The following is a 70,044-nucleotide window of genomic DNA, read 5'->3' as shown; positions in this document are numbered from 1 at the left end:
TGTCGGCGTGCAGTGTGGCGCGGTGCATTTATTTTGCATGCGTGTGTGGGCTGTGTGTGTGTGTGAGTGTGTGTGAAAGCTCCTTCTCTTTGTCAAAAAGCCCATCTGCCACCTGAGGAGAAATCAGGCATTGGTTTGGGTCTCGGCCCACTCCCCTTCCATTTCACCCGGCAGCCCTCTCCTCTCCAGCCCTCTCATCCTCCCCTTTCACTCACTTCTCTCTCTTCACTTCAGCTCGCTCCTCATTTTCACTTCGCCTCCTGCCGTCGACTGTGCCGTCGCTCACCCTCTCATTCACCTTTTCTTTCTTTTCAGAGTTTTTTTGACGCCTCTTCTCTCCTCCACTTTATCTCACTTTTTTTCCGCCTCTCATTTTTCATCTTCTTCCCATCAGTGACGACACACAGGAACAGGATCACCAGAATTACATTTCTTTAAATCAGAAATGTCGGCGCGTTTCATATTCCCGTGGCTTTCTCCGAGTGGATGACATCAGCACAGATTGAAGAAATTCTCTCTCACATCACCCTCGCCCTGCTGAGTCATACCTCTTCCCACCTGCTTCTGCCCTCTCGCTTCTTCTTTCATTTTATTTCAACACTTTCTCTTCCAGCCTGCAGCCGTCGGAACATGATCACACCTGTAGAAACTCATTGAACTTTTCTGGGTTCAATTTTCACCTTTTAGATTTTGTACAGTGAAGGCGGAAGAGGTCATGCCAGTGGATTTCAGAGTGTGCGTCAGGTCTTGGCAGGAACTTGAGGGTATGCCTTTACAGAATCAATAAATACAGATTTCAGATCTGAGCAAACGTGCAATGTGATTAGATGAAGAATAAACATTGGTATAAAGTGTTACAGATTAAATATAAAGAGTCATCAGATATTTCCAGTTAAAAGTCACACGCAAAATAAGAATGATGCTTTTTATTGAGCCAAACAGCCATTAACGTCACTCAATATACACGTTAATAACTCACTGCAGAAGATTAGTTCAGTTAATTTCTCTTCGACTTGACAATTTCTGTAAGTGACTCCTAATAATTTACGATCAACAATTACACAGGGAAGCACTGAATTCTCCCACAGGGGATTCGTCTCAAGCATGTATTGGCATTTTGCTTGGGAGTAGTTACATTTTTTTTTAAACATGTTTTGTTAGGACGACTTATTGATTTACCAATTTAAACTTTAATGGAGATATGAAATTAATCCCATCCCGGGTTGATATTGTACAAGCCTGCTTTTGAAGTTTAGAAATCTATATCGCTTGGAAATCCTCAAGTAAAAATGTTGTCTCAAGTATATTTTGTCGGTGAATCTTCTCGCTCCTCTGAATTGAACCTGTGGGTGTGAAGCAAGTGGGCACGCAGCAGAACTCTGTCCGCCTGTGTTTGTCTCTGTGTGTTTTTAATGTGTGTGGGTTTTCCACCTGTGTGTGTGCGCGTGTGTGTGTTTGTGTGTGTGTGTACACACACACACCTGTGTTCTCTCGTGAATGTTGATATGGTGTGTGCTGGCCTCTTTAAAAGGCTACACAGGAGTTTGTTTGGTGCCCCACATGTGCGTTGTCATGGCTACAGTTTTGCATGTGTGTGTGTGCGTGCATGCGTGTGCATGTCCATACTTGGATGTTTGTCGTGAGCCAGGGATCTCACTCTACAAACTCAGATTTCATCTCATATTTGGCTTTTACATTGACAGCACCGCTCTGTTTTTCTTTCTTTCTTTTTTCTGGGAGTCTTTTTCAAAATGAAAATGATAAAGCAATAGTGTAGCCAAGAAAATGATGGTGATTTAAATGACAAAGACCCAAAAGCAACAGCTCGTTCATCATAACGCCCCCCTTTCAGGTGCTTGACATCATACGTTCACACTTGCCTATCACACTGGTTCTCTATATGAGATCGGGGACATTCATCATTATCGATGCTGAAGCTATTGACTACGATTCCGGTGCCGTTGTACTTTATTTTCCATATGTCTTTGCTGCCACTCCCGCCATGACGCCGAGCCTTTCTGATATGTCACCACCCCAGTGAGTGAAGAATATGCTAATTGTAATTAACACTTTTGAGTGTTGATGGCTCGTTTTCACAGTTTTGCAAAAGGTTGGGACTATGTGTAAAGAAAAAGAAAAAGAAAATTTGATAGTATTACAAAGATTTGCAGTTTTTTATAAATTCATATTTACTTCACAGTAGAACATAGACAACATGCCATGTTGAAAGCAAGACATTTTATCCAAATCTCCACTCATTTTCTATGCTGCTTTACCCAGTTTGGTCATAGTTGGGCCCATGCAGTGTTTTGAGAATATTTTTCTTTTGATGTGGAAACTCCTAAAGTATTTCACATTTGCAACGAGAAACGGGTCAGAGTACTGAGCTGTTGCTTACTGTATTTTACATGTTGTTCCAACAAGGAAGTATTTGTGGTGATATATTCTGTGCAACCTGCTGAATGTGATATTTTCATGCCTTTTGATGGAGGCAGTGATTGAGGCAAGTGAACTCTGGCAGGCGAAGTAGTATCTGTGTGCGCGAGACGGCAAGAAGAGCCGGGAGGAACAAGGGTAGGCTGACTTTGCCACAGGTACAAGTCCACCGTGGGAGTGGAGGGCGAGGGAGGGGAATCCACGGGGAGGCAGGAAGGTGACTTTGATCAGACGGAGAAGAAGGGAGAGACGGAGGGTTCGGAGGTAAGCAGATGGAGGGGTGAAGTGAGGAAGATGTGATGGAAGGTCAGACTGCAACTCAAAAGCCTCGGGGCTGAGGAAGCCGGCGAGAGAGAGAGAGGAAGAGAGAGTGAGCGAACGAGCGAGGCTGTTTCTGATGGCACAATGCTCAGTCTCATATAGATAAAACAAGATCCGCATCCTCATAAACGTTTCAGCAGAATAATTTTACATTTTGTCTTGTTTTATGATTTGCAGTTTCCACACAACACAAAACGAGCACCGGTCTTGTAGGTTTGACTTTTAGACACACAAAAGGCTGCGGGGAAGCACACCGGAAGATAAGAGACCAGCGCATGCAGAGATGCATCCAAGGGGCAGCTCCCTCAAGTGATGATCAAAGAAAATAAGCAAGAACACACACACACACACGCATACCATGCACATAGCCGGTTGTGTTTTTGAAGAGCCGGGAATTCAACTTTGGCACCGAAGAAACAAGCAAATCAGCTTCATGCTCTCTCGCTGGCTGGACCAAAGCAACACATCCATTTTCACGTCACCACCAGCCACATTTCCATAAAGCCGCCCTGCTTTTGGCGGCTTATACGGCCCCCCTGCATTTCATCTCGGGTTATAGGTTTGTTTTGCTCCACAAAGGCCAGTTGGGTTTTTATTACAGAGTGTAGGTGTTCATTACAAATTCCAGTAATGTCCAGAGGTGCACGGCCCTGTGTGGTCAGAATCGGGTACTGTGCACACACTCCCATACACTCTCACATTCAAGGGCTTGGCTTTACAACCCGTTTCGAACACCCATAAAGAAACCCAGCTTGGATGTAAGGAGTATGCAATTTTATTAATCCGGTGACACCGACACCTCGACAAACCAGCTTTGCATGAACACGTCATACATACAGTGATTTCCATCCGTGTGGCAGGAAAGGCCATCGACAGTGTTGTGCAGTCTGCCGGGCTGGGAGAGGCAGCTTTCGCCCTGCCGGTTTTAAACGTGGCTGTAAAAAGTTCGTCTTGCTCTGTGTGATGCAGGTTGTGGTCGGCGTGTTTTCACGGTGGTCCAAAGGGCGTCGGTACTCGTACTCATTGTTTATCAATCCCAGAAGACATTGATAATAGTCTCTATAAATCACAATTAAGTAGGATATCCACTTTTTTTTTTTTTTTTTAAACAATGACTACATGATACATAAAAGCTTCTCTTGGAGACGAGCTGCATTCATATCTACTTCCCCAGTTCGATCTGACCTCACAGTCTATTCTCTCTCTTTTCTGTGACTCAAGTACTTGTAATTCAGGCGGAAGAATGTATGTACTTTTATAGAAAAACCAGCGAGCTTTCACCAATGAGCACAAACCACTTGACAGAAAGTCAATGTGGCAGCTGGGCATCTCCTCGCATTTCACTGACAATATGAGCATTTGGAGCAGATTACACATAGTGGTGGGCAGAGGAGAAGTAAATTATGCTGCAGAGTGGTTTGACAGGTTTCTGTAAATATTTTGACGCTTCTATCTGCCGTGACAACATGCCGCCATGAAAAATAAATTAATATGCCATGAATCTGAGCTGACCCCCACTCTTCCCTCTGAATGATCAAATGAAGCACAGCCTCTGAATGCCAGGCTTCAGTCTCACAAGAGCGTCTCTTCATGTCTGCTGACATTAGTCAAGGTCTAACTTGTCTGTAGCAGTGAGCATATCATTTACACTGCCTGCTTTTATCTGGGCTCTAATGACTGGCGTGTGTCCGTGTTTCCTGTGTGTGCTGTTGAGTGTGACCCCCCCCCCCCACACACACACACACACACACACACTCAGCACCTTCTCGTAAACCCCACCTCTAACCTGCCATATTATAAATCTGTAAGCCTCAAAAGGAGCGTGGCGGCATGCTGACAGCGTATCGTTTTCACCTTAAGTGCTCGCTGTCGCTACCTAACTGAGCTGGATTCCTACATTCCAGCACGGTTTGTGACCCTAACATTGCACCTCTGCTCCGTCGCAGATGGATCACATCCGTAAAGCTCTGATTGGCCCAGCCTTTGGCCTGAGTTCACCCCTGAGGAGGAAGCCCAGCTCTTGCGGAGTCTGTCGAGTGAGATTCAACTCTGAGGTGGGTGTTGTCGTGTGGGAAAACACAACTCTTTTATGATGCTTTTGTATTTCACACACACACACACACACACACACACACACACACACACACACACACACACACACACCCTCACGAGGCAGCTGCACAGATGAGTTCCAGCATGTGTTTCACCACTCAACTGGTTCCAAGGGTGTAGACCGGTCTCATTTAACGACGAGGTGAACGGTACACACCCCTAATATCTGAACCTTGTAGAAAAAGCACGGTTTATTTCTGGCTGTGCCCATGTGACCTGCTACTTCTGCTTCTCATGTGAAACACTGAATCCGAAAACAGGTAGAACAGAAGTCACAGTCACAAAAATATATGTAATTATTTTTACTGTATAAAGACAGGGTCAAGCTTGTGCATGTTGTTAGTTCAAAGCTTGTTTTTTGTTGTGCTTTTAATGATGCTCATGCAGGCGCAGGCTTCGTCCCATTACAGTGGCACGAAGCATGCGAAAAGGCTCAAAGGTCTGGACACCCCAGACTCAAAGATCAGGACCTCTGAACCGGTCACCAAGGAAACCACATCGCAAATCCTCTCGTCGTATTGTTCGCAGCCCTCCAGCTCCGACACAACATCAGGAGGTGCGTGTGCTTCTGCAGGCATGCGTGATGTTTCTGCATGTCTCTGCGTGTGAACATGTGTGACCATATGAAATGCATAGTATTCGATATATGAATGGACGGCTCAGACCTTCTTTTCCCAGGCATGACTTTAACTCTTTGATGTGATAAACCTCCTGCTGCTTTGGGTTGCACAGTGAAGAGATTAAAGCTTGAACATTATCCTCTGCTCTTTCTTCATGTCTCTATTTTCTGACCTCATTTAGTGGCCTCTTGAGATCAAAAGCACATTGAAATTGCTTTGAATACGATCTGTGGGTAGCTATTCAGTGTATGTGTGTGTGTGTTTCTTTTAAAGCACCTTCACATGTTTGTCTGAAGCCATGTTGCTGTGAGTGCAAAGGTGTGACTGACTGCTCTCCATCACGTGTGTACAGTTCCACGTCAGCCCTGATGTGCTTCTCTTCCCGGCGTGTGGGCGTTTGGAAATGAAAATAATAAATTTTTTCTGCAACTAAAGAACTGGAAGGGTGAAGAATTAAACTCGACACCGCCGATACGGGTTTGCTCGTGAGAGTGGAAAGACGAATGATCATTTTTAAGCCTGACGTTTGTTTCCGGGGAGTGGAAGAGACAGCAGGAGAGCTCTCTGAAGATTACTTCAGTGTGAGTGTGTAGAATCAGTGGTAACAAACAGACACCCACTCTGCGAGGCTGAGCTAATCATTGTTATTAGCGTAGACGCAGTCCTTAAATCAGCATGTGCTCCTTGAGGAGCAAGACAGCCTCACAAAAGATAAGAGAGCCAAATCATTTCTGTGCAGAACTGTCCGTTTAAGTGGTGGGAGGCTGATCCCTGGGGAAATGATTGATTATTACTGCCATCAGAGAGGTTGATAGGGCTCATAATCAATTGGAGCATGCTGTGTTTTTGTCTTTTCTCCTGAAAAATGTCATGAAGTTGATGCTTCTATTAGAATTCAGGGAATTTCACAGAAGTCAAAAAATGTCTATGGCGAGTGCCTGTGAGATTTGCCCCTGAGGCTGTCCATGTTTCTCTTACCCGTTTTCAGCACTCAGTATTATTTTCTTCCCATGTCCGATCATCCAACTTTTATACTTGCTTGAATGAAGTTAGGGTCACGAGGCCTGGAGCATATTTCAAGAGGCAGCATCAGCAGTGTGTCTGGAGCTAACGCGCAGGAGAACATTTAACAGTTTAGAAAATCCCCTGGAATTGATCCACGTTTCCTGTAGTGAAGCAACAGTTCCCACCTCTGCTTGGTGTGTGCCACCCCAGAGTCAAAGTTTTATCCCATAAACATACTAATTTCGTTGTAATTTTTTTTTTTTGGGGGTGGGGTGCTTTACTTCAGAACCGTTAGCCTCGAACCCTACCTCACAGATGGCGCCTTCGAGCAGCGGACCCACGGAAACCGCGAAAGCCACGTCTGACCCACCGTTGTCGCCCAGCCCCGCAACGACGGCGAAAGAGACGCTGAAGGATGGAGAGGGAGAGGCTCCAGAAGGGGAGACGGAGGATGAGAAAGCCATACGTCTTCTTTACTGCTCCCTCTGCAAGGTGGCCGTGAACTCGGCCTCCCAGCTCCAGGCGCACAACAGTGGTGAGCAAACACCCCCCACACACACCACCAACCACCACCACCCCATCACCAACAGGACCTGTGTCTTACATCCTCGTCTCTGATCTACTCAGGCACCAAACACAAGACCATGCTCGAGGCCAGAAGTGGTGGCGGAGCCATCAAGTCTTTCCCGAGAGCGGGGGTCAAAGCCAGGCTGGTGCCACCGTCTGAAACGCCAACCGGACTCCAGAACAAAACCTTCCACTGTGAGATCTGCGACGTGCACGTCAATTCTGAAACTCAGCTCAAACAGGTGGGCTGCGCGGAACGGTCAATAATACAATTTAAAACTTAATAAGCCAAAGAAACATTTCACGTTTCCCCGTGAATGTCACCTTCAATAATATTCACACATATTAATTTAAGTGTGAGTTGATCTGTCTGAACTCGTGGTTCACTAGAAGGTTTTAAACAGAGGTGTAACGAATACTTAGAAGGTGTGCTTGAGTATAAATACAGTTTTGCTAACTAAATAAACTAATTATCAACAGCTATGTGTACCCAGGTTTGTTTGTTTTTTTTAAGTCTAGTAATTCATTTAATTAAAATTAGAACTTTAATAATAATTATATATATATTATAATTGATCAGTTCTGGTTTGAATGCAATTCACAACGACTTCAGTTTTTAAGACTGACAAATCATTTGAAGCGCTGTTGGTCAAACTGTAATCAAGTAAAAGCAGTTCAAGTATTAGTTGTTGCATCAGACCAGCTTCTAAACTGCTTTATCTTTGTGTTGAGCTCTCTGAAGTGGATCCCAGCTGGTTATTTATGTTCACACATTCCTAGAGAATTTAAAGTGTCAATTTACATTAATTATCTTTGGATTGTGGGAGGAAATCTGAGTATCTAGAAAAAAGGGTCATTTTCAGAAAAAACAAAACTAGGACATTTTCACTATGAGCAAGTGTGTGTGTGTTTTATTCACATACTCTCGGTTTCCTCCTCCAGTCTAAAATCAGTTTGGTTTGGAAGTGGTGTGTGTGTGGTTGTCTGTGTCTGTGTGTGTGTTTGTTCTGTGATGGACTGGAGACGTGTCCAAGGTTTATCCTGCCTTCATCTGGGATCATCTCCAGGCCCCCGCGACCCTGAAACGAATAATGTCTTTTAGAAGATGGATGAATAAACGAGCAGACATGCAGCTCTCCTGCTGTTGATTTGTGACGGATTTAAGACAAAGTGCAATTTATGATTCATTTCTAATTTTGCGAGACAGTGAGACATCTGCTCTCTTGTTTTGCCTTTCAGGAACATTTATCTGCATCATAATAATAATAGTAATTTTATTGGTCACTGTGCACAATGATTAAAACAATTAAAAAAACGAGCCAAAAATCCCAAATCATTCAGCGCGAGTATGCTTGTTTGAAAAGATCAGTTTTAAGGAGGGATGTAAAACATATAAGTCCATTGACTGATTGGCACACAACTTTGCAACGACACAATCGCAGACTACCTGCACAGGAACTAAAGAAACTGGCTCATCTAACTTCTTAATGGCTGCTTCCTCTTGTGCATGTAAAGCAATGAAAAGGTCAGCCGTCACACAGTTCAGCAAGTCAGAAGCGTCAACAGAGCCATCATCACATTATCCATCATATCTTACGACCGGGGCATTGTGGGCCGTGCATATTTTATTCCAAATCACATTGTGAGCGTCTCACACCTGTCGCTGCAGGTGAGTCCAAATCACAGATCCCTCAAGATAATGAGTACAAAGCTACTAAGCCTCTTCTATTTCCATGAGCATTTGAATATGATGTTAGCGTCTCTGTCCGTGATGTGAATACTTAGTGCTGGTCGCCATATCTGACTGTTTAAAAGTTAACTTCGGCCAGGTGCTCATGGCAGCTCTCTGCTGATTGTGTGCAGCGTCGGCCATAGCCATCTGTTTGCGCCTGTCAATCAAATCAAAAAGATTTCCAAACCCGCCCCTCATGAATATTTTTGAATCTCAAAACGTCTGAGGCAACAAAATGTGTGTATTCTGCCTGACTGCACAGACTCGACCCTTGATTAGATTATCTTCAATTTCCTCTCCACTTGCTATCAACATTTCCAGGCAAAAATTCCCACTGCTTTTTTTTGTTTTGTTTTGTTTTTAATGTTGCTGTTTTGGGCTCGTTTTTATCGTCATGTTCTTCCTCTACAGCACATCAGCAGTCGGAGGCACAAGGACAGAGCGGCAGGTAAACCAGCGAAGCCTAAGTTCAGCCCGTACCCTCCCACCCAGCGACAGCAGAGTTTCCAGGCAGTGAGTATACTCTCCTGTTGTTTGACTCTATTTTTTTATTTTTTTTTCCCCGGTCGTTGTGTTTGTGTACACGAGTTGAATCTCTGGAGTCGCTTCCAGGAAACTCCACTCTCTGCTGCCAGAGAAGCAAATTGTTTGTGATATCAGCGGAGGATTATTCAATGTTCTACCCGTGTGAAATGACTACAAATGACAGCAGATAACTGATAAGATGTTGGGACAGCTTGTACTTTTTTTTTTTTTTTTTACCTGTTTATCGTCTTCTGGTATTTTCTGTTGTTTCCTGTTGAGAGAAAACACAATCTTGATAGCAACTGTGTTTGATCCTCAGATAAGGTTGACTTTACGAAAGAGCCAGGACCTGACCAAACCCCTGGCCTCTAGTCTCCTGCAGCGTCAACTCTCCGCAGCCGCCGCCGCCGCCATGGTGTCGATGCCCCCCTTCCCTCTCCAGCCCCACCACAAACTCCAGCCCCGCCCTGTTTCACAGCCAGCCCCTCCCCCAGGCGCTGCTTCACCCGGCACCCGGACCCATCTGCTCCGCACACACGTCGGTGTTGTTTACCCCCTACTGACCCGTCCGTGTCGACAGCCGCAACCTGAAACGTGGATAAGTGCAGACCTGAGACCCGAACAGGATGTGATGGAAGGCAGCGGCGCTCCCCGAACTCCACACACCTCCAGAAAACAAATGGCGTCACGGCGCAGGGCCGAAGGGTGTTTTGCCGGGGCTACAAACATTACACAGATCTGGAGGGAGGAATTTGAACGGCAGCAAATCAGAAAATAAACCCGGAATATTTCCTGATGTGAGACGGTGTGACTGCCGCTGAGTGCCTGCACAGATGTTCACATCATAGAAGCACAACTTTTATGGCATTTTACACTATTCTTTTAATATAATATGTCACATTGAAAAGGTCCTCCCTGAAATTGACATTTTATTTATATACATAAGAGAAATTTATAGAGGGGTAAACTTCCATGATGACTGTGTCCGTCTGTGCGGGCGAATAAGTGCAGATGTGGATACTCCGGAGCATGCCTGATTATTAACTTCCAATAAACATTTGCTGTGGATACTCTCATTAATTACAGACGGTCCTTCAAAATAATCCTCTAAGTGAATGCATTCTAATGGTGTCACAAGTCAAACTAACTCCAACAAGTTTAACCCTCTGAAATGTGCATAATAAATATGTTCAAATATGAAATTATGCTCATCTGTTTGTTGGATGAACATTTGGTCCGCAGGCCTTTAAATGTCAAGTGTATTCAGGACAAAAAATTTCCCTTAAGTCTTTTAAAATCTTTTAAGAACACTGCATCCAGACGCCGCCATAAAACTAGATGCATCAAGACATATTCAGTCTTCACCTCCTCCCAAACTAATAAATCTCAGACGACCTGAAGCCGGGTTATCCTCCGGTTAGCAGCACATTAAATAATTGTTCCTTTATCTGCGTTCAGATATTTTCCTTAAAAAAAAAAAAAAAAGCAAAGTGAACGGGAGAACATCCACAGCTGGCAGAATATGTTGGGCTTCTTACCCTCCAGGTTCATCCTCCAGAATAAATCAAAGCAGGAATGTTTTGCCTGCTACTTTTGTCTGGTTGTTCTGATGAGAATCGTTCAACTCCTGCCCCCCGAGCCATGTGGTCAGTCTGGTGGGCTTGATGTCCGAAAGAGGCGTCGCTGAAGAGTCCAGAGGTGTGGAGAGAGTCTCTGGAGTTGCTTTAGTGCAAGCACCGGCCTGATGAAATGTGTGTGTGATTGCTGGTGACATTCCTCTGCTGACATTATCTAAATGATGGCCCTTTAAGCGCTCTGAGGTCGACATCAGGTCAGAGGCTACGGGATTCCTCCCTGTTTTCTTTCTTACTTTCTGACCCCCCCCCCCCCCCCCCCCACAGCGCCGACTGTCTCCTTGTTTTGCTCTTTCATCAAGCCGACACCAAACCGGATTAATTAGTCAGATGTTTCTTTTAATGTCTCACGCAGCGCCTCCAAAGTAAATAATGCCCCCAGCCAATTCAAAGAATCATCGTCCAATCAATCTACGGCCTCCTGATTCCCCGAGTTGTCAAAGCAGATCTTATAGCGGTTATTAATAATCGTCAGGAGTGGTGATTGTGAACATCTGTGTGTGGGATGTTCAATTCTTCACAGGCTGCTGGAATTTGGACCGCCACTGGCTTCTTAACTCTCGAGCTCGTCCACAGGCCAAACCTTCACTGCCTTTTTCCCCCCCACTCACCTTTTTTTGTTATCGTTCTTTGGTTATCTCACAATGCCCTCATGGCCACTCTCCCTTCCAGCTTTCTGCATTTTCTCCCGCTGTCCAATCCGTGGCAGGCGCACGCGCATGCACACATAAACATATGTCAGCAAGACAAAGGCCCGACTTGGCATCCAGGGAATTTTTTTGCACTCCGCTACCTGGATAGACTACAAAGGTGCAATGCAGAGATGTGTGTGCCATGTGAAGGCAGCTTGTTCTTGCTGTTCTTGTTCGAAAAGGCTATAATAACTTCTTGGCTTCAGGATGCAACATTTGGATTTCAATGCAAGTCATAAAACAAAAGGGGATCATGAGAAAATACAGTAAAGCTGGATACAGACGCATAGCTTAAGAAAAAAAAAACTAAAAGGGTTATGATAATGTCCACGTATACGTATAAAACTAAAACAACAATTGTGATCCAAACTCAAATTCACATTTATTCTCAACAATGAACCTTAAACACGATTTCTTTTTTGGACGGTCGTATTAAACCACTGATTGTCAATCATTAAGCTAATTATAACAAAATGCACACAGGCACTGGTGATGGGGAGGCCCATGTGGAATAGTTTTGTCCAATGCTACCAGAGAGGGGGCTCATGGATATTTTCAGAGTGAAGCACAAGGCAATTTCTTGGCTGGGGGCAAACATGTCCTGGCACACAACATCTTTTTTTGGCACGAATTAAACAAAATCAGACAAACTAAATGTTGAATACTGAGCTGTAGAGGCGGAATCATTTGAGCGAAGCGGCTAGTTGGCTGTTCCGCCTCTATGCGGGGTAATTGCATTTGCATGTAGAGTCTTTTTGTTTCTGGCCCAGTATCGATGTCTTCACCTTCGGCTCGGTCAAGCCATTGTATGTCGAAAAGGTCGACACTTCTGCAGCAGTTGACCTGTGCTCGTTGGCTCGCTGGAGCTGTCTTTCTCCATGCGGGCTCACAAAAGGCGAGTGGGCAGCGGGGAGCAGTGGCACAAGCACCGTCAGTGTAGGTCAACTCGCTTCCACGGCTATTCAGGGGGCAAAAGCTGAAAGTCCGAGCTCACCTATCAATTGCACTTTTATGACGAAGTAGCATTTGTCGCTTTTTTCCCCGCAACAGATGGGATCTTTTTTTTTTTTTTTTTTTTTTACTTTCTGTGAGACGTTCCGGGTCCTGCAGAGGTATGGGGTGAAGCAACAGATCAGTAAACGGAGGGGATACGGGCTGTGAGGTAAATGGCTCAGCAGGGTTTTTAAGAGTAGCCTGTAAGCCATAATGGCCATTCTGCTTCCCACTGAGCTCTGGCTGTGTCTGAGACTCGGTGCTGCTGTCGTCTGTGTTCAAAAGGATGTAAAAGGTAATGGAGTGCCTCTCCAGTAAATGTCAGACTGTGGTTTCATGTCCACAGAGAAAAGTGTCATGTTAAATTTACTCCGCCACATAGTTCACTTATATATTCCAGAAGCATCGTCACCGCAGAGAACCGTCTTTCTTGTTTATGGTATTGTTTTTAATATTTCTGGACATGTGTGATTTAATATCCACTAAACTGCACAAAATAATCATCTGGGGCTCCGTTTCTAGAGCGAGTTGTCTTGTATACTCTCGGAGTTGGATGAATGTGACTGGGCATGTAATGCTTGTTGAAGCTGCTGAATTAGTCAAAATTGCAATTTAAGTTAAGAGTCCAGTCATTCATCTATTATATTAAGACACATCTGGAGAGAAACTGTCCAAGCACAGGGAGAACATGCAAACTCCACACAGAAAGGACCGAGGCCCGTCGTCAAACCCAGATCTTCTTGATTCTTGTGCCACCCTGAAGCATCCATCCATCTTTTATAGTGCTTCATTCAACTTAAGGTCGCAGAGCGCTGGAGCCAATCCCAGCCGACGATGAGCGAAGGCAGAGTAAACAATGGACACATCGCCTGTCATCACAGGGCAAACACAGAGAGACAGACGATCTAATACACACACACTTGAGAGGAATAGAGCGAGAGAGAGAGAGATTTTGTTTTTGAGTCCCTTGTGAAACTCAAATTGAATTCATATTTTGGAATATGGAAGGAACCTGAAGAAAGCTCATGCACAAAAGAAGAAAAAAAAATGCGTACTTTGCAGAAAGGCCCCTTCTTGACTTGAACCCAGGACATTTGTCTGATGAGCTGAGAGTGCCATCCCATATGTGTACATTCACACCCTCAACTCAACTCAACTCAACCCGTTTCCAATAAATCAATTTATTGTCCTTGAAACAAGCAATGATTTCATTTCCCGGGACTGTTTCCGTCTCCGAATATGGTTCAGGTGTTCATTACACAACCTGTGTTATGGTTTCATTACAATAAATTGTGTGTACAGCCCCATATGCACATTTTCCACATAAGAAAGAAGGACTGTGTACTTTTGGCCCCAGAAGAGGCGAGCACACAGATTAGCGTTAATACTTTTCATCCGGTAGAAAAACAGACCATGATTTTATTGGCCAGTCAGACCGTCCGTACAGGGATGGTCAAGCTACACAGCTGGCTGGACCAAGATGAATTGATGATCTCTTAATAAAGATATCATGTCGTCGCTCCAGAGGGTAAACAGATATGAGATACTGTATGACCAAACACGGTATTGTCTTCAGTCTACTTGTGTTATCATGATTGTTGTGGCCAAATTCTCAAGTTACAACTGAGCTCACTGTTGTTTTTTTTTGTTTTTTTTTAACTTGATCAGTCCCTCCAAACCTTTCCTGTACCTCTGATAATAAGTTTCTCTCCAGGCAGCCACCATGCGGATTGTAAGACGTCGCATGAAATGTCTGTGTGATGGATTTGTCCATTAAGGCAAGCTGAGCTAAATCCTGTGGAGTCCCTCTGGCTGTCTCTCTCTCTCTCTCTCTCTCTCTCTCTCTCTCTCTCTCTCTCTCTCTCTCTCTCTCTCTCTCTCTCTCTCTCTCTCTCTCTCTCTCTCTCTCTCTCTCTCTCTCTCTCTCTCTCTCTCTCTCTCTCTCTCTCTCTCTCTCACACACACACACTCACACTCACACTCACAAAGAATAATATATCTTCAGTCAAAACAAGTTCTATTTTTCTTTGTTATCATTATCATTTCATGTCTCTATATCTCACTTTGTGAGAAACTTATATTTATTCAATCCTGTCATGACACTAAAATGCCACTTTAGTTACTCAAAACCAACTTCATCTGGTTGTTTTTCATATGGGATCTCTCTAGGATACCTTTTGCTTATTGTGTTCATAATGAAACTCCCCTGCTGCACATCTTCATGAGCAATTTTGAAGTAATCCAATAAATCAACAACACACTGAGTATTTAGGAGACAAATCAGCTGAATCAACCACTGCTCATAGCACAGCCTTACATCAGGGTAGAGGCAACCTGCTGAAGTCATTTTTTTAAAAGGAGGTTTACTGTTATGGTGCACAAGCTTAACAAAAACTCATGCAGGTGGTCTCAGGCACTTTCTTGGATTCCCACTGACATAAAGTCTGCAGATCCTATTAGCAGCAATGATTAGAGGCAAGTTTATTCCCTGTGCCCCCAAGAAATTACCTCATATGTCTAGTTAGACTTTGACTTTTTACACTACATGAAATCAAGCCTGAAATACAAACTAATCCAATATTTATGTGGCATATATTGAACAAAACCTGATGAGAAGTAATGGGCACTTACAGATGCGCTATGATTTAAAGACAGGTATTTTTGTGCATTTCTATTACACATACTTGTATGTGTTGAAAGACAAAGACCATTTTAAAATTCATCTAATAACTGGCTGCCTTCCTGAGCAGCTGTGTAATCTTAGATTGAACAGGTCACAGGAGCTTGAGAAAACCCTCAAGGAATACTCAAACACTGCCTGTCAGAAGGATTTGAGATTACACCATTATCAGCTCCATCCACATACAGCAAAGCACTTTACACAGCGCTGCTGTCGCTCTTATCTTCAGCAGTCAATTATGAATACTCAGTTTGGAGGAGCTGAATGAGTCTGACTCTTGATAAGTCTTAATCCAATTTTCTTTTTTCTTAAGCAAGTACACAATGTGCCTCTATCTCCAAGTGGTGCAGGGTGTTTACTCTGCTTTGTTTGTTTCCAATAGACACACAGCAAAATGGAGAGAAACGCCAAGAATTCTAATGAGATAATTGCAATGCTGCGTGTTAAGCTGCTGTGTTGTGTCAAAGAATATGCGGCCGAGTCATAAATGCTAAAATAAATTAAATCAATTCAGGAGGGAGTCATGTTTAATTTTGTGTACGTCACTGCCATCTCGTGGAGAAAAAAAATATTACCAGGCGGATATGACGTCACCAGAAGCCCCACCAATCAGGGGTCGCGGGTCCAAATTCGAACGTCCACTTTTTGGAAGACGGATGAAATGTGATTAGATGGAAAACTGAATTATACCACGAACCTGTCTTGCTTCATCGATAAACTGTCTCCTTTCACAAATTCTGGTGAGATTATTTGTACATCGTTTTGGTTTTTTGTACCAGATACCGGAAATGGCTGCAGGGAAACGTTAACGTTTCCTAAGTCTGCTAGCCTAGCATGCTATGTCGGCTATGTATTTTAGCTTCGGGTTTGTTTTGTTTTCGTCGGGAAGCGCTTCTATAGCTTCACGCTCTGTGGTTTCTTTACGTTAGAACGTGGGTCTTGAATCATGGCGAGAGAGCGGGCTCAGAAGAAGTCCTTCCAGCAGAGTCTGGAGGACATCAAGGAAAAGATGAAGGAGAAGAGAAACAAACGTCTGGCCAGTGCTTCAGCTCCCGGCAGGGGACGATCCAGAATGACCAACAAAAACAATGGTAATCCAAACCACAGCCAGTAACTGTCTTTAGATTTTAAGCTTTTCCTATAGCCAGGTAGCTCTTTTTTTCCTTCAAAACTTAGCCTAAGTTTGATTCAATCAGTGTTCATATCCCCAGCCCAGGTTGTGTGTGACTCATTTTTATTCAATCCTACAACCTTATTAACAACAAGGGTGGTAAATAAAACTAACCTACATCAACAAACATGCCTCAAAGTCAAACCAAACGTTATTCACGTACACCAGTGGAGGTAATTGCCATGTAAGACGCCCAATCCATCAATTGGGGGAAGCCCACACACAAGAGTCTACACCAATATTTATATGTCTGCTTGTTCTCTCAGGGTCGAACTCCACAAACGCCATTCTCAAGGGTGTCCAGATGAACAACAAGGTACTGGCTGTAGCTCTGCAGGCCGAGAAGGAGAAAGTGAGGCAAGCCAATGTGGCGATCCTCCAGCTGAAGAGAGAGCAACAGGCCATGTTTCTTCACCTGCTGCTGCTCAAGAGGAAACTGAAGGATCAAGAAGCTCTGGTTGCGAGTGTTACAGAGGTACAATCTCAAGACCACCAAACTGTTTTTTTTGTCTATATCAAATGATGCTTCCGCGATGTTCACAGTTATCTAGTTTATTAGTGTCTGAATCGCATTGTGCTTTTGTTTTGTGGTCTAGAAGAAGCTTGCGGACGATCTCCTTGAATCCCGCCAATGTGCAGTTTCTAAAAGGTACGGTTTTGAAACAGACATTCGAATCCATCCATATCTAAATCCACGTCGTCGAGTTTGAGTTTGGATTTCTACATCTTAATTCACAGAAGAAAGCGGAGCAGCGAGGTGCTGGACGAGCTCGTCAATTTGTGTGAATCTTCGCCAATTACTTCAGGTATTTTCTCATGCATTCGATATTTATTTACTGTAGCAGTTTTGTATTTTTGTCACCATAGGTACATGATGTGTAATTTAATATTGCTTAATCAACTGAACCCCAAGAAGTAAGTAAAGTAAATATATGGCTGTTTCTCACAATTTAGAGGGGGAAAAAAATCAAAATAGTGATTGAGAGCCATTTTTGGATGTACAGTGATTGTTATTCGGATTTTCAGGTGAATTTATGTTGGCAATTCTGTCTAGTTTGCAAAAATTTGTCGAACTTTTTTTTTTTCTTCCTCCTGTTTGTTTTCAGAACCGCAGCCCGTGAAAAAGAATCAACTTCTTGAATGTGAAAAACCGCTGACATTGCCACCGACAGTGTGCGTGAGACGCCGTAACACAGACCGAAGAAGCAGGCGGCGGTCTGAACGTTTGCAAGAACAGATGGTTTTCAGCGAAAGTGATCCTGTCCGCAGTGGCGGCGAGAGTCAAGTGCAGCAAGTAGCCGACCCCATTGACACTGTAGAACTCCAACACTCGACTCCTGAACCTGTTCCAGCCAAAAAAGGTCAGCAGCAGCAGCCCTGCAGGAAAGGTCCTCAGCAGTCCCGCCCCAAAGCAGAACCGGCTCCGCGGAAACCCGACAGAGGCCGAAAACCGGATCGTGCCCCGTTAAAGAAGCCGTGGGAGAACCCCAAACCCCGAGCCCGGTCAAAGAGCCGGGACCGATCGTCCAAAGCTGCGCCCCAATCCCAGAGCAACAAGCTCAACACCTCGCTGGGTTTTAACGACACGTTTGACTTTGACTGCGAGGGGACGGTCCACGTCACGCCTTTCAGAGCCAAAGCAGAAGATGCTCAGCCGACCACGCCCATCGGCGAGGGGGCTTCGCAAAGAGAGGAAGTTCGAACCGAAGGGTCGTCTGCGGCTTCCACGCGGAACGAATGCAGCTCTTCGTCGCCGTCTTCAGAGTCGGAGGACAGCCTTTATGTCCCGCAGAAGACCAGGAGGAAGAGGAGTTCTCCTGGCGGGACGAAGGCCGTCGCCACTCGCAGAGGTCGGCTTTCCAGAGAAGTCGGGCACAAAGAAAACGTCCCTCCTAAACAACCGTTCAGCGGTGAGAATTTAGATGAGTCATTTTGGGATTCTCCTTGTTTTATTTGTAATATCTGAACATTGTCTTTTGTTGTGTGTAGTCTTCATGGACGAGGACTCAAGTCCAAATGCTGCAGTGACCGACGACGGAGAAGGTTTACCTGATTCCAGCTCGCCGAACGTCCCCGACCCGGTCGGACCGGAACAACAGCGTAATCGAGGTAAATGTTTTGTTTTTGTTTTCCTCGAGTTTTGATTGGACGTCGAGGTGTTGGATGTCAATTTCAAGTTAACAACACATTTTCTTGTCTTGAGTGTTTACGCCTGCTTTAAAAATGAAGTTTTAGACTCGACCTGATGTTTACAATGCGATCAATTGGGCCTGTTTTGGCTCCTCCTGATATAGAACATATACTTTGTTGTGTATAGACAGAAAACACGTGAGACAGACTGATTCCTTTTAAGATACATCACAAGTCATTAATCAGACTGATTTGCCGGTTGTTGGATTCAAGTGGAGCTGTTTGTTGTGTTGTTGCAGAGCTTCTGGGAGAAGAATTGCAGGACTGTTTGCCTCCCGTCAGCCCGCTGGTCGAGGCCGAGATGATGAGATTAGACAACGTCCTGTCGAGTTTCGGAGATTCCCCGAGTGAAGCTCCAACCCTTCGACCACACCAAACGCCACAAAGGTTCAAAACCTGCAAGAAACGTAAGTCGGCCCGCCGCGGTCACGGGTGTCTTGTTTCGCCGCGCATCAACTCGTATCGCACTCTTTTTTCACCGGTGATCAGATTCAATTCCACCTTTCCTTTCTCCTCCTTTGTGCTTTTCGCCGCCGCCGCCGCCGCTTTTCTGCAGGTGGGCTTGGTGTCCGGACGGCAGGGCGGGGCTTGAGTCTGTGTGATGTGACCAATCTGTCCCCCGCAGCCGGTCACAAGTTCTCCCGCCCGTCCGACGCCCGCTGCTCCACCCCCGTCCTCTCGCGCAGACGCCGCAGCGCCACGGCGGTCAACTACAAGGAGCCGTCACTGAACGCGTGAGTAGATTTACCACGGTAGATAGACAGGTTGATCTTTTTTTTTTGCCTTTATGCTGTGATGACACTCAACGGTCCGATTCACACTTTGACAGGAAACTCCGTCGTGGAGACAAGTTCACGGACCTGCAGTTCCTCCGCTCGCCCGTCTTCAAGCAGAAGTCTGGTCGCCTCTCCGTGCAGACCTCCAGGAAGTCCGCGAGCAGCCAGCAGCCGCTCGACAAATACAACGAGTCCTTCGTTGGATGTCGCTGACGAGTCGCCTTGTTTCGCCTTGGGTGTGTTCCCCGTGTAAAAATGTATCCTATGTATTGTATTGATCTCTTTAATGGTCGACTCGTCGGTTTTAGGTTGTTTTTTTCTTTTTATGTGGCAGATACAAACACGGCTCCCCCATACAAATAGCTGAAATTAAGTTTGACTTATATTTTTGCTGATGTTATTGTAAGATTTTACAGTACATATTCACACCGAATAAATTCTGAGTTGTGTCTCTTTAATTGCGAGTTCTTGTGGATAATGTGACGTAAACCCTCCTGCTGCTTCATGCATGAACTACAATTAATGTGATGAACGTCACTGGGTGTTAGTTTACCAATGTAATCGAGGCCTGGCTTTAACTTTGAACAATACAAATCGTAATGTAGATCAGTAATATATTTGTTGACCTGTGTGTGTGTGTTCTGGTGAATGGGATGAACGATACACACCTAAAATGAAAAGCTCCGGACAGAGTTTAGCCTCTCTTCTGTTTTATTCAGTCTATAAAATAGGCTAATACTATCATTAAAACCAATTGTACAAAGAGCATGAGATAATTTTTTCCCAGATATTTTACAAAAGGCATTTTTTTTATCCCCCTAAAGTACAAACACATTTTTTTAAATTTTTCTTTTACAAAAAAAAACAAAAAACAGCAAAACTACATAGTATTGCACAATCTTTTCATTTATCTCCAAAGTATAAAGTTATCAATCTCCATCTGCTGGACAAAAATAATAAATTAAGACCTCATTTTAAGCATAACTTCTAAATTACAGCACATAAATAAGAATAAACTCTAAATTATTAAATTAGTCCTTAGTCAACAGTGTATTTTTTTTCTGTAAAACAAAAATCTGAAGAGAAGATGATGCTTTTATTTATGTTAACTAATACTTGGAAAAATAAAAGTGCATTTTTGATAGTCAAACTGCCCTATGTGGCCTGGTGGGGAAAAAAAAAAAAAGATTTCTTTAGTTCTGACAAAGAAAATATATGTTATATACACATTTAAAATATACAGTGGGTATAAGTGCTTGAAAATCATTCAAATCTGTACAAATTTAAAATATGTATTCCTCTTTTGGCAGGATGAACTCATCATAGAGAAACATTTGACCTCATCAGAATAGAGTTATACAGACAGGAACACTATTGTAACGACTCGGCGCGCCGCAGGTGTACTGGCTCCTCACGACATCGATAACCTGAGAGGAGGCGGCAGTGTGGAGTCGGGTTGGGTAAAATTCCAGCGTCTTGACACGAAGGCGGAACATTTCACCGCCTCGTTTTATCCGAATCGCACCCTCCTGTTGTCCTCGCTTTCCACAGACCTCTGCAATACTTGGCCCAAAAAAAAAACAACCAACCCCAAAACAAAGACACTTCTTTTGTATGAAACTTTAAAAGGGGTCAGCAGATCTTCGAGGAGTCGAAGCTTCAGACCCATTTTTCCACCTTTCACATCACCCAGCAGTCCTGCTCTTCATTCGTCTCTTCCTGAACTCCCAACGTGAGCTCATCCTCTCGTCTACTTCTCAATGAGGCCCGCCTCCTTGATCTTGGTGTAGAAGAACTTCTCCAGTAAGTTGGCACACTTGTAGTACTCGCTCTCCGGGGGGTTGTACTCCCGACAGTTGGTGAAGATGCGCTGCATGTCCGCCATGAAGAGCTTGCGCGTTGTGTAGTACCTGCTCTTCAGACGCTCGCTCATTGTCTTGAGATCTGTGCGGAGAGGTCGAACGTTTAAGATCATATGTGTATTAGTTCTGCAAAACATTGATTTACAGAGACGCAAATGACTTTTGCCATCATCACTGTGCTCTTATATCCACTCAATTTCTTCTTCTTCTGTGGTGTGAAGCCAACTTACCCATGGGGAAGCGAATGACTTGGTAGTACCCCGGTGCGTCGGTCTTCTTCACAGGCTCCATAAAAGGCCAGGCATTCTGGTGACTCTACGATAAACCGAGCAGAGCAGGTTTAGGGAAGTGCGTCAGATGTGGACGGTGCGTGTGTCTCTCGCTCACCTTCACATGCTGCAGAATGACTTTCAGGGTGCTGTAAAGCTGGTCCGGGTCTTTCAGCTCTTTCCTAGAGTAGCAAAAGAGACGAGGAGAGAGGTCACAATGTCGATACTGACCGTGAGCTGTTGGCATCATCCGTCAATCCGTCACACTCACCCTTTTCCCACAGGCTTCCAGCCAGTCTCACCTGTTGGTTTAAGCACAACGGAATTACACTCGCGCGTCAGCCGAACCATCTATGAAAGACAAAATGCGTCCGTGTACGGCGCTGTAACGTACGTATGCCAGGAATGCTCTCAATGGGAATCTGTCGGACGCCATCCTTAAAACAGGACAGCCCCGGATAGACCTTTCTGATCTGAGCCTGCTTCCGCTCTATCAGCTTCTTGATAATCTGTGGACGACAAGACGAATTAAAAGACAATGAGCGAGAGGACAAAAGTCTTGAAGATTACAAGGGAAAAAAAATGTCCGCCACGGACCTCTTTCTGCTTCTTGATTATAACCGAGAACTCCGTGTAAGGAATGCTGGGATTGAGTTCACAGCCCATGAGCGTGGCCCCCTCGTAATCCTTAATGTAGCCCACATACTTGGCCTTGGGGACCTTGATGTCTTTAGAAAAACCCTGTAAGAAAGAAGGGGAAATGTTGGAGATAGATTTGGATTATTATTATTTTTTTTTTTGTAATATTGAATACATACAAGTCGAACATGTTACCTGTTTCTTGAAGTAACCAATGGCATACTCATCGGCGTAAGTGAGGAAGTTGAGGATTTCATGCTTGATGTGATACTCCTTCAAGTGGTTCATTAAATGTGTCCCATAACCCTGTAATCACCAGCAGAAAATTAAACGCAAAGTAGGGCTGCAAACAATGTATTGATAATATTATTAGGATCTATTACTTTAAGCGTCAACAAGTTTCATTATTGATTTGCTGTGTTGTTTGCACATTTCACAAGTCACTCCCCATGTTACAGAGCTGTTCACATCACCAGTTATTGTCGCATCTTTTTGTTTTTTCACAAAACTAAAACATGTACAACCGGCAGGCTTTGCAAAACTGATAAAGTATGCTGATTGCTGACAATGAGAGCGTGCTGCTGTCTCCGTGTGTGTCTCCAATAAGATGTTTCAAACGCTTTAATATTGGCCCCCTGACTTCCGAGAATTTAGCTGAGGTACACTGAATAGCGTCTGTATTGAAGAGGCAGGTGAGACAGACAGTTCTTCAACATCACCGCAGGAGGCGCTCGTGAGCCGGCAGACTCTTAATACAACAATCAATCAAGTCAAGAGCAGGTTCACTTTTTTCCCCTCCCAATGGAGGCTTTTATCTCCAAACTATTTTCTAAACTGGATTTTAATCGGACCAGGAGGTAGTAACTCATGGATTTATTTTTGCTCAAAAGAATCATGAACTTCAGTTAGGAGTAAAGGTAAGAGCTGTTTTGAACGTGTTTTGAATGAAATGTGCGTCACTTGCGCGAACACGGTTTCGCCGCTTGTCTGTTGCTACTGTTTTCATTCATCCTGTCGATACCGTCTTTAAACTGCTTGATTTCATCACATTACGTTCCTCTTTTATATTCTGACGAGGCCAACTTATTTATAGTAAACGGCTGATCTCGTCAGTCCAGCAAGACACTTCTTAGTAGCCTTTCTCTGTGAACATATTTCACCATAAATATTAGATTCTCTGTGGAGCAACTGGAAAGATCCATCTATCTATCTATGTGAAACATAGCCTGTTACTCGCTGCCTGTCAAATGGTGATTAATCTTCTATGTCTGGTTCATAAATCCACACTGATGCATCACTTCCAGGAGTCTGTCTCTCCAAGTGCTTGTCTTGCTGGTTATTGGCTCTTTTGGACTATTTACTGCGTTTCTTTTGAATTGTTGTAAATTGTGCTATAATGTGAGAAACCTGTCCATTCGGGCAAGCTGCTGTCTTTACTGGAAGCATCTTCAGCAACACTGACATGAGGCATCGTTTTTTTCTTCAGTTAAAGCTCTTTAAAAAAAACCAAAAAACAGAATACTCAAGTAGAAGCTTGTTGAGTGGCTCCTTATTTGCTCTGTCAACACCAATGTTCTATTTACCCAATAAAGCAGCAGAAATGAAATGAGGGAACTTGGTATAGTTCAAATAAATTGATCACTCCAAAAAAAAAAAAGAATCCACCGATTAATAGATTGTGAAAATCGAAGCTGAGACACAAGACGGGGACGGTTCTTTTCTCACCTTCACTTGTTCGTTGGAGGTCACGGCACAGAATACAATCTCAGTGAAACCTTGTGACGGAAACATCCTGAAGCAGATCCCTCCGATCACGCGGCCGTCCTTGATGAGAGACAGTGTCTTGTGCTTCCTGCCGTGAAAAAAAGGTTAGAATTGAAAGCGAGCCTCGCCTTCCGTCTCCGCACGCGACAAAGTGTCGTTTCACCTACGGGTCAAAGACCAGCCGTGTGATGTACTCCTTGGGCATGCGGGGCAGCTGGTGCGAGAAGACATTCTGGAGGCCGACGAGCCACATCAGGATCCTCTTATTGGGCTTCTGGTTTAGTGAGTTTCCAATGACGTGGAATTCAATCACCCCTCTGCGCTCCTCGAGGCGGGCCGCTTCGTCTCGTGCGGAGTGAGCCGACAGCAGGCTGGTCTGCACGGGAGGGGAGGCATTAAGAAATTGTGAACATCTTGATCCCATCATAGCTGTCGGGATGAGAAAACACAGCTCTAAAAGGGGGCCTGGATATGCTGTCCTCATTGGCAGCAACAGACAGCTGCACATTACACAGCACATGGAGATCTAACCTTCCCGTTAAGAGCTTTCAGTTGTCTGAAAAGTAAGTTCATTCTTCTGGATGAAAACGCAGCGAGGTGTTAATTGCTTTTGGACGCAGTTGCTCAAGTGTAATTTGCTTTAAACAAGAACCCATGGGTTGGAATTGACCCCACAGTGGTATAGTGGCTTGCGCTTGACCCCGAGTTCCACTTTGGTTGGCTTTAGGGGTTTGCATGCGGGTGTTTTTTGCTGTGTGTATTTGAATGTGGACTTCTGTTTTGAGTGTCAGTGAGCTCCAGGCTCAAATGGTGTTCTCAGAGTTGTGCTTTGCTATTGGAGCATATGAGCTTTGCAGTGTGTTCCAACATCTTTTTCAAATCTCAGAGGATCGTATTTTCACAAATGTGGCACGACAATCACTTGTGACACCGGTTCCAAGAATATGTTAACACAAAACAGCTTCAGGAGAGTACAGGCTGGTTATCCTATCTTGTGCTGGCTTGAGTTGGGATTTGTTGAGGTTTCTTTGCTTCAGGGGATTCAAATGAAAACCTTTTTGGTTAAAAACTGTAATGACACACACTGGTTTGAATGTAATTCTAACTTCTCTCGCTAAACACAACAGCTGCAGAGGCAATAAAGAGGAACAGTTATCCTGAGATGACATTAACCAGGCGTCCCAGTCTCTGCAGAAAGATTGATGACCAATTTAAAAAAAATTCAAAACCAAATCAAATATTTCAGCGAGAGAATAAGCAATTCTATATCTGTTTGCAAAACTATTAAATTCTCCAATATGTCGTTGCATCCGTTGGTGTCCATTCTCCATGAGTAGTGATACATATTTTTTTACTAATACTCAATGAGGTGACAAATATGTCAAAATAATCTTTGCTAAAGACAAAATGATTTGAGAATTAAATGTAGCAGCATTAAAATGCCAAATAAGTGAATATAATTCTCTTCCTGATCAATTTTTTTCTTTAATAACTACCTGATTTGCTATTTTCTTTTTCTCAAGTCCACATGGAGTGTTACAGGTTTAAATGTTTTATTTTCTTTATTTCGCATGGCTTTTATAATGAGTATGGAAACATTTGGATCAGTGGAAGTAATTGTAATTGTTACCTCTGGAATGGCAGCGGGGTCAGTGATGGTGGCCATGACTTCATTAATGAGATCCATCGGGATGTCGCCCACTACCCGGGGTCTCTTGTTTTCTTCATGGTGAAGAGGCTCTGAGGGTTTACGCTTTTCTCCAACTATGAGAACGAATGGACACAGAGGTCAGGTCACCTGAATTTGAAAGTTATTTTGCTTTTGTTAGATAAAAAAAAAATTAAATAAATATATATATACATATTGTTTTGTGATCCTGCTTGGAACTGGATAAATACAGGACAACAAAATCAAACTGTGACATTAACCTTTAAATGTTGCCTAACGTCATCTGGTTGCTCCCTGTTTACTCTCAAGTGTTACATAATGATTTGGCGTCATTGCAACCTTCTGAGTAATGACAGGTTTGCCTGGACTACCTGGGCTTGGCTCCAGTACAGACGCTGTTTTCCTGGCAGGACTGACACTGTCGCCGGCCGACGGGTCCACAGATACTGGACTGGTGCTGTAGTACAGGGACCTGGCCACCGGGGGTGCACTGATAACTATGAAGCGACAAGGAAGAGATATTGGAAATTAAAAAAAAAAGTTATAATAAAATGCTATTCGTAAAATACAAAATCCCAATAAAAGGTGTACTTGTTAGGCTTGTTTCTGTTTGGCCGCGGGAGGGTGTGTGTGCTACCTGTGTGGATAGGAATCTTCCCTCCTGCTGCTCCTGCCAAGAAGTCTTGGCTCCAGATTGGAGAGCTGTGACTGTACACCTCCTCTTCCAGCATAGACAAGAACCTGAATAACGAAAAGACATGCAAGTAACATATTAAAAAGGACAGACATTTTAAACTATATCATAAATCCGGGTGCAACTGTAGCACATGTGAGTAAGTAGCAGGTCAAATCTATGCCGTTCCAAGTCCTGAGAGCTGTACGGTGAACCCCGGCGCTTCTCGGTCTTTCCAAAACTCTTACTTGGGAAAGTGTGTAAGGATGAGCGTGCGTTTCTCAGGGGGAAGCTTGTCCTTCTCCTGCCGGGCCTGCTCCAGCAGCTGCTTCCTCATCACAGTGAACACGGAGCGCAACAGGGTCCGCCCGAATATCTGCGTGGTCTCGTACCGGGGCAGGCTGTCGCAGAACTGAGGCACATTGCAGTAGCAGAGCCACCTGGAACCGACACAAGCGCACGAGTCGATTCCGAAGCAGTTGAAGTGCAACTGGATTACAAGAACGGGACGTGTAACTTAGTGCTGCTTACCTGGTGTAGTTGGCTTTGTATCCAGCAACGTCGTCGTTGGGCACCCTTTGGCGTCTCTGAGATGGCGTTTCCAGCTGCCAATAGTTTATTTGGTTGAGAAACATTTTCGCCAGCTCCATTATAGTCTGTCGTTCTTTTGATGGCAGGTGGCTGAATTTGTATTGGACAAAGTTGTTCACCCCCTGGGGTCCGGAAGCACATGTGAGGAGAAAAGAAAGGACATTTACATTTTAAATTAGAAGATGTAGGATTGCAGTTTCTAACAGTGTTCGGTGTTAATTGTGATGTACCTGCTCAATGCCGGGCTTTTCAAACGGCGGACTCTCCTGTGCCTCAAGCATTGGTTTACCCATTTGTAAGATTGATTTCCTCAACAGCTGAAATGTATCACACACATAAAAGTTACATTTGAGGCATTTTAAGATTTGAAATCGTGTCCTCATATGAATTGATTCTAAAAAAATGTTTTTGAATTACTTTAAAGAGGGAAAAGTAGACTTGTTTAGTGTCGGCGTCTTCCTCCTTGTGAACGCATGTGTACAGATACTCCACATCCAGGACGATACCTAAAAGCCTATTCATTTCCTCTTCAGAAACATTTTCTAGATGGGTCACATGATCGCCTGAGGGGGGGAAGAAGAAAAAAAAAAAAGACACTCTGAATAGCTCTCAGTCCACATTGCTTTTGTGGTTAATGCATCTATAATTCCATAATTTGCGCACACTCTTGACTTACCCAAAGTGTGAGAGCAGCTCCGACAGGGCTCCTGCAGGTTGACTGCGTTGGACTGCTGGTCGGTTTGTGGGGGCGTCGGAGGGGGGTTCTGACTCTTCCAACCATTACACTTACAAGCGCCTTCAGCCTGGTGAAACAATCAGATAACATTTTATGTATTTTTTAATTTGACTTTGTTTTACAATTAGTTGGTATTTTGTTTCCACGTACTCTATAAACACATTTGTTTAACTCGAGGTGAGAGAGTCCGATCTGGCCCACGGGATGAGCTTCATAACATTTTCATCACTCGTTAGCTAATGAAGCTTATGTTTTCCAGCAGTGAACAGCAGATTGTTCAGTTGCTGGTTGGTGCTCACATCAGCTATGTTGTTGCCGGTCAAGCTGTGAGTGGGGATTTGCATAAACGGGCAGAAACACAGTGGCGGACTTGATTTTAGATCTTTGTACAGATTTGGACGGCCAAATTAAGTTAATCATCTGTTGCATTTTTGGCTGCAAAATGACTCGGTGGGTCTCAGAGGAGGAGCCTGATTTTGGTTGCTGTTCTTTACACCAAGATGCAGGAACGAAAATGGGATACGGTTAAAAGTTAACCTTTTTCATTGCATAAATCCCAGTAAGTCTGGGTTTTTGGTAACAAAATTGTTGATGAGATGCAGAAGTTTTCAGAATGGAGTCTTTGCACTAAGACGGTGGTAAAGTGCTGCATCACATAGAGATTATTTAATCCCAGTTTTGGTGTTTGTGGAGTTTGCACCTTCTCTCTGGGCGTACCTGAGAGTTCTCCAGCTATTCTGGTTTTCCCCCCAGAGACCAAACACATGCTTTGAGCTTAATTGATGTATATCAAGTATACTATCATTTTATTAGTCGAACTCATTTGACATCATATTCAGTGATACATTGACTTTCATTCTCTTGGTCTGAATCAGGGGTGTCAGGCGATTGGCCTGCCGGCCAGAACGGGCCCTCCAGAGTCCAATCCGGCCCGCAAGATCAAATGTGATAGTTTTAGGAAAGTAAGACATTAACTGCAATATGTTTATTTGGCCACCAGGGGCGTTTAGTCTGTACTATATGGCGAGTCATTTCAGGTCATCAAGATAAACACACAGATGTAGTTACAAGATGTTCTGATCATAATATGAACTACAGCTGACGGTATTTTTTGATTCCAACTATATGTGGCCAAAGGTTTCATGCCTTTGAAGATAAAAAAAAAGTAATACAAATTTTAATCTGATTTGTAAGTTGTAAAGCACATTGTTGAAATTGCTGACCTTTAAGGTTTTTGGTTTATTGTGTTGTAATATGATCATGTTCATTAAATGTCAACTTCTCAATGATATGTTATTACGATGTTGCACTAAAAACAAAGAGATTTAAAGTTGTAGTTATTCATATATTATTGTGCTATTATTAACTGGTGTGGGCATCTTGAGATGAAAGCAAAATTAATAAAATGGCGAAAACAGTATTCAACCTGTAATATTTCACTATATGTATCCGGTATCAAACATTTTAATAGTCTTGTTTCTTCAGAAATGGACACCAGTAGCATTAAATTCTGCCTTATGCAGATCTGTTCAGACTTTGTCGCGCTGCACAGGGTTTTCGATGGTGGCGGCTTGTCAGCGTCAGCTGGAGGTGCAGCACTGCGCACGCGCACTCCGACAACAACAAACTCCGCCCCCCCAGCAGCTGTCACCCTGTCAAAACAAAGACCCCGTCCCCTCTCGTCGGTCCGTACCCCGCATAAGCCCGACGCGCTCCCCTCTATGTGCCGTGGCTCTCTGACAGCGGCACGGGGAGACCGTGAAACCTCCCGGTGGGCAGTTTGGGTGGGGGCGGAGGGGGGGGAGGCGGGGGTCCAGCCCCTGTGCGCGCAGCCTGCTGCTCCCACCGAGCAGCGCCGAGCCAATGTTTACGTCCACCAACCCCCCACCTCAACAGAAACATAGTAGGACTGTAAAACCACTGGACGCCTTGCAGCTGGATGCACCCCCCCCCCCCCCCCCTCACACCCCCAACCACCCCCTCCTCAGGATTCCCATCATAATAATAACACCTAAATAATCCAGGCTGTTAAACAGCGCGCTCTTATTGGCTCGTGCATGAAAATTAGAAGAGGAAAAAAAATGAAGTGCGGCAATGGCTTCCTTTGCTGCGCTTGCATTTTGGAAACTATTGCAACCTGGCCCAGGAAATAGCGCTGCCTCAGGAATCAACCCGCAAAAAAAAACAAAAAAAAAAACAAAAAACTGCACGCGCCCCGAAAGTCTGCGGTGTGCAAAATGTGGCCATACTTTGCAGGAGGAATACACTCCGAGTTTTTCCAGTTTCTTCGGCCGCGGCGAGGAGCGGAGTTGCGCCTTCTTCACGGCGATACGTGCGGATCCTCCGGCGGCGCCGGAGCCCTCCGTCCCCCCGGCTCCAGGTGCGGCCGGAACCAGGCCCGCGGCTCCGATGGCCGGCGAACCTTGCTGAATGCCAGCGCTGTCGGCCATGACTCCCACCGAAACCCGAAGGGACCGCCGGCCCGGGATCGATTCGCTCGTGCCCCCGTCCGCTCTACTCCACCAGCGGAGGATCAGACATGGCGCTCATCCTTATTTTCAATTTTCTCACTGTAGGCCCATTTTCCTCCGCTAGGGGACCCGAGTGGGATAGGCCAACGATCCAGAGAGGAGAGGTCACAAAATGCAAGCGTTCGGAGCAAAAAAAAATAAATTTCAAGGTCAAATGTAACGGGGGGAAAATCTTCCGTGGAGCTTTTGTGAGCAGACAGAGAGTGACTGGTGGATCCGGTTATTACATGCAAGCACTGAACAATTACTGCACCAGTAAGGTTTAATACACTATTGGCTCAAAATTACTGTTCAAACACGTGGAATTCTCTCACAAAACATGTATTGCACAGGTGATGTTGAAGATCGGAGGATTAAAAACAACCTAAAAAGTATTTTTTTTAAAAATCAGCCAATCTTAAAAGTATTCAGAAGCAAATAAAAAAATTACAAAGTCCACACACAAACACACATCGTACGACACACACACAACACTATTACAATAAATGATCAAATTTATTTCAGTATTTATTTGGTCATGACATAACAGTGCTGTAAAATGCTTGCATTTAAATGTTTTCAGCTTTAATTAAGTGTTCACGGCAAAAACCAAAAAAAAAAAAAACCCAAACAAAAAGGAAACGTACAATTTACAATGTGTTAATTCATATTTTCACCATACCACCGCACCAGCTGATAGATGTTAAATTGTTTCTACAAATATATTACCGAGATGTTATGAAGAAGCAGACATGATCGCAGTGTTTCGTGTCTTCGTGTCCGACTCGTTCGGAGCTTTAAAAAACCAGTGTCTCTACGTTTACTTGCAGGGAAGAGAACCGGTCAAGGCATTTCAATTCCATACCCAAAGAAAACAAATGGAGAAATGACAGAGACATGATGTTAAAATAGCAGAAACCCAAATGTTTGGATATATTTTTCTCTTTTCTTTCAAGAAAAACTACAATTTTTGAGAAAACGATACAAGACAGACAACTAAATAAATGCAATTTCTCTTTTTGTTGATAACACTACTGACATTTATAAAGACCACCACTGATTATAATTTAACCATTTGTTTGGAAAAAAAAAAAGAAACGGCAACAAAACTCCAAATCCATATTGTAGCTGTTTATTCCGGCTAACTGTACAGTTTTCTTTTTATTTGTGATTATCTGAACTCCCGAGCAAGCATTAGTCCTGTCACTGGTAAATTGAAAAAAGATAGACTACACTGCAACACCCTATTTACAGTATATTATTTATATATTTATATATATATATTTATATCACACTGGCTGAAATTATGACAAGATATATTCACGAGCATCATTAGTGCAAGGCATGACAGACCTGGAAAAAGAGTTATTGACCAGAAGTAGTATATGTGCGTGTATGTGTCTGTGCGTGCACGTGTGTCTGTATGTAACAATGTACAGTGAAGGGGTGAAGTGAAACAGGTGTGTGCTCATCTGCTGAGAATCGGGTGTAACAGACTGCGTGTGCTGATGTAGGATGACGGTCAGGTCTCGGGGGAGGAGGTCAATAACGCCTGTGTTCTTGTGCAAGGGTGTGTTCAAGCTTGCACACATGCGCACACAAACACACACAGATGTGCTTGTAGGTTAAGTCAGAGAATGAAATCTGTCACCAGCCAGCCAACCCAGGCCCGTTCTGTACACGCCGACACACAGCCGCACTTCCTAATTCAGAGACGACGCGAAATAATCATGATTCCAATATGATCGTGAAGCAAGTAGCACATATTGCAACTCCCCACAAAACCCCTTCCAGCAACACTAATACTATCTTTCAAAAAAAAATAAAAGAAAGAGTGAATCATCCAAAAGGCAGAACCCCGGCTGACCAAGATTTGGGGCGAGGACGTTGCGTGGGCATATGAAGAGGTGGCGGCAGTGACGTGCACCTCGGAGGCCTTAATGAAGATAAAACGGGGGTTTTGCTGTGCTGCATTGGTCCTCGCAGACACTTAACTCACACAGTAAATACTGTGAAACATTGCACGATGCCACTAGGGACAGCTACAAGCAGGCACGGCCCCAGATCAGAGCCTACAGGTGGTGTAAGACAATGTACAGGAGAGCTACTTCAGGTTTAATGTCAGGGACACAGTAGTAGCGGTGGGCAGACGGAAGGAATAAGAGAGAAATTTAAATAGGACTGCAGTCCACTTTTTAACATTTTTTTTTTTAGGATAAAATGGTTTCTGTGACTCGAGAGAAATGTAGAGCTTAGAGTTCCTGTTTTTCTTTCTGCACGTGGTCAATCCTCTTAGAATCAATACATTCCTCTAATAGATTTTCTTCTGGACTACTGCAGGCAAAGGTTGGTTTTTTTTTCTCCCTATTTGTGGCCATGTTAATTTACAACAATGTGCATCCATTGCCTTGACAAAGTTTAATAATAATCAGCAACTTTACAAAAAAAAATAACCCAGAGGACTATTAGAAACGCAGTAGTAAAGTCTTCAGCTATCCAAGAAAAGAGAAGCAACCACTTCCTCTAAATGGAACTCCAATCTACACATCAGACGGGAACAGGGATGTATCTAATATCTGCATTCACATTTCTATCAGCAGCAACTGATAGATGTAAGGAGGTTAGATGGCAGAAAGTAAGACAGAGTGGTTAGGAGGCTTCACCTGGTAGCAGCACAACCACAGTGGAGGAAAAGAGGCCGAGCCAAGAAGAGATATCAGAGTCACGGTGTTCACTTTGCTACTAAGGAATTAAAAAAACAAAAACAAAAAGGAAAGAAGTTGAGGGCCGCGGAGCATCTCTTCTTGTTTCAGAGAATGGGTGACACATTGAATTAGTAACTGCAGTGGCATTGGGGGCGTTGGCCGCATTAGTTACTGCTCGACAGGGTGATCGGGGGACGATGTTTTTCATGTTAGTTACTGCAGCAAGGAGCCTTGGCTGGCTGGGCGGTTTCTGTAAGGTCCACTCCCCGGTTCCTCCCACTGTTCGGTCCTGGAGCTTGGGGCTCACTTTTTGGCAATCTCTTTGCTAAAAGAGAGAGAGAAGAAAAAAAAGCGAACTAAATTAAAACTGATACAAACAAAAAAAACGTTTTTTTTCCTTCCATTTTGCAAGGTTAACATACCAATAGCCATAAATATCTCATTCACATTCATTGACGTCTTGGCTGAAGTCTCCATGAAGAGTAAGCTGTTGTCATCTGCATAGGACTGTGCATCCTGTTGACACAACATAAATAAACCTTTTTAAAAACATGTCCCTCTTAAAATATCTTTTAAGAAAGAAAATCAGTGGTAAAAGTTATAGTTGTGGAGAATAATCATCTCATTGTTTGTAATATGTCCTTTGGATACAGTCACATTTTTACAAAGCAATATATGTTTCTGTTAGGAAACAGGTGAAAACACAAGCTGCAATGTGTGTGTGTGTGTGTGTGTGTGCACATGCACTGACCTGGAAGTCCACGGCTCTCTTGTTGGCGAGGTCAGCTTTGTTCCCAGACAGAGCAATGACTATATTAGGACTGGCTTGTCTTTGTAACTCCTTTACCCAGTTTTTCGCACGTGTGAAGGACTCCTGCAAAAAGACGAAATTGAGCCACTTGTTAATAAGCCGATGCTCCTTCACATTGTCATTTGTGTGATTGCTTTGCTGGCCTGCAGCCTGGGCTCAGGCCAGTAGGACATGTGAAAGTCGGTCGCTGTGATGTCTGGAGAGTAATACGACTGACAAACGTGCCTCATTTGTGATGTCGTAGACCACAATGGCAGCTTGTGCTCCTCTGTAATACATCGGCGCCAAACTGTGGTAACGCTCCTGACCCGCAGTGTCCCAGATTTCAAACTTCACTGTTGTGTCATCAAGACACACCGTCTGAGTGAGAAAGGCCGCTGAATGGGAAAAGATACCATAATTATATTCTCCAAGCCTCGCGCACAAACAGTTTTTGCAAACAAAAAAAAAAATTGGCTTAAATCATCTATAAGTATTCATTAAAAAAAAAAAAAAAAGTGATAAAATGATTTTTCCAGATGCAAACACACTTCGCAATCACAACACCAACCAGATCGTATCTACCAGAAGCTGGCAGTTTGACAGCGGTGTCTCGCTTTGATGATGTAACACTCACCTCCTATTGTGCTTTCCTGGAATTCGTGGAACTGGCCCTTGACAAAACGGAGCACTAAGCTCGACTTCCCCACAGCCGACTCCCCCAACAGCACCAGCTTAAACTGACAGATTTTGTTGCCTGCGTTGGGTCCATTGGGCCTCGTAGCTCCACCTCGATTGGCCATGATCTAGACAGATCCCCTGGTATCCTGCAGGCCAAAGCTCACTATCAGCTGCAACAAACAAGGGAACATGTTTTTGACACTTCTAGAATAACACACACACACACACACACACACACACACACACACACACACACACACACACACACACACACACACACACACACACACACACACACACACACACACACACACACACACACACACACACACACACACACACACACACACACACACACACGTTGACATGCGCAAAACAAACCCTATTTGCATAAACTCATACAACATATGTGCATCATCAAAACTAAGGCTGTCTTTAGAGCTGCGAAAAGTTAATCTTTCTGATATGATGTGGAACTTTACAGCTCAGAATACAACAAATTATTTGATTTCCACAATGACACGACTTGTCCGTGACATACAGCAAAACTATTTAAATAAAGTGGGCAGTAAAGACAGCAGTTGCTCTTTATAGGCAGATACAGATGCTTTCAGGCATTGAGATGACTATACAACATTAATCAAGTGTCTAAAAATGGTAAAAACTCTTGATGCGGAAAAAAAGATTGAGCTACCTCTTGAGCGAAAGTGGTGACCTTACAACGAGCATGATGTGCATACTCACAAGAATATACTTCCATTTACTGAACTAAAATTAACTCTTATCAAAACCATTGGAAGCTGAAATTGTAGGCAAATGTACCCTTTATAGGGTATTTTACACAATAGCTGTTTAAATGAGTAAAACTGACCAAAATAACACGTTTCACAATTACAACATTGGAAAATTCTTGTAATTTTTATTATAGATTTTTGTACATGTTTGCATAACAAAAGTATGCATAAATTGGCAGTACCTACGGATCATAAGTGTGAAGAATAGGTTTCAAAATGGCACATACTGTCATGTACAGTGGTGCACTAACTTGGAAGGAAACAGGGTTGAACGTAACTATGTTATTTGTGGTGAGCAGAGCTGTTGTGCTTTCTTCCATATTTACAAATCTCCCAATTTAGAGCACAAATAATTGGTCACATATTTTGTGAATGACGTTAAGAACTAAATATTATCACTCTGCTGATGAAGGGTTAAGAAACACTCAACCTAAGCTGGATTCATGGATAGAGGGGCACCCCCAAATTATGCTGCTAATCCAGATTTTTGGGGATCCAGCATGTCAGCAATGTTTATTGAATGTACTGAAAACATTAACCCTTAAAATGTGAGTCATCGTTCACCCATCAAAGCATGCTTTTAAATCCAAAAAGAGTCTTGTTGACAAGTTTTCAAGTAGTTATAGTTCACCTCAATATCATCAGTCAGCCCACCAGATCACACATGGTAATAGAAAGCAAAAGAAGTTTTGTCATAAACAACAACACTGATTCACAACAGACCCACCCGCACGGCTCAAGACCCTTAACCACTGAGAAATCTGCTGTATGGCTGCATACCAAGCATTCATACATTGCTTACTAACTTATTTAGGAATCAGCTGCTTCCAAATTTGTTTAACACAAATGGCCATTGTTGAGAGGTAAACAGGTCAGTTTGTCATCTTATTCCTGACCAGAAACCTGAATTTCACTCCTCCACTCGGCAAACTCACAAATATATAATCCAGGGTACATTTTAATCATTACCTTATTTTTCAGAGACAGCGATACGGTACATTTTGTATTCTTGTTGATATATTTTCATCTGGTGTGACCTCTGAAGAAACAGTTCATGAATGTGTTATGTCAATAACATCAACACAGATATCACCATCAACACCTTTTCTGCTTGAAGCTTTACTTTGTCCCGGAAATTATATATATCTTTAGCATCCAAACATTGGAGCATCAAGTGGTATAATTACATTGACAACAGGAGTGATAAACAGATATAATCACCAGTTGTGTTTGGACTGTCAAGTGTTGACTTTACTACAGTTGAAGCCTTAAATCTTTGTTGGAGGGCCTTTACAACACAGCTGTCCACAAATCATAAATGTGGCCTCTATTGGGGTGGTGGTTGTAGGCATGTCGAGTGAGAAAATGGTTCTCAAGATCTATGTAGAGTTTCAATTCAATCTCATTACTGTGATTTTGTGGTGTGTTAATGAGCAATACATGTTTTCCTAGAGCAGTATTGGAGGTACTGTGAAGAAAGTTAAGGAACAAATGTGACTGCAGGAAGCTGCAGCAGCTTCAAACAAATGATGGACAATGATGCATTCGTCGTAATACAAGCTAAAATGACTGGTAGGAAACAAACACGCATCGGGAAAACAAACGGTAATGGACAGAGCGTCAGTGTTTATTCAGAGTCATGACGATGACTGACAGCCCACTGCAGTGCATGTGACTGCGACGCTCATCGTATTTGACTTTTACAGTCGTCAGTTGACAGTAAACACACGTGCTGATTTTAGCTGAGGCGATGCATCTGTTTTGATACAAGAGAAGGGACGCCATTTTCCCAAATTGTTATTGTTCTCCAGCTTGTTAGCTTAGCAAACTGGCCCCGGGTCTGAAGACAACGAGACAGTCAACCATACATATAGCATAATCACAATGTTATGAGGTTGAACTGCTCGTGTTTCGTGCAACTTATCTAATGTTTGTTGTGAGTCGCCAAACCTTCACTTAATAAACACATTAGCTTGTAGCAACGTTAGCGTTCCACCCACTGACCTGGTTCCCTTTAGCTTTAAGCAAAGTCACTGTAGTCTGTCCAGCGAGCCGCTGGCTAACCGAGACGTAACACCCCCCAAACGGAGCAGCTGGACTCGGCAGGAGGTGACAAAGGCCTGCCATTCTAGTTTCCTCCCCAGCTAACAAACAGTAGCAGGAGGCAGGTAGCGACAGGGCGAGCTAACCAAGTCACCGATGACAACCGAACGAACGTTAACGTCCGTCGCGAGCCAGCTGGACGCCGCGGCCGGTACGCTACCTGAGAGCCGGGGCGACGGGTCACAGACTTCAAACACCACTGGTGCAGCGGGACACCGTGGCGAGGCGGCGCTGGACGGACAGCAGGAACAATTTCAACAATCCCGTCACGTCTCCTCCTTTCTTTTCTTCTCGCAACTTCCCCCTGGAACCAAAACACAAACAAGCTCTTCCGCTCTCCGTGCCACGTCACACCGCGCGTCTGCGCTGCGCGAGGCGCCGTGAGGCGGCGCTCCCTCCGTGACAGCTTGTCTTTTGGTTCAAGCAGTGGTTACCAAAGCCCCCCCCCCCCCCCCCCAAAAAAAGAAAATAAATAAATTGATTTCGTGTTCTTCACGCATTTTTATTACAGAAATGTTTGACGAATTCAAATCACGTAAGAAGCTTGAGTGCAAAACTGTTGTTGCAACAGTTACAATCTGTACATAAAGCCCTATCAAATGTCAAAATAATCCAGAATAATCTTTTTATTGCTTATGGATCTAAAAACCACTAAACTAAACAAACCAAAAAAATATATAGATGTAACAGTTACAGTTGCAACTTGTAGTACTCCGACTGAGAATGTCACCTCAATAGTAGACAGATGTGGCAACGTTGTAAAAGCTAAATGACGTGAAATAAAAATGCACAAGTTCGCACAGTAGATGAAAGTAAAATAATAATATTGTAATGATGATAATTGCTTGCATTTCAAGAGGGTCCTGCCCAGCTCTGCTCCAGGCTCGGACCTTAATAATAAGCATATATAGATGTGAAGGAATGACTGAGCCGAGGGACCTGTGGGACTTACATGTACAAACAGGCAAAGTGGTCATTAGGTTATCTAGGAAAAAGGACTGAATGGAGAAGCTTGTTCATTTGTGAACAGGGAATGCAAAAGTTGTCTATTTGTATTACCGTGACCCAAAACAAGCAAGGAGCACAATATAGAATGAACTACATTTACTACATCAAATTGTATGCATTATAATAACCACTAAGACCACAGCTTTTTAAGACTTGTCTTTTGGCTTATTGTTACAGCAGTGCTCATAATGATGTGGTGCTTCGCACGCTCACCTCACAGTAACAGGGTTGTGGGTTTTTCACATTCTCTGTGTGTACTGTATATTCCTGGTCCCTGATCACTCAGAGTTAGATCGCACTGGCTCCAGGGCCCTGCAACCCTGAACATGATATAAGTGGTATTGAGAGGATGGATGGATGTGTTACAGACCTAATACCATATTGTAAACGGTAAAGTAAAACCTATATTTATCAAATAATATAGTTAAATATAGTGAAATAGATATCACATGTGTTAATGAAATCTTCATGAAAACTGTAAGGGTGAAAATGTACTTTAACCTGCTGTGAAGAACTTAACTGCACTACTCACACTCTCCATGTGGTGGCAGTGTGAGACATCTGTGCGCGTGTTCCGGCAAAGAAGAAAGAAAATAAGCTCCGCCCACATTCCGTGTCTCTTCCGGCTGCGGCCATAACAGCACGTTTTATTCATTCTGGGCTGTTTATATTTTTATCCCGTTCTACCCATGGGCCGTATTTTTAACCAGTGACGCGGCGACGGTCTTCGTCTCCACTTACACGCAGCTTCGGTCAGACTTTCACTGAACACACCGAAGCCATGGATGAAGTGGAGACAACAGAGGAGCTGCTGGCGAAGCAGCACCGCAAGGAGAAGAAGGACCTGCAGGGTTTGTTACTGCTCCTTTATCATGTGGACGGACAGTTTCGTTCTTTTATGCATGAAGTCTATGTGTCACGAATCTTTTGTCTCTTGGTGGCGACCGGCAACTGTAATTATTGGTGGTTGTTGTTGTTGTTGTTGTTGTTGTTGTTGTTTAAACAAAACACATACAATACTCCCAAGTTATTTACACATTCACTCCTGCACCATGTTTCCCTCTACCAGGTCACAGAATATGTAGTGTCGGATGAATATTGACGCAGTATCGAAGGCTGTCTCTCAGCACACGCCAGATTTGATGGAAACATTCAAGCTATTATTGTAACCGTAATTGATTTATTGATGCCAAAATATGAACTGTATCAATCAAAGACAAAAATGCTGTCTGTGATAAAGCGAAACTGAGGTGTAACTGAAGGCTGTGAAACTATGACACTATACATACTGTAATAAATACACTTTTTACATTTACACCATGTAAATAGTGTAATATTGGCTTTATTATGACCACTCATGACAGAAAACAACCAGAATAGTTTTAATTGTCATTTTTTAAAAACTATGGAAATTGTAGATACAGTCCAGGCCTGTGCCACTGCTTAAATGTATAAAGGAGGGAGAAAGTTTAAAACACGACAATTGATTAATAAAAAAAAAAAAAAAACTCCACGCTCATGCAGCATAAAACAGTCAGTAATTGCACTTTCATTTCAGTTGTAAGGATCTGTTTAATCTGATTATAGCCCTGGAGTAAAAGCTAATTTCTGAGTCTGTTTGTCCTGGTTTTTAAATGTCCTGTACCGTCTGCCTGAGGGTGGAACAGGGGGTTACCATAGTGGGATTGGCCCGAGAGGATGAGCTGTGCCCTCTTGAGGCACACATTAAAAAAAACAAAACACAAGCCTTAAAGGCATTTGATTTTTTTTGTTGTTTCCTGTAATTAACAAGAAATCACCTTGTTTCCTTCTGCAATATCCAGCAGCATCTGAAAGCTCAATTTTGCCCTGTGTGTGGGTGTTATCGTGGTCACACAGTCTGACTTTGTGCCGCCTCATTTTCAGCTAAAATCCAGAGCATGAAAAACGCTGTGCCCAAAAATGACAAGAAAAGAAGGAAGCAGCTGACGGAGGAGGTCGCCAAACTCGAGGCAGACCTCAGTCAGAAACACGAGGAGGAACTGGGGCAGCTCGATTCTGAAACTGACACAAAGGTAAATGCTTTCATTCACATCGCTCACAAATAAAAGCCTGCAGACACAGTTTGTCTTGGATCTTTGAGTAGAACAACGAGCTGCAGCAGACGGCGTTTTTGCGAACCATCGATGAGTATTAGTAGTGCCGGCAACAATTTCTAACAATTTGAAGAGCTCAACCTCATCATGTCTGTTCAATCTTACAAGGTGGAAGTGGTGATAAATGGAATGGAGGCCATGACAGTTGAAGCTGAAGAACAAGACGAGGCCAAACAGCCGCGAGTCACCAAGGCCCAGAAGAGAAGAGTGAGATGCAGTTTCATGTCTTTCTGTCTGCAGCTGTACAATAGAAAAAGTTAATAACTACAATATTTAGCCCCAAAAAACCCAACATTTTGACCAACAAAGGAAGGACACGACAGTAACAGGATGTGCTGTTTTGTAGTTTGTTGATAGTGTTTGTGTATAGTATCAACCGTCTGTTTGCTTAGTTTCAATCATGATTTTAAATACTAAATCCATATCTTGTATTCAAATAATGTACAGGAAAAGAAGGCCGCCCAAGAAAAGGAGAGAGAGAGCAGGATAGCAGAGGCCGAGGTGCAGAACCTGCAGGGGGTCAGACACCAGGAAGGGTTGAAGCTCGCTCAGAAACTCGGCCAGCTGAAGCTTCAGATCAAGGAGATCCCGTCTGATGGTCACTGCATGTACCGAGCTGTCAAAGAGCAACTGGCACAACAATCAAAGGTGCGTATTGCTATAAGAGTAATGTCACTGTCACTACAGTTTGAATCCACAACCTTATTAAACCTAAAATGCTCTGGGCGGCTCAAGTTTGCACCGGCACTCTCGTCGAGGTGCCAGAATTACTTCGTTATTGCTTTAATTGTAACAGAGGTGCTCATGTTATTGCGTTCCCCGCCGTTGTAGCCGGAGTCCACGATGAGTGTGAAAGATCTCCGAGCACGCACAGCTGAGCACATGAGAAGCCACGCTGACGACTTCTTGCCTTTCCTCACCAACGCAGACACTGGCGACATGTACACAACAGGTTCGACTTTTCACTTTGTTTCACAAAGAAAATACCCACTGTGTTGTTGGAGTAAGTCTATACATACACACACACATACACTTTTATTATTCATTTTTTATTTTCTCATTCGTTGGAATCTGTGTCGTATTCCCCAGATGAGTTTGAGAAGTACTGCAGCGACGTGGAGCACACAGCAGCTTGGGGAGGGCAGCTGGAGGTGAGGCCCTTCAATCATGTTCTAAACTTTCATATATTTCATTGGGTGAAAACAATAAATCACTTTTTTTTTCCTTCTTCTTCTTAATTTCACAGCTACGAGCTTTGACCAAAGTTCTTCACCTGCCAATCGAAGTGATCCAGGCTGACTCTCCCTCTATAAAAATTGGAGAGGAATATGACGGTGAAACCATCACCCTTGTGTAAGAATGCTCGTCTTTATTGTTTAATGTCTGTTCACGGGTAATTAGTATTTGATTATCATCCTTCTTGATGCCTCAAATGTATGTGGTTGAATTATGTTGCTCATTCAGACTAATCAAGAATGTAGAAGTACACAAAGTAACCTACATTGTATGCATTGAAAAGTGCCATTGAGACACCCAATTGTAACTAGAAGCTCCTAATAGCAACAATAAATCAAAGCTGCTCATCCCACAAAGGCATCTCGCTTAGAAATGTGGCACCATTTAAAATGAGACTAAACGGAGACATTTTTCCTCATCCGTCTGCAGCTACATGCATCACGCCTACGGTCTGGGGGAGCACTACAATACCGTGGAGCAGCTGAAGGACCCAGCCAGTGTGGAGGACAGCTGAGAGGCTGTTCAGCGTCGGCTCGATTGAAACCTGTGTGTGCGTGTGTGTGTGTGTGTATGTTTGATGGAGAACGTGCTCAAACCGTTAACAAAAAGGACATTTCAATGCGGACGTATCCGAAAGGTGACCCCCATTTCCGAGACATAATTAAGCTTTTAACAGACTCGTCTGGGTGTTTTCAGATGGGTTTGGTGCCGAGTGATAGGGTCACCGTTTCAAAGTGGGGAACAAGCGAGCGGGCAAGGTGAAACCTTGATGGATATCCCCCATTTCTGAAAATATTACCGTTGCGCTAATGAGAGATGGCATCGAGGGCTGTTTGACGTATCACTTGTTTTACATTGGACACCCTTGGGTTAAACTAATGAAGCCCTCAGGTCCCCCCCCCTGCAGCACGTTTTAATAAATCAAATGCACTTGAGAGGTGGAGGACATGAGAGCTGTTTTAAGATGCACGTCACCTCACCATATGTCAACATTTGGGTTGTTGATCTTTTTCAGTCTTCTTGAATTGAACTGAAAATGGCATGTTACACTTTTATCAATAATTAATAAATAAGTACAACAATAATAAGGTGAGGTTGTGTTTGGGTATTAGTGATGAAACTAACATTTTATCCTTTACCTGATGAAGAGGCGAGCAGCAGTGTTGCAGGTGCTACGTATGCTGAGGATGAACTTTATGAAAGCATTTTAGGCACAAGTTTTAGTGTCCATCTTCACTTAAAACAGGTCGTTCATGATGGTTTGTGGAGTTTGGTCCTTGTCATATACTACCCGAGGTGTCTTGGATCTAGTCTGATTATATATCAGTGAAGTGGATTCCGTGCGTTTGACCACTTTCACCTCTTGTTGGGATTAATGCTGCCAATAGGGCAGTGCGATGCAGGATTGTCTGTGGATGATGTTTCTGCGGAAGATGAGTATGAATGTGTGTTTTGCCCATATGTCAATATGTGACATATCTGATACATTTCAAGTGAAAAGGTAATCAAGCTCATCTAAATACGTTTGTATTTCTCCCACGGCGAAACGGCTAAAACTCATGGATCTTATTTATGTCTGTGACAAAAAATGCATTTTTCACACGAACATTATTGGAAATGTCATTGAAAAGTGTGTCAATAAACAGTGTCATTACAAATGGGACTTTCAATGTTTTCAATGTACAACAATATTGACCAAGTTCCCAGAATAACAGTTTACTAGTTCGCCTCATGGCCAAAGCGAGGACGAATTCACAAAAAACAAAACAAAACAAAAAACAACTTCCCTTTTAGACACCTTTCACTTGCATGTTTCCCACTGGTGATTAGGATCTCTTCCTTTGATGTCTTCCCTCTTGCTTATACAAGCAGCATGATCTTTAATTTAATCCAAATATGAACGAATAACATACATTTCTACCAAATACAAACTTCAAGTAATAAACTAAATTTGACAGTTGGACGGATACTTCTGTTTAGTAGAATTCAGCTGCTCATCCCACGCAAAAAGAAAATAAACTTGTTTCCAATTGTATAAGATGCCAATAAGTATTTTTAGAGGAAAGAAATAACCACAAATTTTCGGAATTTCTTATGGAATACTGGGGATTATTCCTTGAAGGTGCTGCTATACATCATTTGGCCACTGGGTGTCGCCGCCGCCGCAGAGACAAGTTTAGAAGCGTGCAGTCGCTATGGACACGCGACAGTCCCAAAAACTTGTGAGAAATGGACGATCGAGAGGCGATGGTTCGGCAGTCGGTGGTCAGAGCTTTGTATGGCGGCTCAAAGTCTCTAAATTTAAGCTCAAAGAGAATCCAGGAGGTTCCCGAATGTGTCTCCAGGTTGACCGACCTGTCAGTCCTCCTGTTGAACAACAACTCCATCGCGCGCCTCCCCGCGGAGCTGCGCGCTCTACGACAAGTGAGTCTGTCTCCCGTCTGTTTGCTCGGGGCTCATCTCCTTACTGGAAATTTGCCAAGCTCGCTCTTGGAAATGTTTTACGCATCACGCAGATTTGTGATTAAATACTTTTCCTCCTGCGATGCCTGCAAGCTGACTGAACTGAATTTGGGGAATAATGCCCTGGAGGAGGTTCCTGCTGTGCTGGGCCATCTGGAGTCCTTGAAAAAACTGTACCTGTTCAGAAACCAAATTACTGTAGTGCCTCCCGATGTGATAGGTGGGTTTTCTCACTGTTCTGCATGATTAAAATAAAGTGTAAGTTGTCTCTTTTTTTATTGAGGCCTGCCGATGTGGATGTTTTGCAGGGGGGCTGACGAACCTGGTTGTTCTCAATCTGAACCACAACCGGATTCAAAGACTTCCCCCAGAAGTTAAACGGTACGTGGATGACACCACAGTATCCCTCAAGACAAATAATAATAATAATTAAAAAAAGCTTATGAATCTGAGTGTCATCTCCCGTTCAGATTGAAAAGGCTTCAGCACCTCAGTGTCCTGGACAATAAACTGGAGGAAATTCCTGTTGGTCTCGGTCGTCTTTCCCGTTTGTCTGAGATTAACCTAAATTCCAACGAGCTGTCGTGGCTACCGAAAGAGCTCTACAAGTGTAAAGAACTGACAAAGATTTATGTTGCCAGAAACAAGCTGAGCAGTCTACCAGAGGTGGGTGAAGCTCTCCTGAGATGGTAGGAGTCTTCTTATCACATCACGAGTTTCTTTTCTATTTTATTTTGTTTGGTTTCAAAGAAAATCATTATTTTTTAACTTATTAATTAGATGCTTTGCACTATAAGTTAATACAACTCTTATTTCTTTGCAAGTTAATACAAAGACACAATGTTGACATAGATAAGGCACTTGTAATTACAGAGTTGTGACCGAACCTCTATCTTTTCACCGGGAGATCATTTGGTTTAATTTTTCCTCTTAGGGGATTGCATCACTTGCAAAACTCCAAGTTCTGGATGTTGCCGGGAACCAGCTGTCGATGTTCCCCATCGAGGTATTCTACTCGGCGCCATTTGAACCCAACTCACAATGAGGCCGTTCTAAGTATTGAAATGTAAACTCACTGTCTTACCTGTATAGTTTCACCTGCTGCCCCTGAAAGAGCTGTACTGTGAAGGAAACCGGTTTGTGCAGCGTGAGCCTGTGCCGTCAGTGCAGGATGCTGAGGTCTTCTCTTTAAAGGCAGGTATCTCTGATGGATTGATGGATACATGTTGTTTCCCCAAATCCTTGTCATGTGTCTCATTTTTTTTTTCTCTTCTCATCGTTACAGGAACTGGTTGCCAGATTTGTTTTGCAGGAGGATCAGAAGAAGTTCTCTCTCATCCACATGATGCTTCCTCACTACCCGACTCTGACCAGCCTGTTGACCAGAAGCAGCCGCTGCTCAGTCTGCCGGGGCCCCGTCCTCTCTACCTGGCTGGAGTGTGTTCATTTTACAAGTCTGAAGGTAGGTCATTTCGACTAAATATATATGATTAGTTAGTTAGCAAAGGCAGGGTAGAACCTGGACACACACATATTCTCACCTATGGGAAAGCGTGAGGCATTAGCCTCAAGTACATGTTATTTATTTATTTAGTTTTTATCATATTTTCATCTGATATCTGGAGCGCCTCAGCAACAAAAAGCCCCAACACATGAACACGTCCAAATAACAGGGCATCGCTATGTTTGTTTGTTTTGTGTGTGTGTGTTACAGGATGTTAAAGTAAGGTCTTTGCTGACGGTTCCTGTTCGCGCTCTGCTCTGTTCATATAAGTGCTTTAACTCTGATGGACACCCCTACTATGGTGTTACAACAAGATAAAATAACAACTTCGTCATAAAGGTATTTTTCCTGATTTTTCACCATCGTCAGTTATTGTTTGTCCTTCAGGTAACATAAATGACAGTCAACACTTCAGTCACTAGATGGCAGCAAGGGAACATCATAGTTTGCAGCCATCGTAGACGTCAGAATAAAGAGGAAAAAGGTGAATTGTGGTCACTATATCAGAACAAACGTTGCTACATTTACATACGAAGCGGCTTTGCGTGATATATTATTTATACATGATTTAAACCCAACCGATGGCAGTATATGCCTATTTAAGCAGGCATGAATTTAAATACCTGCTCCCTAAATGTATTTAGTCTGCTCAACATATAAAGTCCTAATCTCTCAGTGCATTTGACATATATTTGTTTTTGTTTTTGTTTTTTTAATGAATCTGTGGAGATCCTTGTCTCTTGTTTTGCACCAAGGCTTCATAGCTGCACCATCTCAATCTCCAACCTCCAGCCAGTGGCATCTGTTCCAAGCTGCCAGACAAGAGAATGACAGAGAGAGGGAGGGATGGAGAGAACTTCATTTCTAGCAAATTAATTTCCCATCCACGCCTCCAGAGCTTACTAGCTCCTTCGCTAGCTGCCGCTGCCGCTGCTGCGTGTGTCTGCTGAGTCGGAGCCTCATGCATAATGCATCAGGTTTAATTGCAAACCCAGAAACTAATGACTTTGGACTGGTTAACAGCAGGGGAGCCATACATCTCGAGCAAACTGAATGAAAAATCAGCTCAGAGGAGAGAGAAAAAGGAGCCTAGCCCCTAATTGATGAATAATTGAAGCGGCGAGCTACAGGGCATAATTGTGACATTTTGTTTCAATCAATTTCCAAGTGGTGTGGGCGAAAAGTGCACTTAAAGGAAAAAGGCAATGACAATGAATGAGAGCGAGAGGGAGAGTGAGAGAGAGAGAGAGAGAGTGGATAGTGTTGGAAATGGACATTGTGTCTTCAGTCATCGCGATGACATTTTCAGGGGTAAAAGACCCGAATGGACAAAATGACTTTTGTCTTTATCTCCCTTTCATATTGTGGGTTCTTCTGACAAACTCCTGTTATGCCACTGTGGAGGCCACTTTTGTTCCTTTTCACTTTGCGTTTCTAAAAAGAAAGAATGAAAAGCGAGGCTGCCCGAGTGGACATGTTTGTGTTTCTGGCAAAGCCTGAGTTCTTTCTTCAGTCAGTTGAGTTAGTTAGCTGTCAGTGTGTGAAGGCTTACAGCTAAGTCGGCCATTGTGGGCAGAACTAAACATTACACTGGTCTTGTCTTGAACTTGTTGGCATGGAGTGAATAAAACCGGGGCCAGAGAGAAAGAGAAACAACAAGAGCCACGGGGCTGTAACATCATCTAGATCTGACTCATTGGCTCTGCAGTGTTTTTTTTTTCTTTAAACAGATGTATGACAGTATGCTTATGTTTACAAAATGTGATTAAATCTCCACTAAAAAAACCAACTGAAAGCATGTAATGTCACTGGCTCTGCCTGCGACATTCACATATTCAGGATTTGATTACCGGCGAGCCTCAGCAGAGTGTATAGTTTCACCAGCCTGATCAGTGTTTAAACCAGCTTTTGCATTCGACGTCAAGTTTTTAGTCTCTCAGACAGAGTTGTGCAAACATCCTTTTTGCCTAAAAATGTTACATTACCCATGAGTAATTACACTGGATACTATCATATTGCCTTTTAAGTCCAACGTGAGTTTATTATAAATATGCAGCACTTCACAGAGAAATTTAGCATGCTTACATCACTACTGACTCGCCTCCTGCCTCCAGTGCTGGAAGAAAACTGTATGCTCACAAATCTGCCTTCAAACTTTTTAAAGGCATAATTACTGTTACGAAGTTTCTACCGGCACGAGTTTGTCCTTGCTGTTTGGATTTCACAGCTAATGATACACGACTTCAAAGAAATAGAGAAAATTCTCGCTAGAAGCTCACAATAGAACACGTTAAGTGGTGTATGTGAAGCCAGCTGATAAATAGGTCATGCCGTTCTCCTGGCATCACACTAATGGGTGAAAGGCCAGCAGTGTGTGCCTTCTTGCGGGCAGCAGATGTTGGATCCCGCAGCAGTGGAGCAGAGGCTGCGGCTGCGGCGGCGGCGACGGCAGCGGCGGCACCAGCTCAGTGGCCCCGGGACTCGTCTGTTAGTTGGTCTGATGTCTGGTGTTCGCCGTCGTCCTTTTATTCACGTATGCATGCACCTCTTTGACTCACCAGCAGGAAAGCAAACAATCACATCACCCGCTCTCCATATTATCACAATAACGTTGCCCCTCTTTACTTTCATTATCTTCACTACCCCCCCAAACACACAAACACACACACACACACTGTTTCCATATCACTGAGTCGTCCCTTATGATTCAGAGAGCCTTGTGTGGTTTTTTTTTTGTTTTGTTTTTTTTTCCCTGTACACATTTGTTTCTTAAAACCACGCGCGGCGTGATTGACGTCTATGGAAATGAGGGGGTTGCATCCTCAAAGGAGACACCATACGGATGGGAGCAGCACACTGACGAGAGGCATCTACAAAAGGCGCTTGTAAATTCCTGACATGCCTAACATATGTTAATGAGCCTTTCTCTCACTCTGATATAATTACTGCGAGGGGATATTGCCTTTGGTGAAAATATCGGTCTCGCATGGCATGGCTACCTCGTGGGGGTGAGAAAGAAAAAAAAAATGAAGAAGACGAAGTAAAGAATGATAAAGTAGGGGTGCATAAATTCTCATTTACCATGCTTGGAGGTAAAGAGAGTGATGTTGGCAAATTCGCCCAGGATGATGTATTGGGAAGAAGGCACCTCGGGTTCATTACATACTTCTTTGTTAAAGTGCTTCCTACAGCCTCATGTCGTTTGTTAGCGGGTATTTAGTCTGTCTTGTCATTTGGAGCATTTACTTAGAAAGTCTTCAGAGGATCCGCTGGAGCTGCATTGCATCTTGGGGCTGGAAAGCCAATTGAAACATAAGCAAAGATCCTGCTGCCATTTAATTGACCGTCGATTTCATTCTCCCTCTCGATAGTATGTGTATGTGTTTGTATTGTGTGTGAAACATTTAAACATAATGTCCATTATTATCATTGCATATGGTGCAATGCCATTCATTTGCAAGTGTTTCCAGCTGATTTCCGTGTGACGTGTCTTACTACAGCGCATTCAGTCACATTCAGAGACTCGAATATAAGTGATCCATGATTGCGGTCTTCACCTCAGAAGAATGATTTGACACCAGCTCACCCTGGTACCTCCTTCTCCCTCTTCAGGGCAGCAGCAGCAGCGCTTCTATTAAAATGAGTAGAATTGATTGCTGAAGTAGGGTCCTTATGGGTGGGGGGGGGGGGGGGGGGTGAAAAAAAACAGCATTCGATAGTGAGCAGTAGACCAGTGTCATCGCCAGGAGTGTGCACCACTCCAATCAGTACAATCTATTGTTGTGCATTGCTGCCCATGACAGATCTTGGTATCGAGCCACTGGCACAGCACCAGGGCATTGTCTGCATGATAGCTGCACAATCAATTCTGTCGTGCTACTGAAAAGTGTGGCCGCTAGGGGGCAGTGTGTTTCTCTGCTTGTTCCCAAGCAGATGGCAAAGAGATGCACTGTTGCCCAGCACACCGAGACATTCCTGATGAATCTAAGAGATAGAGCAGATAATAGAAGCAAGAACAATGGGCTGGTATTGGAATTCAAAGCTTAATTGAAATCTAAGCATCAGATCAAAGCCTTGAAAAAAAAAGCATCTTTGACTATTAAATCAAACAAATGCAACCAGAGATTCCTGGGTGAAAAAAAAAGTGAAAGTTTCTTTGCACTCATTGTTGCATATCAATAGAAAAAAAAAAAAGGATGGCACCAGCTGTACAAGACAATAGCCCTACAAGCTCTTCATCAGAATCGGCACAATGCAACAAAAGAGCTTCCTTGATATAGATTAGAAAGTAACAAGAAATGATCCGAGACAAGCTAACCTTGAAATGCACCAGACTATGAAAAGATGTTACAAAGCAAAGTCACCCAGATGTACCAGTCTAATAACCCGGCTTCCTCCCATCCTCTTTTTCCTCTCATTTCACGTCACCATATAGTTTATAAATATCAGCCTGAATAGCAGCAAGTGAAGCGTCTGTCCTTTCAGGTTACGGGGAAGTGGTGCCATTACTGAACTATTCCTCATTAGGGGACTTTTGAGACGTGAGCTTGGCCGTCAGACCAGCTCCTCAATGGCAGTTCTGGGTCACCACCAACCACCAACCAACTGCAACAACACCATTACCAGGCTGCATTTGTTGCAGGAATAACCGCCCTTAAAAAGCTGAGCAGTAACTTCAAAAGAACAAATAAACCTTTAATCTTTTGAATGTGTGAATGTATTTCAAAGTTTCCCCGGATTTATTAATAACAGGGACCATGGAGAGCGATAGAGATTGTGCGTTTATGATGATTTTTTTTTTTTTTTTTCTTCCAAGAGAGAGCAACTGTTTATTTATTTGGGAAAATGATCTAAAGGCAGAATGAAGCTGGAAGCGATGTAGATGCAGTATTATGTTTTTTTGAAGTTAAGACATTTGATAGTTCACTGAGCAAGATGTGACGGTTTAAGATGTGCGTTATACTATTTTCCCCAAGAATAATATTTCATGCCTTCTTAGATATTGACTTTATCTGATTCAGTATTCAAAACAATCTGTCAACCAAAAACAAAAAACAAAAAAAAAAATACTGCCTGTCATATCCACAGTGATGAACATGCTGAGTGGGCCCGAGGATGTCCTTCAGTTCCAACTCCACTCCACTCATCATCAATGTGATTGACAGCGGACAATCTCAAAACACAGTTTCGAGGTCACACGATGGCCAATGGAGCGTGCCGGCGATAGTGAGGTAGCGGGCGGGTGGGACACCAGGTAGCGGCATCTGGTCTCCGGGTTTTTCTAGAACACACACTGCCTGTGGCGCTGCAGGCTTGGCTGGCCGAACATCTGTCTGCGGCGTGCGGGCCGGCTGGATGAGCAGACCTGCAACCCAACCAACCAGCCAAATGAACGTCCTGCACACATGAATGTCCTTCAGGAATATGTGGGTTAATGTCTCTGTTCCATCCCCGTTGGAGTTTCTTTATTCCTGTCTGTCATTTTCCGCGGAGCTGCTGTCATTGTTTGTTCTTTGTTCTCCGGTAATCCCCGAAGATAAAGAGCACATCCTCTAAAGTTTCATGTTTTGTTAATGATTCTTTTTTTTTTTTTGAAAGCAAATGGAGCAGCAATAACTGCTCATTCCAATAAAGCAGAATGTGTTGTACACATTTTTTTTTGTACAGTAAGATGCCATGTATATCCTTAACACCGAATAATTTTACATAATCCTGAATATATAAAAGGTTCCTTTGTTGCTCAGCTGTATTTTCTCTCCCTCGAGCCAATATGTCTTCCATTTCTAGCCCACTTGGTGCTGTAAACAAACATTACATGAATGCAAACTGAGAGAATCCAAGGCAGCATTCCTTGTTCTATTTGCTGAGGATATTTCTTCATAACTGACTGTGTGTGTGTGTGTGTGTGTGTGTGTGTGTGTGTGTGTGTGTGTGTGTGTGTGTGTGTGTGTGTGTGTGTGTGTGTGTGTGTGTGTGTGTGTGTGTGTGTGTGTGTGTGTGTGTGTGTGTGTGTGTGTGTGTGTGTGTGTGTGTGTGTGTGTGTGTGTGTGCGTGTGTGTGTGTGTCTATTGTCATGCTGCAGCAGGAGTCAGGGCGAACCTGCTGGTTCTACATCACTGCTGCGTATCTACACACCTGAAGTGGCAAAGAAAACACTATTATTATTATTATTATTATTATTATTATTATTATTCTACTGGTTGCATTGCGAAGCTGTATTTAGCTGTTCAACATTTTAACATACTATTGTTTCATGAAACACAAACTAAAACTGAAAATGATGGGAATGTCATATGTTTAAGGAAACACAAGGGAATTATAGGTTTATTACCAGGTGATGCTGCAAAATTTGAAGTTAAAGAGTCACCCTCCAGGCTGCAGCGGGAAGGAGATTTTATTGTATAAACTAGTCTATGGCGCCAGTTGTTTAATAGATACACAGCAGGCATTCGACAAATACTTGAATATTATTTTACAAATTTTCATCCTTCACATATTTCACACGGTTATTTTTAAAGACTCAACTCGTTTTATGTGCAGCCTCAAAAGACTTCAAACAGTCGCGAGGTTAGGAGCGCGTAGGTAGTGAAAAGAGTTTGGTATTTCTCTGCTCAGAATGACAAGGACCTGCTGTGAGACGAGGCGCAGTCGTCGTAACCTCGCCAGGATAATTGAAGATACCTTGCCGTCACTGTCACGCCAATCAAGCGTTCGTGTGTTGTTTTTCTGCGACGAGGGGTAAACATTCCTCTGATAATTAGAGCAAAATTCAATTATTCAAAAGGCGACCATTTACAGGAGGTTTCAGTGAATCCAAAACATTATTTATAGGACTTTTCTAAAAAAGCGAATGTCTTCGACATGGGTTAAGATCACCTTTCTGGGCACAAAACTTATTTTAGCTTGAGTTGCATGCATGAGTTTCACCAATAGGTGTGAAAACAACAACAACAACAACAACAAAAAAACAATACTGTAACGGCAACACTTCACACAGCTCCGTCCAACAGAAAAGAGCAGCATGATGCATCACGCCCGCTTGCCCCCTTCTAATCCAGCCTTGCCGACAACAGATGGCCGTCTCTCCCACAATGCCATTCGGTCGCAGATGTCAACAGAAGAGGTGACAAACACTCTGCAGGTGTCTGTCCCTCTGCATCCACGGTGTGTGCGCTCGCGCTTTGTTTGTGTGTGTGTGTGTGTGTGTGTGTGTGTGTGTGTGTGTGTGTGTGTGTGTGTGTGTGTGTGTGTGTGTGTGTGTGTGTGTGTGTGTGTGTGTGTGTGTGTGTGTGTGTGTGTGTGTGTGTGTCTACAACTGGGGACAAAGAGCATCTTCCTCGCAGGGAGAGGAGTATGTAATTGATAGCAGAGGACAACCTGCAGGAAGGAAGTGCCGTCATATGCTAAATGGATGGGTTGGCACAGTCTCGCGCAAAGTTTCTGGACAGATGGACGAAGAGTCGTTACTCATTGTGTCTCTCATGGAAGATCTCTCTTACTGAGCAATAAGTCGTGTTTCTAGAAGTACTGAAATCTGCAAAGCGAGGTGTCAACTTGTTTGTTTGTTTGTTTGTTTCTCCGGCCAATCCCTTTCTCTCTTATATCTTCTCTCCAGAAACTCTGCCACGTCTGAGTTCGGTAGCTCAGAGGTTTCCTTTCTACGCTCCATTATTTTCCAATCTTTGCTCACGAGGGATCAGTTTCTTTCTCTGCCTGTAATTGGCAATACATTAAAAAAAAAAAAAAAAAAGCATAATTGCAATGTTGCTTACGTCTTCATGTTTTGCATATGAATCAAGGTCTTTACAAGTTCTGCAAAAAACTTTACGGCAGACAATGAGAATCTGCTGCGCGAGTTGCAATATACCGTGCTTTCGGCGTTGGCCCGCCTTTCGACTGCACTGTGCAATCTGTTCCGGTTGCTGTTCCCTGTGTGCTGGCCAGGCCAGGTGTGGTGTTTGGCAGGGGCGAGCGGAGACAGGTGAGCAAGCTGCTGGCCAGGTGCCCTCCAGAGGCTCGCTAGACTGACCAGGTACCAGATGGCTTCGGAGCGCCAGCAGGCCGGCAAGTACACTAATACACACATGTGAGAACACACACACACACACACACACACACTTACTCATGCAACTCGCCCACATAATATATACACAGAAAACTGATGTGTCTAATAAAAATGAGGACATGAGGAAACATTGAAGCTCTCCAGTGAGTTTGGAAGTGAAATGCTAAATGTGCTTTTAAAATTCTTCTTTTTTTTTTTTTACTGTTCTCTCTCAAAGATCAAGGTACAACTCTTGCAAAGTACTGCAGTGTGAACTATCACCACCACATAGCTCACATAAATGTCTCTCACAAAGTCTAAAGACGGACTATGTCGGGTCCATTTTTCAGTTTATGGTTTGTGTGAAAGATTCGCTGTATGGAAACTAGCTCCAGTCTAAACCGATAATATACACCGAGGATTCACATTTTATGTCAGTTCATTGAATTGGCAAAATGCATCATGCATAATTTAATGTGGATTGAAGTATTTTTGATCCGCTGTTTACAAAAATGTTCATGCAACATAAGCGTACACAAGTAAATTCCATATTTTGTTGGCTGCATGTAATTCTACATAATAATTAGGCCCCAGCACATAAAAATTTCACGATCAAAACTGTATTTGGTTGCATTCTTTCTGAATTGTCTGAAATGGAGCATGACATGATCACATTTCCATTTTGATGCCTTGTCATATAAATCATCCTTAGTTACTACCTTGCTCTCCACAGCTGTAATGGTTTGTGTTGGACTGAGGATTTGTTTCTCCAGCTTTGAGAATCCGTCCAAACTCGTTCAGCTTGGCTGTTTGGGTTTGGCTCCATTCAGGTCTAATGTGCTCTGGTTCAAATCAGGTCAAGTTTGATTTCATTCATTTGTTGCAAACAAGATCTGTATTTATATGTTTGCATTAATTTAGCTGAATCCACTACAATGTCAACGTGAAAGAGCCGGCTCATTTTTGTAATCGGCCTATTGAGGCTTTGAATCGAAAGGGTACAAGCAGCTTTAACAGCTTTTCCCAATAACGTAATAGTAAATCAAAGTTAAAGTGACACTATATGAGGTAGTACGTTTAATTGGGTCCACAACAGGGTTTTTTCAGAGGCGAGTTTTGAAAGTTTAATATATTCCATTTTCACTTGTAGCTTGCTGGTAGGTCCACCAAACCTGACAAGACCTGAAGGCTTTTGCTGCTAACAACCCAGCGGCACCTCTATAGGTTAATGCAGCCTTAAGAAACGGTTTAAAGTCGGGAACAAATGCCATCCGAGCTCGTAGCAGCAGGAGCAGGGACTTTGACGCATTAACACAGAAGTACCTGAATGCAATAGATACGTGTAGCGCAGAATATTCAGCCTCCGTACAGACACAATGACAGCCGCTTTTCCCCGCTTTAACTGACGCTTCATAAATCACACTTGTGGGCTTGGCCCGGAGAAGACGGATCGGCCATCTGTAAATATTTATTCAGCATCTCTATAATTAAACAGAGCCAATGCATCATGTCAGGCATACATGTCTGATGATACCAGCTCACACACGGCGTTGAATAATACAGTGGGGAACAGCTTGGTCAAACATTTGTTGTAGATCCAAGAAAGAGAGTCGTAAGACAGACAGACTGAAAGAGAAGAGTGGGAGAGCGATGAAGTGGCGGAGGACAGACGAGTCCAACATGCTAGACTAGTAAATAGTAGACTGATAAATGCAAGATGTCAGTTGACAGCGTGATAGTGGAAAAGAAATCAGCAGATGAAATGATAAATCCAAGATGTTACAGAAGGGACCAGCTGAGAAGAGATGAGAGGCCAGGAACGATGAATCCAGGATGTCAGAGGGAAGACGGAGCGAAGGCAGACAGAGTGGAACGGTCCTCTGGAAGGAAAAGTTTCACCGCAACATTTTCTCGGCGCTGTCGTTTTGGAGGAAAATTGGATTTTACCGATGTGTTCTTTATTCATGATAAACTTCAGAGGGTTTGTGTGGGAGGGAAACAAAGAAGTGCTCTCTGACTTGGCAAAGGCTTTGGGTGTTTGACGAAAAAAGGACAATAAACAAGTATAGAGTCGATGTTAATCGTATTTCAATTTGCGACGTCGCGATACAGATCAGATAATGTAATACGCTCCTCACCTTTGACTCGCAATGGATTTTGCTGTCATTTAAGGTAACAGAGGTAAGTTTACTAGTGCTGCTAAATATTGATGAATTATCAGAACAAATTGGTGATAGGATACATTATAGCAGCATGTAGCATAATTTTCTTTAATGTTCATGATAAATACTTAATTAAATTGATAGATTCAAAGGTATTTCCGCTGAGGTTAATGTGTTCTGCCTCTATTTGTCCATAAGTTTAACCATTTTTTATTTTATTTTTTATTATTATTTGTGAATGCCTTTCATGTTGCTGCAGTACATTTATTAGTATGCCGGGTGTGTCCAGATTTGAATCCATCTGGGAGCTGCCATTTCCGATCTGAGACATTTCACACCGATATAGAACAACGCCGCAACCTCTCCTGGTCCCCTGACAACAAACGGCGGACAATCTTCATCCATCTTCCTTCCCTCTCACACCAATCAAATTTGCGTACCAGGGGGAGAGCAAAGAAGTCCCCATGTATATTTCAACAAAAATATCTCAGCCAATCTGCAATGCAAAACTCTGAGGAATGTGACATTTAGGATGAAAAATTGATTCCATAAACAAACCGCTCACGAATAAATTGCTTTTAATCAAGGCATCACGTTGACATGCCTGCAGTGCTTCTTTCACTTTTTAAAGTAAAAAAAAAAGCAGAATTATTCATACATAACATTGGAATGAATTAATTCTATATTGTCGACTGGGGAAAACCTCATTAAGTAATCCCGCATAAATATTCTATTGGCACTAACCCGCTTTTTACAAGTTTTATCGACTATGACTGATTTTTCACGACAAACATGCAACTTTTGAATAACTGTAAAGTTGATTTACAGCATATATGTTTTTTTCACAAACAAATCAGTGTGTGACAAGATTTATTTATGAAATTATTTCAGGTTTACAAAATAATGTCAATGAAAGAATGAGCTTGAAACAAACTTCCAATCATTCGTGTCCTGTCATTGAAAAACGAATACAGTACAAGTACATTAATTTCCTGCATACATACCGTCATGTAGCCATAAAAATGACTTGCCTAACTTTCCACCGAACCGTGACTCAATCTCAGTCACAGACTTTTCCTCATCTACAAATATAATTTATGTTATGATGTCTTCATTTTTGTCCTGAAATCCCTGTGACGCCTTTAATGTGAGTGTGTTAACAGGTTTAGACAGATTTAAGCATCCAATCATTTAAGTAAAACGCGAGACGCACACACCCACACACACACCCACACACACACACGCACACGCACGCCTGCGCGTACACGTCCACACCATATGTGCCCCCTCAGAGAGATGGATGACGTGCATTCCCATCCCTCTCCTGGGCCGGCGTCCAGGTGCACAACAGCTGGGGAAGCCAGGGGAGAGGGTGCCGGGCGAGGAGGGATGGGGAGACGCAGGTCTCGGGATGGGTTGATGGAAGTGAGGCCAGCGGATATAAGGGATGCTCAGGACTAAGCTATAAATTTCCTCAGGGGTGCTCCGGGTGCTTATGGCATCTCCTTGTCGGTCCAGACAGCAGTGCTAATCTGGGGTGTTGCTGTGGTGGTGAGCCCAGTTTCATCACATACGCTTGGTCACAGTGACTTTTTCTTTTCTTTTCTTTTTTTTTTTTTTTTACCCCGCTGGGCATAAATTCTGCTCTGTACCTTCCACTGTCATTCACTACGGACAGGTTGAGTTGAAAGAAGAAAGCAGTATTGCAATCTGAACAAGAGAATACGTTTATTTAAATGAATAAAAAAAAAAAGAAGAGGAGACTCCCCAAAAGAAACATGTTTCTTGCTGATTTACATTCCGGCTTTGATGTTGCAGTGAGGATTGGGAAATAACTATCAAGTGCACTCCGAAGATATGCTCACGTTCAATACGGCCAGCAGTTGGTCACTTTCACATTCTCATATCTGGCTCCTGTTTCAGTTCATTGGTTCAACACAGCTACTTCTGGGAGCAGACACCTATGTATTACACATCCACAGTTAAGTTTATTCATTGCTGTTCAAGGTACAGGCGAAAAGTCTGAATTTGATTATGGAAACACTGCTTGATGTCAGAATAGAAGACACCCCATAACTCATTTTCTATCTGTAATCGCACATGGATTGATTTGTTTTTCGTCATTACTTGTGGAGCGAAAAGAGTAAAAGAAAATTAATCACTCAGCAGTTTCTGTAAGTAATTGTTTCATTTCAAACAATTGTTTTTGCTTTGTGGCCACACATTTGTTTCAAATATACGTCCTCCTGGAGCCACAGACATTCAAGGTTAAGCTCCATACAGGCCAATCTATCACTGATCGGCCCAACGGGGGGGATAAAACACAATCTACCAACTATCCATATGTTGCGGGGTTTATACGAGGCTTCACGCTGTGTCTATAGGTGGCGGCTGTGTGATATTTGAATGAGATGGGATGGATCCACTGAGTAAGAAGCAGTGCGGCTCAAGATGACTGATGGACTGCGATGTCCCACTGTGTGTCATGGTAAACTGTTTTTGGATGTGATTTGGCTCAGTGGGTTTGGAGTGGAAACAGAATGGACTGGGGGAGAAAATGCTACACGAGGAAAACTCTTCCAAACTCACCACAAGGATTGAAGCGGTATGCAGGAATGGGCTAATGTCAATGTTTAGCACAGCGAGAGTCAACTTTTCCATTCGCAGGAAATCATACGCTGTGTATTTGTATTGACGCGGGAGTTAATCAAATAAGATCTCCTGCGAGCCAGAGCTTGTTTTAACATCCTGAATTGGACGCACATGGACACATATGATCCCTTCAGAGTAATGAGAACACTCCGAATGCACCTTTTCAAAACAAAAGCGTGTCAACTGTTTCGTTGAGACCACACGTGGAAGGCTTCCATGTGTATGTTGCATCTCAGTGTGTCATCCATCACGCGGTTCAAGCCACAGTAGGCAGTGTACTGTGTGTTTGGCCTCGGCTCCTCGTTCAGCCCCCATTAGCCATCAATCACCTCCTCTCCGCTGGCTGCCTGCATGGGACGAGACCTCCTGACTTCACATCCGAGCAAGATGTTCAGTTTGGCACTTAAAACACCCACACGCACTGCACACACCCGCATGCAAACGAGTGAAAACATATACTCGCTCGCCCCACGAAGTCAATGTCAAATGCGGCGGTTCAGGGAAACACTTGCTCGCTGAGAGGTTCGGCGCTCGAGGAATGCAGAGCCGCCTCAAAGGTCTGCCAGGTTTTTTTTTTTCTTTTTTCTCCAAGTGAAGGAGCTTGTTTATCCTGCACAGTTGAGGAGGTGAGAATGTCGAGGCAAGTCTTTATTTACAACTAAAAGGGCAAACATGTCAATTTAGGTGTAATAAGAATTCTAAAATATAATATTTACCTGAAGATCGTTATTTGATAGATCTGACATGAACCGTAAACGATCAAAATACTGAGATTCAAACTGCACCGCGTCAACACTTCGGAGGAGATCGGTTCTATCCGACAGAAATTAAAATCAGACAGTAAAGTGTAGCCCTGTTTATGATCCCATCAGAGTCCCTGTTAATGGGCGGTGGCTTGATTCCCACAGGCAGAACTTGTAGCGTTACCGCGCGACGAGTCACATATGTTATTTTGCCGCTCTTTCAACAACGTTAAAATACTCGACAAACATTCATCGCGCCACGCTCGTCTCATCCCCGTCATCCTCTCAACAAGTAGAAGGTTTCCTCGGTGTTGCAGAACAACCTTGTTTAGTCTAGTCAGCAAATCCATCATCGATGGCGGCCGGCTTCTGGTTGGACATGGACATGGGGCGATGTACGCGTCGACAAGCATCAAGGGGCAAAGCATTATGGGATTTATTTTCTGACGGACTCAGACGATCTTCATGGTGCATAGAAACCCGAACGTCATTCTAATCACTTTATTCACTGTTCATGTAAACTAGACAGTCTAATCCCTCGATATAAAATAATCCAATCAGATTGACAGTGTCGTGACAATGTCAGTGCATTTACTGTGGTTTAACTCTTCATGCTTAAATTACTGACTTCACAATGTGTGCTTTATGAACGTCGCAAAACTGCACACAAGCTTCATCTGCAACTTTCCTCAGTGACTGATATTCGTGGTTTTCCAAGCTGCTCCAATTAGAGCGTTTTCATCTGCTGGTGAAGAAATGTCTGTCTGGAGCAGATTCCTGTTTTGTCTCGACACAATATTGCACAAAGTACAACATAGTTTCCACCAACTGCCGCATAGAACAGAGACAACTGTGGTTTTGTTTTTTTTCCGTTTCTGACATGTGAGAGCTTTTTTTTTTTTAAGCTGTTTCACCATGTGGTGCGACGTGATGAAGTTTTGATTGATGCTGCATGCGAGATGACTTCTCCTGGGTCGTCTCGACGCATTTATGTGGACAAATGTCAAACCCTCAGCGACATTGCAGCGTTCTGTTGAGTTTGTGTTAATTTTTGCGACTTGAAAAGGCAATTGTTTTGGGAGGATTGCTTTGAGATTCTCTGAATTGCCATGTGCAGGAGCATGTGGCAAATGCTCATCGTACCACTCTCCATGCAGGATCTCAGCCCCCGTTGAACCAGCGTATGTGCATGGCTGTGGATATGCGCATTTCCGTTTGTGTGAAACAACTGTGGCTGTTTTATCGAGAACTACTGCAAGCTGGATTACAGGATGCTGCCGCAGTTAAGTGTGAGATTGGAGGAGGGAGAATAGAGTGTAAAGAAACGGAAAACAGCTTTTTTCCTCTTGTCCGTCGAGTTCTTTTGCTGAGTTTTCACTGTCTCCCGGGGGCATAAGGAAGCATTGTGTATTTTGCTCTCCACTTCACCTGCTGGGCAGCGTATGGAGGCCATTACTTGACAATGATAGCTGCACACAGGCTTTTGTCCTCGACCTGTATATGCCAACCGCTGAAGATGCTGTACTAGAGGAGGCATACCAGTAAGGCATATATTCACACAGCAAGATAGAAAGTGCTTGCTCTGTGATTGTGAGCCCGGGTCTGATTTTGTCTGCTATCGAAGTGAAACTCGTCCACCCCATCCCGTTGTACTAACACGTCTGAAGCAGATTTCGATTACGAGTGAATCAAAGTGGTTCGCGAAATGGTCACAGTTCCCCCATACAGGCTTTTAGTTATTTGCATTCACTGTGTCATAAATCATTTTGAACTTTGATATTTGCAGGACTTTTTTTTTTTTTTTTTTAATATCACTGATAAAAATATGAAGAATTTTAGCCTCATATCCTTTTACCCTGGACTTTCTCGCTCCTCCTCCTCTTTCTCTCCACTCAGTGGTCCCTCAACTCCTATCTCTTCCACCAGCTCGGCTCATCCATCTCTACCCCCTGTCTCTTTTGCTATTTTTCTTTCACTTTTCACTGTTTCCCTGTGTGTCTGAGAGAGAGGTAGATAGATCGAGAGAGGAAAAGTAAGAGAGGGAGAGAGAGAGAGAGAGAGAGAGAGAGAGAGAGATAGGGAGAGAGAGAGAGAGAGAGAGGCCTGACACATGGGCTCAGTTCCTTAATAATGTCATTCGTTGTGAACGCTATTAGCAGATTACCCTTGGCCCAGGGCAGCCTAGCCATGTGCAGGAACTAGATAACCTTGTGTTCGGTAATTTAATATCAACACTTCCCCTCTTTTCTCACCACGCTTTACAACACACAAATACCCTGCTTGTCCCCTCTGGTCCTATTTCTTGGAGAGAGAGAGAGAGAGCGAGAGAGAGAGAGAGAGAGAGAGAGAGAGAGAGGATTACAAGATAGTGACTTCTCGAAGATCCCCTTCCTTCGCTGAGAAGTGTAGCAAATCGCCCCTTGTCCATGGATGTGAGAAAATACATAAACAGGCTTATACTGAAAATTCCATCAGATTGAATGCAGTGAATTTAACTCAATGCAACATCAAAGGAGCCGCCCATCTATTAAAGACCCTGAGATGGGGTAATGTCATTTTCCCCTCTTTCTAGCTTTCCACCTCGCGGCCTATCGTGGACCGAACAGTTACTACGTATCAGGGGAACTCGAAAGTGCAAAGGAAATGTTCTGTCACAGTTTGATTCTGGTAAGTGTGGGTGAGCGAGGCAGTGAGCGAGCGAGAGAGAGATCCACAGCACTTAAAGGAGTGAGCAGTTATAGAATCAAATCCCACACTCTATCCCCCCACAAGCTGAATCACAATCCTGCATTAGTGGCTCTATCACACTGGGTCCCGCGGCTTCTCTTTCCCCCGCCGCCCGTGAGCCGAGCGGGAGCGAGAGGGCCAGACGATGCAGGCCTATCACTCACCGGCACTCGCTCACACCGGCATTACCACGCCTTTATCTCATCTCCTGCAGCCCGCCATGGCCGGCCGCCTCTCGGTCCTCCAGGCTACTTTACTAATAACCTACTCCTTATCAGTCACTGTGCACCTCTGCCTGTGATCAAAGAGCCAATTAATGGAGCGGGGAAAGGTGAAGCATTCAAATAATGGAGACAGCTGTTTTTCTCTGTTTGAGAAAATCCATTTTGTATTGTTATCGGCTCCAACCAGCGCCCCCCCCCCCCACCCCCCGACTGGCGCTTAATTCAAGTCGCTGTCTGCTTCTGCCTGGCTTGATAAGAGTGAGTGGGAAAAAGACAGGGAGAGAGCGAGAGGAAGATTGTGGAGGGGCGGTGAAGAAAAGAGGCCTGGTCACAATGAACTTTATGTGGAAGAATGTGGCAGGAATATCCCAACGGTCCAACTCATCCCCCAGCTTTATCACTTCCAAAGTGGCTCAACACAGAGATAAGGAGAGGGGATGGGGGGGCTGTGAACAGGCTGAGCTTCCAGAGCTGACGAGCTGTTTTACGGCCTCACTGTCAGAGCAGCTGATTCCTGCTCTTTGAGGGCCAACACAATCTTTCCCAGGCAAAAAAAAAAAAAAAAAAACCTGAGGTGAGTTAGGGGGTTAATTGTACTGGTGTCAGAGCGGCGCATAAATAGCTCCATCAAAGCCTTGTATCTTAACAGCTTTGTTGTAATGTATCTCCCCTTAATTTTAATGGTTCATTTAGCCTTGTCACGATGTTTGGTCACATTTTTATGCGTGCAGTGAGGTTCCTGTCAGATGTTTAATCAGTCTGTCAAGTGTCTGCGGTGCAGTAACTCACATAGTGGAGTCAGTGCAATAATCAGGCCGATTTATATTCCATACTGTATTAGTAAAGACAGATATGCAGGACACATGTAAATTGAATAGTAATTGCTGCTTATGGGGATACAAATTGGCCATAGCTGGTTTAGGTCATAGTTTGTCATCTTTCAACACTCCGCCACCAAGAAAAATCTGTTTTTCAGGATTTCTCAGCGACCTTTGTTCATTGATTTTATGATGGTGCTTGATTTAATTGTTTCAAAAGTGTACTTAGACACTGCCGTGCCAGTTAACTTTGAGGGGGTTTGATGACGGTGTACATTATATTATTGTGTAACTGTCACTCACTGAACACCCAACAAAAGTTCCTCCCATGTCTTTCAAATAGTTTAAGAAAAGTAGACTTTCGATTTTAGACTGTGGTGTATTGAAAAGCTATTTTATGAATTTGTTTAAAATAATATGGTAAATCATTATGTTTAACAATAGAAGACCACAATTCAGTGGTAAGTAAATAACCAAGTGTGTCTATAATTATAAAACAGATTATGGAAAAGAACCCCGAAACAGAATAGAAATAAAAATAACATGAAATTTACTCAGATTTAAATCCTGTTAACATTCCATTCACATGCTCGTTTTTTTTTTTTTTTTTTTTACAACTTTACAGTTTGTATTGTTTGTCTGTTATTCAAAGTCCTCTAGCGTCATTTACCAGGATGAACCTAATCCAACTCATTTAGTATTCATTATGCTTAATGACAGAGAACTACATCGTGTCATGTCTCCTTAAGCACCCAGATTTTAGGTTGTAAGGAATTATGTAGTAGCTATGTTTGTAAAATATAAAAAAACAAAAAACAAAAGAAAGCGACAACAATACAATACTGCGGTGGGTTTTACTGTAGCTGGAACTTTCGGTTAACAGATGAACTTTCCTGCAGTCGAGGGATGGATAAGCGATCAGAAAGTCATTGCAATAGTCGAAAAAAAAAAAAAATCCCCCTCAATAAAGACAGTGAGGGCCGGAGCCTGGAGACAGGAAGAATAACCATCACTGTGTTTGTACTTATAAAGAAGCTGTGAATGTACTTAGCAGTCCTTTTTAACTTTTTAGATAGAGAGTCCAGGAGCGCCTGATTTTCCATGTCTTCGCTCTGGATGTCCTCTCCGTGGCTCCGGCAGCTGGACGAACTGAACAAAGTCGCCTCGTTTCAAATCGATCTTCGACTGTAACTGAGCCCCGCCATCAAACAGTCACTGGATGTTGTTCTTGGTTCAGCTTCTTCTTGTCTGATGTGAAAAAACTACAAACTAATCAAAGTTGTTGTAGGTTTGGCACTTTACCTTCACTGATTATCTACACGTTTATCATCCGTATGTCTTTGTTTTTCTCTCAAAAGGTTGCACTTGACGAACTCGATTGTGTTGCTGAATGTTTTTCTTTAAAGCACTTTTTTTTCGTGAGTGAAACTTGAATTTCTCCTGTTGTAATTATTATAAATATCAGAAGGATTCAGGTTGGGATTGTTGCAGCGATGTGTAACAACAACATCACTCAAGCTACAAAACTGCATAAAAGTGTTACTCCCACAGTGCTGTTTAACACAATGACTGTGCCAAAGTCTTAATTCAACCCACTTTTAACACAAGCTATTAGCACAAAAAGCAGCATTACACTCAAATACCCCCCCAAAAAAAAAAAAATCAGTGGACTATACGTCCCTTAATTATTATTGTTTGTCGATACTATTGCTAATCTTTCCCAAAGCAGCAGCAATGAAATAACTTAAGTCTGGGCTCTCTGGGCAGGAATTAACATATTTATTACACCGTAAAGAGAACAACAATACCAGAATTATACTGCAAAGTTTCACAGACTGACAGACCATAGTTTACAGCCCAAAAAAAGTGTTAAAATCAAGGAACCAAAATGAAAAAAAAAAAAAAAAAAAAAAAAAAGAAAGTCAACAAGAAACCACAGTTCTGACATAGTAGACTGGAAAGCTCTCTAGAGGACACTGACCCTAAGCGATGGAAAGACCGCTTAGTGTCAGCCTACCACTAACCTGTGGTTTTCATGTCTCAATTAAGTATTGCACAACAACTTCAAATCATTTGAGCTCTTTTTTTTTTTCCACTATAAATTTTCTCAAGAGAAAAAAAAAACAAAAAAAACCCTTCCCACCCCCAAAGTTCAACTCATTCCCCCCGGATTAATGCTACGGCCGCTCGCTGTTCACTGCCGGCCCCGACGGTTCCCCAAAGTTTCTTGATAAGTAGGAAATTTAAAGAACATTTCCCCCTATTGTGAAAACAAAAAAACAAAAAAAACAAAAAAAAAAACAGGCATGCCTTAATTCATAGCCTTATTCTTATTTTTTTTTTTTAAGCTTAGTTTTTCACAAGCTTTGCTGTTTGTGTTTCCCCCAGCTGACAAGTCAACGAGCACTTCAGCACGTCTTCACAACAGAGAAGAAAAGAGCAGAAAAAGGGGGAGGAAGGAACAGGGAAGAAAAAGAGCAAGAGAAACATTTTCTTATCCGTGACCTCAACTCGTGTCGTCGAAATAGGAATCGACGAAGACGTTTTTCTTTAAAATTAGCACAATTCTTTTCTTTATTATTTTTTTTGTTGTTTCTTTTTTTTTTTTAAATCTGTTCAAACAATTCAAACTCTTGATGTACTCTAGAAACGCCACAGGCATAAAGAAACATAACAAAAGTTTTTTTTTTTTCATTTTTTTTTTCTCATATTCATTTATGTTTCTTTTATTCATGAGGTCTGCATTGTTACCAAGAAGTGATATGGTTTTGCAGCTGTATGAGCTTCGACTTTGGGTTTTTATATTTTCCTGTTCTCTTGTGCCCATTTGGTTTCGACTAGACCAGTATCAGCGCCGCCACTGATGCTCTTATCGTGCTGTAAGAGGTAGAGTGAGACTTGTTTGCCACCGAGGAATTTGTGGCAAAACACACATAGAGGAGGGAAGAAAGAAAGAAAAAAATAGAGCTTTTCAAACTATCATTGAGTGATAATGCGTGTCCTAGTTTGTTTGTTTTTTTTGCGTTTTTTTGCGTTTTTTTTTAAACCCAAATTTTGCCCTGATAATAACGAACACATATGTAACTTGTTGTATACCTTTTTTTTTTTTTTTTTTTAAATACACTAGTGTTAAACAGCTTGGCTGCTTCTTCACAGCTTCTGAGAAGTCGCTCGTAGGGTGTCAGACACCTTTTTGGATTGTTTAACCCTTTAAAGTCAAGAATGCAGGTGTGTGTGTTTGTGTGTGTGTGTGTGTGTGATTGTGTGTTTTATTTTGACAGGAAGGGAGAGATGAGGAAGTAGAGGGAGCTAAATGCCCCCGACCTTTGTGGAGCCTCCACTTGTTCCTTGAGGTCAGAATTTGTAACGCGCTTCTGTGTTAGCACCAAGGTGTTTGGGGGTGAAGAGCTTTCGTGTATGTCAAGGTAAGTGCTCTATTTCTGCAAAAACGAGAGGTTTGTTTGATTCTCATACTGAAGGTTTACCGCTAATAATTTCGTTTGAAAATCAAAGTCATCATGAAGCAAATGTAAGTGGTACGGTCGTGAAAGCCCAGTTTCACGTTCACATCTTTGACTCCAAATAAACTTAAAGCTGAAATGGGCACTTCATCTGACATTTGAGATTAAAAAAAAAAAAAAATCATCCCCATCCTTTTGTTTCGTCATTCCTGTCACATTAGTTATTATTGCTCCAGTTAACATGTGATGCTCTGTGAACGGGATTCGCGTTTATCTCACACCTTCTCATTTCACAAGATGAGTGCTGTGGACTTCCAGAAAGGACATCAATAAATACAGTTTGTGACGTTAAAGTCGGCTCTGCTCGTGAACAAAACCTGCAGAAATAAATAACCAAGTGTTTTATGTGGACAAACCTCTTTTCAAAAATCGTTTAAATCAGGATTTTGGTCCTTGGTGTCAGTCTTTGGCTGTTTTGGTGTTTATTTTTTTTATTTTTTTTTTATTTTTATCTCTTGTGTTAATACTGTGTGTTACCTGGTGCTTTGCAGTGTTAAAGCTGTCAATCGGAGTCTACACCTCTGCATTTGGAAAGTTAGTTTGTTAGACTTTTTTGTATTTTGTATTTTTTTTTTGGTAGTTTTTCAGTTTTTTCTAAAAAATAACAAATATTTAACAAACGTTCAGTAATGTGCATGCACTGTCTGTAACTATCGAAAGAAAAAAAAAAGGCGTTATGGCTGCTTTTTTTTAGCACATTGAGTAAAAAAAAAAAAAAGAAAAAAAAAGGAAATGGATTTGGCGATTTCATATTTTTCTAACTCCCTTCAACTAAAAAAAAACCCAAACAGATAATGCTAATACTACATATAAAATGGCTGATGAATTATGGCTCTATACCAACAACACAAGTATGCTGAAAAGAAGCATGCCGAAATAACTTTTGTGACAGTGCAAATACAATTATGTATGTCCCTTGTACAAAACATTTAGGTTAGCATTCCGCGCAACATGCCAGTTCTCAGAAAAGATCTAGTTTGGACTCAAGTAGCAGCTCTGAGATATTAGCTTGTGTCTTTTCTTGAGGACGAAGGGAAGTCAAACTTAGAGAACTACGAGGAACCTACCACTGACACAGAATAGAAAAGCAGCTTGGGGAGAAAAAGAAAAAGAAAAAAAAAAAGATAACACCTATTTTTTTTTTTTTTTATCTCTTTTTGCACCAGCTAAGAGAGAGTTATGAAGGACTCGGGAGTTGTGACTGGTTGGAGTACTATGCATTGTCACAATTGTCCAACACATATACAATAAATAACCATTGGTGACACCACAGGACAGAAGTCTTCAACACCATGACATCTACAGAAAGCAAAGAACAGCGTGAAGAAATGTGAAAATGTCTTTCAGAGTTGAGAAGGTAGTGGGGGGGGGGGGGGGGGGGGGGAGGCGAGGCGTCTGGGGTGCGTCTCGGGTTTCCAGCTCTGGAGTGGCCCAGCCGCCGCCGCCGAGGTGAGTCGACAGTTCCCGCCGGTGGGGCCGATGACTTCACTTCCTGTTTTGAGAGCTTTCGTGAACCGCCGAGCATGCACGTTGCCAATTGTATTCAGTACATCCTCCACATGTGCAGTGGGCAAAGTTTTGTAGCTTGTCCAAGAATTCTGCCTTTCACATCCTTCAGGGAGGCCGGGTTTGTATTTCCCAGCCCACTGACCTGGATATCATTACAAGTGAGAGGGAAATAACGTTGGTGGAACAGCTGGCTCCGCTCGCAATCTGCTGCACATCTGCCCATTTCATGGCGGTCTGTGGGCCAGAGATTCGGTCGGTCCTTCTCTCCAGGCAGAAAACTTGTTTAGTCATCCGTCTGTGTGTCTTTCAGGGTGTTTGAACCTGAAATGTTACTTAACAGCGTCAGTCTTTCTGTCCGCTTGTTATGCTCCTTGGTACGTTGTTTGGTAAAACGTCTGAGGTTGACGGGTCTCGCGTCCCACGCACAGGAAGGAAATTAGCAGTAATTCGAGGATGGAAAAAAAAGAAAAAAAAAAGAAAAATTTCAAAGAGGAGGTCAGATATACTTGTCTTGAGTTGACGGCTATCTCTGATCAGTCTCTTCATATTTACAGGAGGAAAAATAAGTACAATGACAACAACGTTAAGAACAACAGGTACAACGACAAACGGACAACAAGAATAGCAAGTGTAACAATAAAAGGATGTCAATATTTAAATTCATTCATTCAAAACAAAGAATATCTTTGTGTTTCCTTAAAGTCATGGCAAGTCAATATGACCTGAATATGGACCTCCTCCTCTTTCTATGACTACGCTGCAAGATAGACACAAGCACCGCCCGTCTCTTCCTGTCTCTTCTCCGTATCTTTGCGAGGCGATGCACACAGTCATGCTGTTTGTGGGGGGTTGAGGGCTGGCTCTTACGCTCCGGACGCCTTTGCCTGTGAACCTCCGCGCGCGGCGTCTTAGCGCTGCGTGCCGTCGAGGGCGGAGGAGGACGGGGTGCTGGGCGTGGACGAGCGAGGGGTGGCGGCGGGCGGGGTGGCGGCCGGACTCCCGGTCCCGCTGCTCGGGGTGCAGGCGGAGGAGCTGACGGGAGCGGGGGTCTCCGACCCCGGAACGCCTCCCTGCTGCTGCTGCTGCTGCTGCTGCTGCTGCTGCTGCTGCTGGCCGGCCTGTTGCTGCTGGGCCTGGAGGGTCTGGCCGCAGACGTGGTGGTGCTTCTCCCAGTCCTTGTGCTGGCAGAAGGAGCCGCAGTAACGCGCCGTGTTGCAGCCGCTGCACGTCTCGCTGGCTTTACGACCGCAGTTCCAGCAGCTCTGGCGAGAGGGACAGAAACAAAGTCAGTCGTCACGAAAAAAAAAAAAAAAAAAATCATCCAGGCGACTGACGCACAAACTGTGAGCGGGCCACTTGAGGTGATGAACACCAAAGTGCCTATAAAACCCTGTTTACACGCCCAACAGAACCACTGCAGATAAAGATTAAGAAAACCGAGCCCCGGATTGCACATCGTGGAACAATCCTCTGCTTTTACATTTAGCACTTAAGTTTAAAAACAAACCGCAGTCGGATCAAAAACCCATCTCTTATTACACTTAGGGCCTCTTATATATCTTGGAAACCGCAGGGAGAGCATGTCAGAGCTGCAGCGTATCCACAGGAAACAGGAGAACAAAGTTATAAACAGCCTCTGAAAGTTCTCCTCCGGGGCGCTTCTCTCTCATAAACATTGCTCCTGCAATTAATGTCAGATGTGAGACATATTTCCCTTTCACTTAACTGATTAAACGTTAAGGTCTCCAATGGTGTCGAGGAAATGAAAACCCTCTTCCTTATTTCCTCGCCGCTCGATTGCTAACTTCCCTCCCAACATCTTGCGGCTACTCAGTTGGAAAATGGAATGTGAGGGTGGCGCACTTGATTGACACCGTTTCGCATTCTCATTTTGTTCTCTCGCGCAGCGACGCGGCCGACAGACGCGGCAATCACTATTTTGAGGTTTGAGGCGCTCGTCCCCACCTCGCTGGAGTCCTCCTGCTGGTTGATTATGGAGAGCGCGTCCTCGGCCGCCTGGCGTTTGGCCTCGGCCACCGTGCGCTCCATCTTGGCCCG

At 43.3% G+C, this 70,044-nt stretch overlaps 7 protein-coding genes across 8 annotated transcripts in view; 4 read left to right on the top strand and 3 right to left on the bottom strand.

Annotated features, from left to right (window-relative positions):
* Positions 1–10,016, top strand: part of LOC308144574 (zinc finger protein 385D-like) — a 13,359-nt gene extending 3,343 nt beyond the window's left edge. The window contains 7 exon segments of the mRNA XM_080515716.1: positions 4,704–4,811; positions 5,257–5,425; positions 6,781–7,029; positions 7,122–7,303; positions 9,205–9,306; positions 9,638–9,757; positions 9,759–10,016. Of these exon segments, the coding sequence (XP_080371842.1) occupies positions 4,704–4,811; positions 5,257–5,425; positions 6,781–7,029; positions 7,122–7,303; positions 9,205–9,306; positions 9,638–9,757; positions 9,759–9,881 (1,053 nt within the window). The 3' untranslated portion in view covers positions 9,882–10,016.
* A 6,247-nt stretch (positions 10,017–16,263) lies between these two features.
* sgo1 (shugoshin 1) lies at positions 16,264–19,667 on the top strand (the record flags this gene model as incomplete). Its single annotated transcript, XM_080515619.1, has 9 exons — positions 16,264–16,408; positions 16,755–16,963; positions 17,085–17,137; positions 17,227–17,294; positions 17,595–18,398; positions 18,478–18,597; positions 18,918–19,085; positions 19,235–19,412; positions 19,508–19,667. The coding sequence occupies 9 exons, from the start codon at positions 16,264–16,266 to the stop codon at positions 19,665–19,667; spliced, it is 1,905 nt and encodes a 634-aa protein (XP_080371745.1).
* A 501-nt stretch (positions 19,668–20,168) lies between these two features.
* kat2b (K(lysine) acetyltransferase 2B) lies at positions 20,169–30,212 on the bottom strand. Its single transcript, XM_080516232.1, has 18 exons — positions 29,907–30,212; positions 27,598–27,724; positions 27,339–27,484; positions 27,152–27,238; positions 26,862–27,043; positions 26,579–26,770; positions 26,295–26,398; positions 26,029–26,154; positions 25,619–25,752; positions 24,156–24,364; positions 23,950–24,076; positions 22,420–22,530; positions 22,183–22,326; positions 21,980–22,094; positions 21,857–21,887; positions 21,704–21,767; positions 21,547–21,631; positions 20,169–21,398 (listed from the first exon to the last, which is right to left on the bottom strand). Exons 1-18 carry the CDS (start codon positions 30,105–30,107, stop codon positions 21,205–21,207), a joined length of 2,379 nt encoding a protein of 792 aa, XP_080372358.1. The 5' UTR covers positions 30,108–30,212; the 3' UTR covers positions 20,169–21,204.
* Positions 30,213–30,669: 457 nt separating this feature from the next.
* On the bottom strand, positions 30,670–37,565 carry LOC308144609 (ras-related protein Rab-5A). 2 transcript variants are annotated; one of them, XM_080515769.1, is made up of 6 exons: positions 37,401–37,565; positions 34,300–34,513; positions 33,909–34,060; positions 33,624–33,746; positions 33,295–33,388; positions 30,670–33,197 (listed from the first exon to the last, which is right to left on the bottom strand). In XM_080515769.1, the coding sequence occupies exons 2-6, from the start codon at positions 34,463–34,465 to the stop codon at positions 33,082–33,084; spliced, it is 651 nt and encodes a 216-aa protein (XP_080371895.1). In that variant the 5' UTR covers positions 34,466–34,513; positions 37,401–37,565; the 3' UTR covers positions 30,670–33,081. The 2 variants fall into 2 exon arrangements, with proteins under 2 accessions (XP_080371895.1, XP_080371896.1); XM_080515770.1 differs by having other exon boundaries at positions 34,300–34,489.
* A 1,328-nt stretch (positions 37,566–38,893) lies between these two features.
* otud6b (OTU deubiquitinase 6B) lies at positions 38,894–43,269 on the top strand. Its single transcript, XM_080515656.1, has 8 exons — positions 38,894–39,099; positions 40,154–40,302; positions 40,492–40,590; positions 40,831–41,031; positions 41,215–41,335; positions 41,473–41,534; positions 41,630–41,736; positions 42,049–43,269. Exons 1-8 carry the CDS (start codon positions 39,030–39,032, stop codon positions 42,131–42,133), a joined length of 894 nt encoding a protein of 297 aa, XP_080371782.1. The 5' UTR covers positions 38,894–39,029; the 3' UTR covers positions 42,134–43,269.
* Positions 43,270–43,848: 579 nt separating this feature from the next.
* Positions 43,849–45,904, top strand: lrrc69 (leucine rich repeat containing 69; the record flags this gene model as incomplete). Its single annotated transcript, XM_080515618.1, has 8 exons — positions 43,849–44,043; positions 44,176–44,302; positions 44,391–44,463; positions 44,553–44,748; positions 45,017–45,088; positions 45,175–45,276; positions 45,368–45,544; positions 45,797–45,904. 8 exons carry the CDS (start codon positions 43,849–43,851, stop codon positions 45,902–45,904), a joined length of 1,050 nt encoding a protein of 349 aa, XP_080371744.1.
* A 22,990-nt stretch (positions 45,905–68,894) lies between these two features.
* runx1t1 (RUNX1 partner transcriptional co-repressor 1) overlaps positions 68,895–70,044 on the bottom strand; it is a gene marked incomplete at its 3' end in the record, with an annotated part of 18,804 nt that continues 17,654 nt past the window's right edge. Inside the window, 4 exon segments of the mRNA XM_080516423.1 lie at positions 68,895–69,066; positions 69,069–69,100; positions 69,102–69,248; positions 69,952–70,044. The exon segment at positions 69,952–70,044 is cut by the window's right edge and continues 98 nt beyond it. Coding sequence (XP_080372549.1) covers positions 68,895–69,066; positions 69,069–69,100; positions 69,102–69,248; positions 69,952–70,044 — 444 coding nt within the window.

This window comes from Blennius ocellaris (genome assembly GCF_963422515.1).
Source record: "Blennius ocellaris genome assembly, chromosome: 20".
Taxonomy (NCBI): domain Eukaryota; kingdom Metazoa; phylum Chordata; class Actinopteri; order Blenniiformes; family Blenniidae; genus Blennius; species Blennius ocellaris.
Note: the sequence above shows the minus strand (reverse complement) of the source record. Positions and strands in the feature narration are given on the sequence as shown.

Bases quoted from the DNA above. Each gene is read 5' to 3' on its own strand.
- kat2b (XM_080516232.1), bottom strand. From the start codon at position 30,107: ATGGCCGACAGCGCTGGCATTCAGCAAGGTTCGCCGGCCATCGGAGCC. The intron at 24,077-24,155 runs GTAGGTGAAACG...TTTTCACGGCAG, and splicing joins ACACGGCTGGTCTTTGACCC to GAAGCACAAGACACTGTCTC. The intron at 21,632-21,703 runs GTGAGCGAGAGA...GGTTTATCGTAG, and splicing joins TCATTCTGCAGCATGTGAAG to AGTCACCAGAATGCCTGGCC.
- LOC308144609 (XM_080515769.1), bottom strand. From the start codon at position 34,465: ATGGCCAATCGAGGTGGAGCTACGAGGCCCAATGGACCCAACGCAGGC. The intron at 34,061-34,299 runs GTGAGTGTTACA...TTTCCCATTCAG, and splicing joins CCAGGAAAGCACAATAGGAG to CGGCCTTTCTCACTCAGACG. The intron at 33,198-33,294 runs GTATGTTAACCT...TCTCTCTTTTAG, and splicing joins TGAGATATTTATGGCTATTG to CAAAGAGATTGCCAAAAAGT.
- otud6b (XM_080515656.1), top strand. From the start codon at position 39,030: ATGGATGAAGTGGAGACAACAGAGGAGCTGCTGGCGAAGCAGCACCGC. The intron at 39,100-40,153 runs GTTTGTTACTGC...CCTCATTTTCAG, and splicing joins GGAGAAGAAGGACCTGCAGG to CTAAAATCCAGAGCATGAAA. The intron at 41,336-41,472 runs GTTCGACTTTTC...CGTATTCCCCAG, and splicing joins TGGCGACATGTACACAACAG to ATGAGTTTGAGAAGTACTGC.